Source organism: Lepidochelys kempii, chromosome 3 (assembly GCF_965140265.1).
Source record: "Lepidochelys kempii isolate rLepKem1 chromosome 3, rLepKem1.hap2, whole genome shotgun sequence".
NCBI lineage: Eukaryota > Metazoa > Chordata > Testudines > Cheloniidae > Lepidochelys > Lepidochelys kempii.
In genome coordinates, this window is record NC_133258.1 from 77,847,484 (window position 1) to 77,919,572 (window position 72,089).

Sequence of the window (72,089 nt, forward strand, 5' to 3'; positions counted from 1 at the left end):
CCATCCACCAAATTAGTTACCCTAACAAGCTGGTTTGCCATGATTTGTTCTTGGTAAATCCATGCTGGCTGCTAGTGATTACCCTTCATCCTCCAGGTATTTGCAAATTAAATGTTTTATACATTGCTCTAGTATGGTGGTGGGCAACCTGTGAACTGCAGGCTACATGAGGCCCATCAAGGTAAGCTGATTGAGGGCTGTGAGACATTTTGCAGACATTGACCATTCACAGGCACCACCCCACCCCCCTGCCAACAGGTCCCAGTGGCTGCAGTTTGCCCTCCCTGGCCAATGGGAGCTGCGGAAAGAGGTGGGCCACAGGGACATGCTTCCCAGGTGTCGAAGTCAGGCTGGCTGGTCTACAGTTCCCCGACTTCTCCTTTTTCCCATTTTTAAAGATGGGCACTATGTTAGCCCTTTTCCAGTCTTCTGAGACCTCTCCTGTCATCCATGAGTTTGTAAATATTATTGCCAGTGGCTCCAAGATTTTTTCAGCTACTTCTTTCAGTACCCTCAGATAAATAGCATCTGGCCTCACTGATTTGAATTCATTCAAATTAGTCAGAAGATCTCTGATGTGTTTTTTACTTATCCTGATCTGCATCCCTTCCCCTGTATTGTCTATGGTAACTTCGCGAACAACTTACAGCTGTTGTTTACAAACTGTGGTTTGCAGAGCACTTTCTCATAATCCAGAGAATGAAACATTTTGAGAAGGAAGCAATAATCAGTTTGTCTCTGAGTCCAGTGAGTGCAGAAGGGGGACCTGAGAACACCTGCTTTGCAGTATAATGAACCCATCCATGTAAATGTAAAAATGCTCTTATATGTGTTTTTTTATCCTCCATCAGTGGTGCTGGAACATTTTTAATAGTGGGGGTGCTGAAAGCCAGCCCCTTTACCTGTGTCTGCACTGCCTCCAGAGCTGAGGCTGGGAGCAGGGCCATATCTTCAGGAGAGCGTGAGGGATCCAGACAGGGGTAAAGGGGCCGAGGTTGGGGCCAGCAGCTGGGGCCCCAGGTAATGGGGCAAGGAGCGAAGCACCGTAAAACCTGGGGGTGCTGCAGCACCTCCTGCACCCCTAGTTTCCATGCCTATGTCCTCCATGACAGGTTTAATGATAACACACCCCCATGAACAGACAGCAATAGTATATCTTTCTCCTCCTGAATCATTTAGGACTATGTTATAGCTTGAGAAACTCAAATACACATTCAGAAAATAATTGCCTTTTTAAACTAAACCCAGACTGAACAGACCAATTACTGTAGTTGTATCATTGTACAACATTATGCTCCTTTATCTGCTGTAGTAGTGTGCATGACTCTTCTATCTTTATTATAATCATATTACTTTTTCATTCTTACAAGTCAAATTAAATTGTATAAGGAAGGTTCCAACAGTTTGAAGAACTTATGAAGTTTGGACTGGTTTTCAGTGGTCTCATTCCAAATATGAAATTCCATAGATGATCATTATTTTTTCCCATCTGTAATTGCTGTGAGTGCTGAATTCTAATGTAGTAAACATGGAAATAGAGACATTTATTTTGCTATGTTGAGTTACAGATGACAAAGAAATGTAGAAGAAAAAGAATGGAAAAGTCTCAGATTAAGCAATGTAAGTTCCTGGCAACTGAAGGAAAGTGATAGTGTGTGATATGCCCACGTACTGTAATGAATGATCCCTACCCAGTGCATCAAAGGAATGCAAACCCACCTATTTTCCCTACAAGTATGTCCTGAGGGGGTAGAAATTTCTTCCCATTCAAAATCTAACAATCATTATAACTGTGTATGTGAGCAAGAATCACTATAATTCAATTTCAAATCTCAGCTACATCCTGTAGTATGACTGATATCCAATATATTTTGCTTTTAGTTCTGAGAACTTCTGTGTTCAGTTCTGGGCAACTCATTACCAAAAAGATATTGACAAACTGAAACAAGAATTCAGATAAGAGTTGCAAAAATTACCAGAGTGCTGGAGGGATTGATTTATGCAGGGCATGTCTACTCTATCAACATAAATTGACTTAAATTAAGTTGACATATAGCCACTGTAGTAATTAAGTTGATTGTGCGTGACCACACCACACTCCTTGTGTTGGTGGAGCGCATTCTTACTTACAGCGCTTGCATCGATGCAGAGAGCAGTGCCCTGTGGGTATCTATCCCATAGTGTAACTTGCCACAGGGGGGTTGGGAAGGTCTTGCAGTGCCTCATGGGGAACCAAACATTCTCACAGGGGTAACTGGCAACATGGCTTGAATGTCCCATGAGTCAGTTTTCTCCCTCCCCAATTTCATCTCAATCTCACAATATTCTGTGCCTTTTTACCCCCGAAAGCCGATGAATCCACCATCTGTAGAGGAGCATGGACCCCACACATTGTTTCACTATTGTGGTGAGCACTGCAAACTCCATGCATGTTATCCTAAAGTATTTCCAGAGCCAACGAGAGGAATTGCCATGAAGAACGTGGCAACTTTCTTCACACAGCCCTGCTGGAAGCCATGGAACGAAACAATTCCTTGTTGCTGTTGGCTGTCACAGAGCAGCTGAACATGGTGCAGTGTCAGTTCTGATCCTGAGAAGCACTGACTGACTGGATTGCATCATTATGCAGGTATGGGATGATGAACAGTGGCTGCATAACTTTTGTATGTTGAAGGCCACTTTTCTGGAACTATGTGCAAGCTTGCCCCAGCCCTGCAGTACAACACTAAAGTGAGACCTGCTCTGAGAGTGGAGAAGCAAGTGGTGGTTGCTGTGTGGATGCTTGCATCACCAGACTGCTACCAATCAAGCAGGAATCAGTTTGGAGTCGGGAAATCCGCTGTGGGGGTTGCTGTGATTCAGGTGTGCAGGGCCATTAATCACATTCTGCTAAGAAGGGTTGTGACTCTGGGCAATGTGCAGGTCACGCTGGATGGTTTTGCCACAATGGGATCCCCTAACTTGTGGGGTGATAGATGGCATGCATATCCCTACCTTGGCATCAGACTACTTTGCCACCCAGTACATAAATAGAAAGAACTATTTGCTATGGTGTTGTAAGCACTGGTGGATCACGAGGGTGTTTTGCTGACATCAACACGGGATGGTCTGAGAAGGTGCACAATGCACATATCTTTAAGAACACAGGCCTGTTCAGAAAGCTGCAAGTAGGGATTTTCTTTCTGGACAGCAAACTCACCATTGGAGAGGTTGAAATGCCAGTAGTGATCCTGGAGGACCCAGCCTACCTCTTATTTCCATGGATCATGACGCCTGGACAAGAGCGCTTCAACAACAGGCTCAGCAAGTGCAGAATGACAGCTGAATGTCCGGTTGAATTTGGCCACTTGAAGAGTCGTTGGAGCAGTTTGCTCACTAGGTTAGACCTAAGTGAAAAAAAATATCCCCATGGTTATAGCTGCCTGCTGTGTGCTTCATAATATCTGTGAAGAAAAGGTATAGAAGTTTCCACAGGGGTGAGGCATGGAGGTATCTAGACTGTCTCCTAATTTTGAGCAGCCAGACAGCAGAGCTAGAAGAAGAGCTCAATGGGGAGCAATGTGGCTTAGGGAGGCTTTGAAAACCCATTTTATTAACGACCCACAGTAAACTGCGTTGCTTTTCTGCGTTGTGTCTGCCAACAGTGTGAATCTGGCTGTGACTGTTGTGTGTGTAGTAATGTCACCTTGGAAATCCACCTCTTCCTTTGCTCTGAAAATGACTCCCAGTCCCCACCCACTAGACAGCTCTGCAGCCACTGCTCATCATCCCATACTTGCATAATGACAACCAAGAAGCCCTGGCTCCAACAGCCCCCACCTGCTTGAACCACTAGATCCCACACCCTTGCCACATCTGAATAAGTGCCTGTCCCCACTGCAATGTGAGCTGGGGGTGTCACTGTACTAGGGCACTGCATCCTGTTGGGTGCTCAGTGCTTGTCTTCTCCTGTTGTGGGGGGAGCCCAGGTAATGAGATGAGACCCTCCAGCTCATTCCTCACAGGGGCACCACAGAGACTGATGTGAGTGAGGGGAGTGTGGGCTCCTGCTTCAAGAGGGGAGGGGATGGGAGCTAGGACTCCTGGGTTCTATCCACAGCTCTGGCTCTGTGTGACCTAATTTACATCCCCCCAATGCCTCAGTTTCCCTATCCCTCCCCTTTCTCCCTGTGCATTGATGTAATAAAGATTTAAGTTTAAAGAAATGCATTTTTATTGCACACAGATATAGAAACAAAAATATGTGCCACAGAAATAAAAAACTTAGAAGTAGAGGGGAATAAAACTGAAATGGGTAAAGCATATTCATTTTCTGTTTAAAAACACACTCGCCTTGCCTGCCACACATCAGACTATGTGCAGCTGTGATTCAGTGCACCCCCCTCCTGGGGTTGAGTGGAAGGGATATTGCATTGCCTCCCACACACCTAGTGGAATGTGTGTGAGTGGGGGAGGGGGTACGGTGACGCTGGAATGCTGTTCTGCAGGGGATGTAGAGGGAGTTGAGCATCAAGATATTTCTCTTCAAGGTTAATCAGATGCTTCAATATGTCTGTTTGTTCCTTCAGAGTCCCCATCATCTTCTGCTGTGTGCCACACTCATTCTCCTAAGCTTTTGTCAATCCTCCAGGCCCTCTGCTCAGTGTCCACTGTTCCAGAGGTGTGCATTCTCTCATTAAACATGCCATCACACATTCTCTTTCATCTTTGTTTTATTTGGGAGAGCTTCTTTGCTGGTATGGAGAGAGTCAAAGACCACATTTTCAGCTGTAAAACATGAAAGGCACAAAGGAATCATTGTCAGTGCATGCCTAGTGTTCAGTGCAGACTTGCTATATAGAAATCACTCCCCTAAATGAATGCAAGTGTAAAGCAAAACATTTTCATTTTTACAAGGTATTAACTGAACTGGTTTGCTGTCCCAGACATGGAGAGTTCAGCAAGGGCGCCAGAACTTCTGCTGAAGTGTGTGCGGGGGGACCAGTGGCAAACAGGGATGGCCACGGGGCCATGCCCCCTCCCCTTTGTAACACAGCTGTAGTTTGGTGCGGGGAGGGAGGATAACACCAACCCTTGCCACCCAAACTATGGTCATGTTGAACAGCGGGCAGCTATGCCCCCCCCAGATTCTGGCACCCTTGCCCCATTTCCCCTCTCCCCAGTTCCGGCTCCCCTGTCCGAGTAGGGCAGGAAGGGGTGAGCTATCACAAAGGGGGTGGGGCACACAGGCACTAGTGTTTGCTGTTCAAGCAATTGAAAGGAGTACTACTACCATCTCCCTTAAGTGATCTAGCTGATATCATGCTCCTGAGGGTAACAGAGGCAGAAAGGGAACAGCTGCTGCACATGTCCTGGTACAGATCGGGTCTGTATGCTGCTATGCTGTGTACTGCGATAATGCCTACCAAATTAATACTGGAGTGGGATGGGACAGAGTCCTACTGTGGTGGAAGAAATAAGGCAGCCCTCCCGAGAACCTTTCTACAATGGATTGGAAACTACCTCCATGAAAGTTTCCTCAGACATGGAGAAGCAGATATTTAACTAACTAGTAAAGGTAGAGTGACTAAAAATAGCAAATGAGAACATGTGCCCCCACAATATTACTGCAAACTGCATGTTCAGAGGTTCCTTCCCTGCCATCATGCTTGGCTATGCTGCAGTGCTGTGACTGGCTGAATGGCTCTAGGGTTACAAACAGCTCCTGGCTGTCTGGGACAATGGATCCCTTGCCTCCCATTCTCCTCTTCCTCCTTATCCAAGACTTCCTCTTCAGTGTTGCCTGTGGTGGCCTGTGACTCCTCTAAAGTATCCACATGGCTCCTGGGATCATCACAAAGTATAGCATGCAACTCCGTATAAAAGTGGCATGTCTGCAGTGCTGCACCAGAATGACTGTTAGCCTCCTTTGCTTTCTGATATGCCTGGCGCAGATCCTTCACTTTCTCATGGCACTGCTGTGGGTCCCTCTGGTAGCCCTTCTTCACCATGCCCAGAGAGAACTTCTCATAGATGTCCATATTTCTGTGGTTTGATCTGAGCTGTGCCTGGATAGCCTCTTTTCCCCACAGACCCAGGAGATCTACCACCTCCTGTGTACTCCAGGCAGGAGCATGTTTGGAGCTGGCATGCTCAGCTGGGCAGGTGAGCTCTCCATGCCAAGCAAACAAGAAATGGAAATTCAAAAGTTCCCAGTCTTGTTTCCTGTGTACCTGGATGCTCAGCAGGGGAGTTGTGAATGATGACTAGAGCAGTCACAATGTAGCATTGTGGGATACCTCATGGAGGCCATTTAAGTCAACGTAAGCAACACAGTGTCTTCAGTCACTGCAGTGACTTAACTACATCAACTTAAGTGATACACCTCTCACGAAAGTGGAGTAATTAAGTCAACATAGCAAGCTAGTTACATCAGTGAGAGGGACCTAGTAGTATAGACACAGAGATAATTGGGGTGACATAAGCTGCCTTATGTTGATCTAACTCTGTAGTTTCGACCAAGTCTCAGTAAAGGGTGAAAGAATGAAGTAATATTCTGGAAGTGTTGGTCACAGATCTGTAGTTAAAGGTGAACTGAGCTTTGCCCTTAAAGCAGGAATTGACTACCTCATTATATACTGAGAATATAGCCAATCCACCAAACAACCTTAACTTTGTTCGGTATTGTGTGGCAAGATGGCAGATTTTAGTTTGGTGGGTCCTGCACTTTTCTTGGCAGGGAGCTAAGATGCTACCCTTTGCCCCTACTCTTGGGTGCTGAGGACCCAGCTACTAGCCCAGGAAGGTGGTAGAGGAGGGAAGTGGGGGAGGGGTCTGGGTGTGCTCCTCACTCTGAGTCCCAGCCCCTCTCAACCCCTATGGGTTTCTTACCCTCATCACCCTTAGGTGGGGTTACCCTTGGTCCTTAGATGCTGGGGGGGGGGGGCAGGGTCTCCCTTACTCCAATTCTCAGGACTTCCAAATCTCAACATACCTCCAAGCTCCAGTCCTTCCTCCTCTGTCTGCCTGACGCAGGGGGTTTTATTAGGTTCCTAATAGGGCCTTAATTGACTGCAGGTGCTCCAATTAACCTGCACCCACCTTCCCTAGTCTACAGGGAACCATGCCTTAATTAGCCTTGAGCTTATATATATAGCACTCTCCCACTGCTCCCTGGCCCTCTTGTATCACAAGTGACACAGAGGGGTAAAAAGAAAACTACTTAATGTGTCTTTAAAAAACAAGTTCTTCTCATCTGGGATCACAAACACCTAAAATGCCTTAATCATAACCATATAGTTATTACATGGTGTCATTACAACACAGAGTTAAAGTTGTTTGATTGTCCTGAGTGTGCATTTCTGTACCTAAACATGTTTTAAATTTAACATTAACTTTGAATTTTCAGAGTTTATAGCACTCGGTTTGTGGACAATTGCAATATCCCTGTAATGTTCCTTAGCCTCAATTGTGATATGTGTTCTCAACTTTATCTCCATGTTAATGCAATTTTTGTCAGGGTTTATATCTTAGCTAAGCTATGAGTGGGTGGTCATATTACCCTACAGATATCTGAAAGATGTAATCATAAAGAGAAGCTTCAATCTAGATAATTTCGTTCTTTAGCTTAAGCTTCAGGCTCTGAAGTCATTCTTGGTGATAATTAAGAGTATGGCTATTACCCTGTCTGCCCATCTGTCTAAGGATTTGATACTGTTGCCTTTCACCATAGTATCTGAGCAGCTTCCATGTAAAATCAATAGCAATAACAGAGCCCCTAGTGGAGTTCATTACTCAGATATTCATGAAAGTATTCACACAGGAGAAGTGAAGGGCAAATTCTGCCTTCAGATATGTGGATATAACTCCCACTTCATGATTTAGCCCAGCTTTCTTTTGGCATGTTCTAAAAACAGAAGCAGTTCTTATTTATTAGTGTAACTTAGCCCATCAATCCATTCTAAAAAAATTATTCTTTATGATAGACTCCTGGTTCAAATGTTTACCTTTCTAAAAACATGAACTAAACTCCAAACATCTGGCATTACTGTATTCCTAAAATATATATGTTATAATGGTTCTGAGCTCCTGCTAACAATCCCTTTTTTGCTCTGGATTATAAACCACTTGAGCCCAGCAATTTCTTCTGATTTAAACATTTAAGTTTTGTGACCACAAAACTAGCTGGTTGTATCATTGGCTTCATCTCCTAACTCTGTGAACACTCATGACATAGTGATTTGGAAATGTTCATCATTTTCTAATGTGAACACTTTCAAGAAAGTTTTACTCAGCTTCTCAGCCAAGTTTATGTCCTCAAACAAGGTTTCCCCTGCTTGATATTTTGGTAGTTCTGTGATAACTTTTCTCCCTGCTTTCTTCTAATATATTTTGAAGACAATTCATTGTTCTTCCTAATGTTTTCAGGTACAAACCTCTCATATTTTTGCTTTAACTATTATTCAGCATGCTCCAAACAATTCATTGATCCTAATCTTCACTTCTTCCTTTACCCAGCTCTTCATTTTTATAAAGACTTTTCTCATTTGGTTAACATACTTTTAATCTCTCTGGTAATCTAGGATGACTGTTTTTGTACCGACCATCTTTCTTGAAAACTGGGATAAATCTGCACTGTGTGCTAAGTAGAAGTATCTTGAATACATGTCTTGAGCCTTAAAATAGTTTTCCCAGGTAATCTTTTTGAGTGCACCTACAACTATTTAAAAAAAAATCACTTTATCAGATTTTTACATATGAAAGTTATTTTCTGTCTGTTTTTGTTCAGTAATCAAAGACTCACATCACTGTATTATGCTACTGCCAAGTGGTTTTCAGACCCAAAGATCTTTAATATATATATATTTTCAAAATCAGTGATAATTAGGTCCAGCAGTACGTCTCCCACATGTTATAAAAAGCACTGCAATCTAATCTCGCTGCCAATGTAGGTGTAGATCACAAATTCTTCTGGTCATGTGGCCAGATCAATATACATTTAGGCTACAAATGGTTCATATTACTCAAGCTGCTAAAAGGGGTACACATGAAGACCTTTCTAAATCCTAGTGAACATCTAAGATCTGCAAAAATAGACCTGTTAATCTCAATGACCAGCAATTAATCTAGAGATATGGGTTATTTTTAATATTATAATATTAATTCTGACTTTCCCAATCTTCAGCGCACAAAGCTACTCTTTACAATGTCATACCCTTGACATAAAGATACTTTTGATATTATTTCAAATGGGCAATTTTTAATACTACAAGTGAAATACAATTCCTCTCATTTTATTTTTCCAAAAGCCAGTAAACTGGCTAAAATATAAATATATATATATGAGTTTACTGGATATATATGTCCAGGAATAAAGGATGTTATAAAACATGTTTTCTGGTGGTCTCTGAAAGGAAGCATCCCGAAAATGAAAGCCATGCTATGCATCTTCATAACTGTTTCTTACAGACATAATAGCATATTACTAAGTGATCACAGCAACTGTTCCAGTGTACTTAAGTTCAAACTTTTAAAATGCTAAATATTTAGTTTAGGTTTTCGGTTCCCAGGAAGCAATATTATTTAGAACAAAGATCAGGACTATAATAAACATTGCAACTAACCTGAAAATTGAGATTTGGACGTTCAGAAATTATTCTGAATTATTTTGACTATTACAATGAGTATTTTTACATTGCAACCATGGTTTCAGTTCAAAGGTATATTTAATTAGTCATTTTTAGTGCTTAAAGTAGAGTTGCTGGAATTGTGATGGAAAGTCTGCAATTTGAGATATTTTTATTAAATATGTTGAGCAAGATCCTCAGCTGATGTAAATTCTTTTTACATTCTTTTTCACTGCATCTGTGGTTTGAAGGGGCACTCTAATTTGAAGCAACATATGATCTTACGTTGTGTTACTTATACACATAACAGCGTCATTGAGCCAACATGTATGCATGATATGAATAGGAGAAGGAGCCCTACTTTTAAAAAAAGAACTAAACTAGATTTGGGGACATCAGACCTTCAAAAAAGTAATGCAGAAGAAATGTCAAATAAATGTATTTGAATGTCCTCACCTTAGTGCAATACATGGCAAATTGAAGTACGGCATGCAAACTTAATTGTTCTCATATATGTAGACAATGGACTTTGTGTGACATGAGACCTTTTAGTATATCATGAACATGAGAATTGACTTATGCTACTATTATATGTGTGATAGATTTCACATTGCAATGTTGGATGTGTCCTCCAAAAGAGAAAAATGCCTCCAAGCTAAAAGGCTGTGGCTCAATGATTTCAGTGTGCCAGTAACTGAAAATAAGCTTAAAAAAAGAAGGAAAAGACAAACTTCTTGATATATACTTTATTCTCACCCAAGGGCAGATTTAACACGCTGTGGCCTCTCACGAAGTATTTATTCCACAGTGGTCCTTAAACAACAATGCCATGGCAACAACTGCATCAAAGAACCAAGCACTGTTTCTAAGAGTAAATAAGTCATATGACAACTATACTGAAGCATAAATATTTACATCGGCTTTGAGGTCTGGGAACAAAGGGCAAAGTGTATAAGAATACAAAGTGTATATGCACCGAAACTTTATTTTTTTCCTTTTAAAGAGTACAGATCTGTATTTTACCATTTCTTGTGTTTGGATTGAAAAAAATTATGCCTACTTTAGAGAGGTACATGTATGATATCCTATGAAAAATGTGATAATCATTCCAAGTGGGGTGATTACTGGATACGGGTTCAAGTCTGTGGGTGGAATGTGGCAGAAGCAGGGAATCCAGGTAACCTGTATACTAACTGAGGGCCCTAACCACCACTCAATGAGCTATTGTGGGGTTAATGGTTCTCATCCCACCCATATCTAACTATAAAACTAAGCACTGGTTCTGGTTTGTCCCGCAAACTTGCTTAAATTTGAATTGGATTTGAATGCTGCCTTCCTGGTTTGAAGTCATTTCTAGTTTGAAGTAATTTCAGTTTGGTCAAAATTTAGAAAGCATCATGTTCAACCTGATTTGAAAGTCAGTAGATGAGGACCTACTGTTTGGTGAAACTCAAAAGCTAAACATCCAAAAGTTTGGATTTTTACATGAACTGTCCTAAATCACTTGAGTCCCGAGTATTATACTCCAGAGCTCATATTAACAGTGTTTATCACAACATTTCTGGCACTTTCTCTTGATATGCCTAGAGGAGCTGTGAGAAAATATAGTTTGATAATATGCTGACAATTTTGGTTCCAATCATGAGCAGAAGGAAGAACTGGGAGAAAGGAAAAAAAGTATCCAACTATTTTAGATATCCACTTCAAAGTTAGTTATAGAGATAGAACAAAATTTTGAGGGGTTCTGAACTTTGCTAAAGTGGTTCATCTCTCTCAACCATAACTAACATGTCATTGCTATGTTGTCATGGATAAAAAAAGCTTTATGTGCTCAAATCCAGGGGACTGGACAATTTCCCTCCCAGAATTCTGAGAGCACTAGCACATGAGATTGTTAATGTTTAATATCAAGAATGTTTAATAATGCTAGCTATTTGGGGGTAATACCATATGACTGTAGAAAACCTAATGTCCGATCTAAATTTAAGAAAAGGAAAACTGTGATCTGGGCCATTATAGGCCTGTAAACCTGTCAACAGTCTTATGCAAAACTTTGGAACAAATTGTGAAAGAACAAATCATTTAATTCATGGAGGTAAATGAACAAGGGGATGTAATGCAACATGTTTTTATCCAAGGTGGACCATGCCAGACTAACCTGATTTCCTTCTTAGAGAAAATCACACCTGATTTTTTTTAGATAAGGGAAATGAGGTAGATCTAATATACTTGGACTTTAGTAAAACATTTGCTATGGTACCACATGAGAAATTATTAGTTAAATTCAAGGTGATGGGGATTAGAACAAGAATTGAATGGTGGACAAGGAACAAGCTAATGGGGAGAAGGCCACAGATTGTGTTGGAAGGTAAACCATTGGACTGGAGGGAAGTTACTAGTGGAGTTCCTCAAGGATTTGTTTTGGAACCAATCTTATTCAATGTTTTTTATTAATGACCTGGGCACAAAAAGTAGAAGCATGCTAATGAAATTTTCTGATGATACAAAGTTGGGAGGCATCATCAATACTGAGGAGGATTGTAACATTATACAGGAAGTTCCAGATGACGTTCAGGACTGGAGTGACACACATGGGATGAAATTCAATAGTACAAAGTTCAAGTGCTTAGGGTCTAAAAATAATTTCTGTTACAAACTAGGGGCTCATCAGATGGATGCAAAAAAGGAGGGGAGAGACCTGGGTCTGTTGGTCAGTCACAGGATAAAGGGAAGCCACCAGTGTGATGCAGCTGCCAAAAAGGCAAATGCAATCCTACAATGTGTAAGGCAAGGCATTTCTAGTAGAGAAAGTATTAATGCCACTGTATAAAGCATTGTTAAGCCCTCCTCCTGGAATCGTATACAATTCTGGTCACTCATATTCAAGAAAGATTAATTGAAACTGGAACAGGTGCAGAGAGGAGCTACTAGGAGGATCAGGGGAATGGAGGGCCTATCTTATGAGAGGAGACTGGAAGAGTTTGCTTTGTTTAGTCTAGCAGAAAGAAGGCTGAGAGGGGATATGAGCACACTCTATAAATACATCCCAGGGGTAAACATCTTGGAGGGTGAAGAGCTATTTAAGATGACATGTAATGTTGGCACAAGAACAAATCAGTATAAACTAGCCATGAACAATTCAGTCTGGAAACTAGAAGGCTTCTAACCCTCAGAGGAGTGAGGTTCTGGGAACAGCCTCCCAATAGGAGTTGTGGAGGCAAACAACTTTATTAGTGTTGACACCCAGATTATATGAAAGGGTTCCTTTTTTTTGGGGGGGGGGGAAGGAACTGGGCTTGGAAGCCCTTGGGATACCTTCCAGTTTGTCTTATGTTCCCACAGCTTATGCTTCAGAGCTTCCGCCCATCACCTGCAGGGGTCAGGAAGGGATTTGATTTTTTCCCCAAAATTTATTCAGATTTGGGTATTTGTTTTTGTTTTACTCTCTTTCCTTTGAACCCTCAGGGATAGTCACAGCTGGAGATGGGACACTGGACAGAAAGAGCAGTGCTCTGAGGTGGCACTGATAACTGCATTCATAATGTAAGAACTAATAAATTATCCTCTTATTCACATCCTCACCCTCCATCTCTTTTAATTTAAACAAGTCTGCTCATATGAGTAAAATTGCCATAATCTTTGTGAGGTCATCAACTGACTGTCAAAATGAGGGTGGCTTCACATCTTAATTACATTTTAGCTGTAATTCTTTTACTATTGTTAAGCAGTCTCTTCAGATAGTGACTCACCTACTTATTTTCTCTGGCTCCTATTAAAGGAAAATGTGACTTAGCCCTTCCAAGCTGGAGGGCCCAAATCCATGTGCGTCTGTATGCCACAATTTTAAAAAAAAAGGAGCCCAAAAGTAAAGTTCCTAATCTGTATCTAAGAGCCTAAATAAGCATTCTGATTTTCAAAAATTCTCAGTATGAGCACCTACCAGCTTTGAAAATCAGGCTACTTATTTAAGTGTCTACATATTGACAGAGGAACATAACTCTAATTAAAAGGACTATTTTTGAAAAAAAAATAATTGACCATCATATATGTAGACCTACATACAAAAGGCACAGTTAAAACTAGAGACAGGTCAATACAAAGGGTGGAAAGAGAAGGGAGAAGGAGCAGGAGGAGGGGTCATAGTGGTGGTGGGTGGTATTGTCAAATACTTGTCAAATCTCAACAATTCGTTTTGCTGATATTCACAACTCCTTTTATTTGTTTACGTGTCACCATTTTCACTTGCAACAATGTTCAAAAAGTAAGAGTCAAATATGCACGTTCAACCTCTTTCTGTGTCTGTAAGTAAACCAGGCATATTGCAAACGAATGATTCCCTTTCAACTGCACGATAGGCTTTGACATCTGTTTCACCAAATTCACAGTTTAAAGGATGTAAATTAATGGAATAATATTGCTTCCATAATTCCTGCACCATGTCATGTTGATCTGTACTAAATGCAGGCTATTGTTTCTTAGTAAGCAGTGGTATTTTCCCACAATTAATGTAAGTAACAAGTGATACTAGCCCACAGGAACAAGCTTGTCTTATCTCCCTCCTAGCTTGCAAGAGGTGTCACCACTTCACCTAACTTCAAGGTAATTAGCTTAAATTTGATTGTCGATTTGGTAGTGTATCTTAATCTTTCATAACATAGGACTCCTAATGAGAACAAGATTAAAGAATTCTCTAAATCAGAAGCTTTGATTGTAGTTATATTATGATATCATTAATTATAAGTTAAATTTTTATTCAGAAATCATGAATATTTCAGAGTAGCAGCCTCATTAGTCTGTATCCACAAAAAAAACAGGAGTACTTGTGGCACCTTAGAGACTAACAAATTTATTTGAGCATAAGCTTTCGTGGGCTACAGCCCACTTCATCGGATGCATAGAATGGAACATATAGTAAGAAGATATATATATACATACAGATAAGTTGGAAGTTGCCATACAAACTGTTAAAGGCTAATTAGTTAAGATGAGCTATTATCAGCAGGAGAAAAAAAACTTTTGAAGTGATAATCAAGATGGCCCATTGAGACAGTTGACAAGAAGGTGTGAGGATACTTAACTTTAGGGAAATAGATTCAATATGTGTAATGACCCAGCCACTCCCAGACTCTATTCAAACCCAAGTTAATGGAATCTAGTTTGCATATTAATTCAAGCTCAGCAGTTTCTCATTGGAGTCTGTTTTTGAAGCTTTTCTATTGAAAAAATGCCTCCCTTAAATCTTTTACTGAGAGGCCAGAGAGGTTGAAGTGTTCTCCTACTGGTTTTTAAATGTCACGATTCATGATGTCAGATTTGTGTCCATTTACTCTTTTGTGTAGATACTGTCTGGTTTGGCCAATGTACGTGGCAAAGGGGCATTGCTGGCACATGATGGCATATATCACATTGGTAGATGTGCAGGTGAATGAGCCCCTGATGGCATGGCTAATGTGATGAGGTCCTATGATGGTGTCACTTGAATAAATATGTGGACAGAGTTGGCATTGGGCTTTGTTGCAAGAATAGGTTCCTGGGTTAGTGTTTTTGTTGTGTGGTGTGTGGTTGCTGGACAGTATTTGCTTCCAGTTGGGGGCTGTCTGTAAGCAAGGATTGGTCTGTCTCCCAAGATCTGTGAGAGTGAGGGATCATTTTTCAGGATAGGTTGTAAATCTTTGATGATGTGCTGGAGAGGTTTTAGTTGGGGGCTGAAGGTGACAGCTAGTGTTGTTCTATTATTTTCTTTGTTGGGCCTGTCCTGTAGTAGGTGACTTCTGGGTACTCTTCTGGATCTGTCAATCTATTTTTTCACTTCAGCAGGTTGGTATTGTAGTTTTAAGAATGCTTGATAGAGATCTTGTAGGTGTTTGTCTCTGTCTGAGGGATTGGAGCAAATGCGGTAGTATCTTAGAGCTTGGCTGTAGACAATGGATTGTGTGGTGTTGTTCCATCTAGGACACACAGTCTTTATTCAAGACTAATTTAATGGTGTCCAGTTTGCAAATTAATTCCAAATCTGCAGTTTCTCGTTGGAGTCTATTTTTGAAGTTTTTTTGTTGGAGAATTGTGACTTTTAGGTCTGAAATTGAGTGACCAGGGAGGTTGAAGTGTTCTCCGTCTGGCTTTTGAATGTTATAATTCTTGATGTCTGATTTGTGTCCATTTATTCTTTTGTGTAGAGATTGTCCGGTTTGGCCAATGTACATGGCAGAGGGGCATTGTTGGCACACGATGGCATATATCACATTGGTAGATGTGCAGGTGAATGAGCTTCTTATGGTGTGGCTGATGTGATTAGGTCCTATGATGGTGTCCCAGTAACTCTTTATGATAATGTTAAGACAGCAGGCCCATATCAGTAGGTTAGTGAATATTACTTTTCAAGAATGTAAGTTTGTAAAAAACAAGCAAATAACTCCCCTCCCCCCAATGTTAGAAACTCAAGAATTCAGAATTAAGGTTAAACTTACAAGAAACTCAGGCCTTTAACGGAAAGGAAATTCATAGTTCTGGTAGCCAAAATACCTGAGATCTATACCCATAGTGCAATTTGAGAAAATTAGGAACTGGTGCTACTTTACCCATGCATGCAAACAGTTTCATTTTCTCAGGGACCACAAAAAGTAGCAGACCTTCATTTTTTCACTATTTTTTATTATTTGTATTACAGTAATACTTAGGGGCCTCCCTGTCAGGGAAAACAAAGAGATGGTCCCTTAATTGTATAATTATTGTACCATGTTATGACTTAGAGTGTAAGGGTTAGACAAACTTAGCAAGGCTTGCAGTGAGATGAAGTGAGCCTTCAAGAAACATGCAAAGGCTTGCAGTGGGTTTGAGATCTCACTGATTTTCTTAAAGTTTCCTAGGGGAGGGAGAGTGCAATGACCCCCTATTCTTCTCCCTCCTCTTGTATTCTCCTTCTTCCACATGCTACTGCTCCCTTCTTCACTTCCCCCTCTCCATTCTGCTTGTACCCTCATGCCCACCTCCTCCACTGCCCTCACAAGTTCAGTACTTTCTTTTATATTGAGAGCTAAAAGACAGATCTTCAGCTGGTGTAAATCAGCAGAGCACATTTAAATGCTGACATACACAAGCTGAGGATCTGACCCTCTTTTAATAGGCTGATTTATTTTCATACCATACTTCTATTGACTCAAAGAATTCCTGTGATAATATATTTTGATTACAGGCAGAAAAGTTCTACAGTTGGGGACATCAATTACTTGTAACGTGTTTGGTATTTTTGTAGAGTTGTAATAAAACAGTGGCAAGAGTCATTATGGACTGTTTTTTTCTGTGTTTTCAGTGGTTGGGTTGTTTCCAGGAGGCCACTATGATTTTTAGTTATTTCATTACATGCGTCTATTGTATATTTAATATACCAATTTTATTGTAAATAAATCTCCTAGATTTTTTTTCTGGCCTTATTTTCTTGTTTTGGCTAAAAAATGTTGAAAAACCTTTATAGCAGATTTTCTTTTATAAAATGAGCATGGCCAGTACTATAAATTCACCAAATACCATATGATCATGGTGCCCCATAAGGTATCCAAATTCAGATCCCAAGCATAGCCATTGATCCCAAGCCAGTAGGGATTGGCTTAGATACAGCAGTCGATCACTTAACTCAAGGGCAAGGACTGAGGAAGGCCTCCCTTGCATCCTCATTCTTTGGGTATGTCTATCCTTCAAAGTGGAGATGTAATTTCCAGCTCGAGTAGACATACAGCACGTAACCCCACATAACCAGCACATAACAAGAGCGCTAAATATAGAGTATAGCTGCAGTGGCATGAGCAACAGGAAGGGCTAACCTGAGTACATACCTGCCCAAGACTCTAGGTACAGACTTAGGGCTATCTAGCCCCTTGCACAGCTCTATTTTTAGCAGACTAGCTCAATCAGAGCTAGCACTGGTACAGCTCCTAGAGCAGGAATTCACACCTCAAGCTCAAAGTGTACATATAGTCTTTGGGTGACATTATTTAGCTAACAGATGAATTGACATTTATGTGCTTCAGAGTCAGACATGATCTGTCCTCTTGATCAGGAGAAATGGTGCAGATGGTGCAAAAATGCAAATGGAAGGGATCTACCTATATCTCATTCACTTATCTACCCATAGTCTTATACCATCACTGATCTGTACAGTATCCCACATTCTAAGAGATAATCAAAATTACAATTGTCCAGTAGTCCAATTTTGTCCAGTAGTCCAAAGTTGCCCCGAGCCATTCAGGGATTGAGGAAGATTTGTTTGTTTCCTTTTCTCTCCTCCCACTTCTACTACCTCCTTTCTCTTCTTCTCCTTTTTCTTGGCTACAACTCTTTTTCCTTCTTTACTTTTCTTTGCTATTTTCAGTTGCACCTAAACAGTTGGGCCCAGATCCTTATAAGGTATTTAGGCGTGCCACTCCTATGATTTCAATGGCTATTAGGCACCTAAATACCTTTGAGGATCTGGTCCTTGAACAGAGATGAAGATATGAGTTTTACAATGTGTCTGAAAGCAGTGAGATCAGTGATCAAACTTATCTCATCTGGTCATGAATCCAAAGTCATGAGTCCAAACTCAATTTCACACATCTCATGAGCTGCACTGTTGAGGGTAGTTTCTGAGGCACACAGCTGTATCGGGAGGTCATTGTCCAGAAAAAAAGATGCATTATTTTAAGTATCTTAGCCCAATTGCATGGAGACCCTTAAATATTAACACTGTGACCTTGCATTTGTCATGGTATCCTACTGAGAGCCAGCAAAGGGAGAGGAGCACACAGGGGTTATGTGCTGAGCATCTGATATAGGCTGTGTGCCACTTTCTGAACTAACTGAAAAATTGGAGGAGCTCAATGGACTAACATTCCTTAGGGACGGGACAGGGGAAAATATATATGTAACAACCAGTTATCAGTACTTTCATTCATTCATGGTGCTTAAAAGAAGCAGTGAGACATAAAAAGGCATCTTTTAAAAAGTGGAAGTCAAATCCTAGTGAGGTAAATAGAAAGGAGCATAAGCACTGCCAAATTAAGTGTAAAAATGAAATAAGAAAAGCCAAAAAGTAGTTTGAAGAACAGCTAGCCAAAAACTCAAAAGGTAATATGTTTTTTAAGTACATCAGAAGCAGGAAGCCTGCTAAACAACCAGTGGGGCCCCTGGAGGATTGAGATACAAAAGGAGCACTTAAAGACGACAAAGTCATTGTGGAGAAACTAAATTAATTCTTTGCTTCAGTCTTCACGGCCGAGGATGTTAGGGAGATTCCCAAACCTGAGCCATCCTTTGTAGGTGACAAATCTGAGGAATTGTCACAGATTTAAGTGTCATTAGAGGAGGTTTTGGAATTAATTGATAAATTTAACAGTAACAAGTTACCGGGACCAGATGGAATCCACCCAAGAGTTCTGAAATAACTCAAATATGAAATTGCAGAACTATTAAATATGGTTTGTAACCTGCCTCTAAATCAGCTTCTGTATCCAATGACTGGAAGATAGCTAATGTAATGCCAATATTTAAAAAGGGCTCTAGAGGTGCTCCCGGCAATTACAGACCAGTAAGTCTAACGTCAGTACCGGGAAATTAGTTGAAACAATAATAAAGAGTAAAATTGTCAGACACATAGAAGAACATAAAATTGTTGGGCAAAAGTCAACATGGTTTCTGTAAAGGGAGATCATGTCTTACTAATCTATTAGAGTTCTTTGAAGGGGTCAACAAACGTGTGGACAAGGGGGTCCAGTGTACATAGTGTACTTAGATTTCCAGAAAGCCTTTGACAAGGTCCCTCACCAAAGGCTCTTACATAAATTAAATTGTCATGGGATAAGAGGGAAGATCTTTTCATGGGCTGAGAACTGGTTAAAAGACAGGGAACAAAGTATAGGAATAAATGGTAAATTTTCAGAATGGAGGGAGGTAACTAGTGGTGTTCCCCCAGGGTCAGTCCTAGGGCCAATCCTATTCAACTTATTCATAAATGATCTGGAGAAAGGGGTAAACAGTGAGTTGGCAAAGTTTGCAGACAACACTAAACTGCTCAAGATAGTTAAGACCAAAGCAGACTGTGAAGAACTTCAAAAAGTTCTCACAAAACTAAAGTGATTGGGCAACAAAATGGCAAATGAAATTTAATGTAGATAAATGTAAAGTAATGCACATTGGAAAAAATAACCCCAACTATACATGCAATATGATGGGGGCTAGTTTATCTACAACTAATCAGGAAAGAAATCTTGGAGTCATCATGGATAGTTCTCTGAAGACGTCCATGCAGTGTGCAGTGGCAGTCAAAAAAGCAAATGGGATATTAGGAATCATTAAAAAAGGGCTAGAGAATAAGACGGAGAATATCTTATTGAACTTACATAAATCCATGGTATGCCCAGATCTTGAATACTGCATACAGATGTGGTCCCCTCATCTCAAAAAAGATATACTGGCATTAGAAAAGGTTCAGAGAAGGGCAACTAAAATGATTAGGGGTTTGGAACGGGTCCCATATGAGGAGAGATTAAAGAGGCTAGGACTTTTCAGCTTGGAAAAGAGGAGACTAAGTGGGGATATGATAGAGGTATATAAACTCATGAGTGGTGTGGAGAAAGTGAATAAACAAAAGTTATTTACTTGTTCCTATAATATAAGAACCAAATGAAATTAATGGGCAGCAGGTTTAAAACAAATAAAAGAAGTTCTTCTTCACTCAGCGCACAGTCAACCCGTGGAACTCCTTGCCTGAGGAGGTTGTGAAGGCTAGGACTATAACAGGGTTTAAAAGAGAACTAGGTAAATTCATGGAGGTTAAGTCCATTAATGGCTATTAGCCAGGATGGGTAAGGAATGGTGCCCCTAGCCTCTGTTTGTCAGAGGGTGGAGATGGATGGCAGGAGAGAGATCATTTGATCATTATCTGTTCTGTTCACTCCCTCTGGGGCACCTGGCATTGGCCACTGTTGGCACACAGGATACTTGGCTGGATGGATCTTTGGTCTTACCAGTATGGCCATTCTTATGTTCTTAGGTGCAGGCAATAAAATCAGGTTATTTTACCCTAAACCAATATCTCTTTGAGTATCTGCTACTTTATACTCTGAAAAACATGTACTTTGCAGCAAGCAAAGATTGGTTCTTATTGTGTGTTCTGAACATTCATTCCTCTCAAAACTGTATTTAAGTTTTTTAATTGTTCCTTTTAGCTGTGTATCGGGTTCAGCCACATTTAAAATTATTTAATTACCTATTTTATTTGGGTTCAGTGTGAGCTGTTTTCTTATTTTCTAGTTCACTGATGTGTAAATAAGTTTAAGGAACATGATGTCTTCTGATGTCATGGTGCTCACCAGGTTCATCGTTTCATTGTGTTCTCTTTTTCATTTTTATATGCAGACAGTTTTCTTGGCTTTCCTCTATTTGCCCAGACATTGGTGTTAAAAAATAACAACCACAATATCAAAATTAGGTACTGAGTTGGACATTGTGTTCAGAATATGTTTCTTTTGGTATGTGGTTTTACTGGTTTGTGAAAGTTTTATTTATTTGGACATAAAGCTTCCTTCTCCCCACTTTAAATTAATGAATTCTAATGGATAAATGCTGGATATATTAGTCAGTCATTGTTTTTGGTAGCTTTTTGTTACTTCATTTACTTTATCTTATTCTCTACCATACCTGGGTTCTCTCATCCAATGTGAGGCACTAATGAACAACTGAGACATATTATGAAGAGGTATTCATGTATCCATAGTTGAATTTGCAACAGCTTCTATCATAAAGTCCTACTTTAGTCCCTATATTTTTGTATGAAAAAATAATCTGGAGTGAAAACGGGCAAATTTACTATGATGGTAAAGAATAATATTCTGTGGAATGTGAGAAAAAAAATGTCTGATTTTCCAATCACTTAAAAATTGCTTCCATATGAATTTTGGAATTTTGACTCCAAATCACTTGTTGCTATTCTATTCAAATTTCCCAGATATTAAAATTGCCTCAAAAATTCATGCACTGGTTACATTTGAAGAAAACATGTTGCATCGAAAAAAACTTGTTACTGAATTTTGTTGGGAATGGATTTGCGCCCAGTCCTGAACCTGTGATTTTCATTAGGTGTTATGGGATCATTGTTGATATCAATGAGATTTTTTTTACTATTGACTTTAGTGCAAACAGCATCAGGCCCTCCAGCTTCAATCTTTAGCTATGTCCAGTTACCACTGGAAACCGGTTGGGCAGGAGCCATTTGCTAGAGCTGCTAGACTAGATCTGCTCTAAACTACCCGCAGCTGGCTATTGTCCAGAATCCCTGGTATAAGCAGTGCACCCTGACTATGTTCTTACTCCCCCTAGAAGATGTGCCCTGACACATCCATTACACTGTCTCTGTAAGACTGGAGACTATCCTACATGATAGAAATCACCAGTTAGGAAAATGTGGTCACTTTCTGGGCCCTTTTCATCATGGGAGCAGCCCAAGAAAAGAGAAGCAGGAATCAGGATAGAGTCTTGAATGTACATGTTAGTATTTGCTCCTCACTGGTTCAGTGAAGTTTAGAAATAGTACAATGTCCTGTAGGCACATGAAAACTAAGAGCTCCAGTGGTAGAGGTCTACACTTTCAATGCCGTAAAACCAAGGCTTTAGTTCCACATTTGTACTTCTGGTTTACACAGAACAGGCAGAGTAGCAGTCATTCCATAATTAAGGTTACAAGCAGCATCCAGTTATGAAGTGATTTCTCCTAGTAATGCCAAAAAATGAAACTTCAGGCTTTCACATTTTAGGGTTAAGTGTCATTAGCAACTAGAATATAATCTCAACTTTTTGGGTAAATTGAGTAAGTACTTTAAAAATGGACAAAATGGCTCCTTTTTGAGTTGTTTTTGATGGTTTGTTGTTTTTTTAATATCTCTGGCTAACAAAATCGTATTATACCACTAATTTGGATATATAGGTAGACTCTTGATATTGCTGATGTAAGAGGTAGCTTTCCGTAGTAGGAATAGTGGAATGATCATGAAATAGCCATGACTTGACAACTATACACCAATCTTTGTCCTTTAGGCTTATGGAGAAAATTAAAAACTGATCTTCACAGACATTTTTTCTGTGGTGGGCCTGCATTTTGCTGCAAACAGAAGAGTCTGGATGGGAGGTGCTCAACAATGAAATCTCTTTACTAAGCAGTGTTGAGTGCACAACAGATTCTGTAGTACTGGAATTGGGATGCAGAACTGTTGCTGGGGAAAATTTGCCAGAACTGAGAGCTTTTGAGATGTTGCCTATGTTTGGGGCGATGAGAAGTTAAGGCTGTTCACAGAACATATAGGAATGACTTTGGGTTTCTGTGATTTTGTGTCAATTGGTGCATGCAGCCCTGAACATTTTTATTTTGGTGCGTCCATACACTCTTAAGGCTTTTTGTAAAGATCGTAGGAGGCTTTTGAGAAATCTTTATTCATACCATAAGATGTGAACCGGGGAAAGAGGTCCTTTGGTGCCAGCAATGCTTATTGACCACATCCAAAGTCAGCTGTCAAAGTGACAAAAACTGCTTTTCAATAGGGGAAAAACCAAAACCAAAACACCAACCTATTCTGTGCCTGAAAAATGTGTGTTGATATCACATAGGTGCTGACTCTTATGCATTGGATGAAAATAATACCTTCCCAGCCCTGAGCTCCCTTAGGACTTTTACTTCATAATGGCTAGAGGAGAGGTTAAAAGAACTTCCATTTCTGCTACTGTGACCTAAAGGTTTCTGAATGAGATAATCCTGTTGGGGTTATGAACTGTGTTTCCATTCAGGATGCACTATACTGGAGGTTTTTTTGCTTAGCAGAGCATCTAACAGTAGTATTTCCATGTTTTACAATTGTATTGCAACTTCAACACTTGAAATACAATGCAGTATTTAACTCTTGCAACTTCATATTCACAACGCTGCAGTTAAAGTTAATGCAACACCATCTGTAACCACTGTCTTTCAAGAATTCAGAACTTATTTAACATACGAGAGGTGGCTCAGAAGCACGAGTCCAAAAGTTCATTATTTTGCCAATTAAAACTGCTAAGCTATAAATCATTTGCAAACTTAACACACCATAAAGTTGGGCTTGAATAGGGACTGGGAGTGATTGGCTCAGTACAAAAGCAATTTTCCCTTTCTTGGTATTGACACCTCCTCATCAATTATTGGGAATGGACCATATCCACCCTGACTAAATCAGCCTTCAACATTGGTTCTCCACTTGTAGGTAACTCCCTTCTCTTCATGGGCCAATATATATTTATGCCTGTTTCTGTAATTTTCACTCCATGCATCTGAAGAAGTGGGTTTTTTACTCACGAAAACTTATGCCCAAATAAATCTGTTAGTCTTTAAGGTGCCACCGCACTCCTCATTTTTGTGGCTACAGACTAACACGGCTACCCCTCTGATATCTATAGAGATTTTGTGGGTGCACACACACATACACAATGTGAGTATCTATTACCCTAGTTGTGTCCCTCAACTTCTCTAAAATTATAGCAGCCAAAGTTTGCAGATCTGATCTCTGGCATCTCTACCTTTATCCATACTGCCTCTTATGCATGGTGCATTCCTCCCAGTCCAGTTTGCCAAGTTACTTCCCTTACCTCATTCAAATTTCTCCTAAAAACTCAGTTCTACCATTTCTTGCCTCTGAGAAGTAAGATTTTTTTAAAAAAATTCGGAATTAATGTAATCATAATGATCTGTGCCTGCCTTACAGAGTAACCATGTAGTATTATTATTTTTACTTAAAAACATAGAAACTGCTATACCAGATCATACTAATGGTCCATCTAGACTAGTACCAGAAGCATGAAATAAGAGTGTAAGAAACCTTTCATTTGATGATTATTGATTATTCATTACCTGTTGATGGATAAAGATTCTTACAAACCCTCATCGGTTGGAGTTTGGCTTATGCCCTGTCCTATCCCTTTCAATTCCTTAAAAAAACCCATTGCAAGTGCACGTTTGTGTTGTTCATCCTCCATTATCCTTTCTCCCTTCTTCTTTTGTTGTAGTTGTCTGTTTATGAGCCTCAGTGCATCATGTTAAATTTAAATTGGGATAGGGACCATGCCATTGGTTGTGTTTGTGAGATGTCTGGCATGTTTCTACACGCATAATAATAATGATGATAATTGCTTATATAATAAAAGCTGCCCTAGAGTTTTCTTAGCTATGGAGAAGAAAAAGGCAAAATCATATCAGATAGACAAGTGAGTTAATTACAGTTGATGAAGACATTGAGACTTTCACTATCACCACAGCAAAATGACATTCAGATCTTCAGTGACATTTACATTATCCTAGAAAATTGATATAAATTTAATGCAAATGTACAGTATGAAGTTTGCTAATCATAAAATTAAAGTTGTTTACTTAATACTGTTTGACAGCTCTATATTAATCATGTCATCTCATATTGACAATTCAAAAAGAAATACAAAATTAGATGCAGGTCTCCATAAAAATTTTAGGGTACGGTGGAAACAATTGAGATATGTACTCATTGCATTGACTTTTTTTTTGGAAAAATGAAGACGTTTCCTTGTAACACTAAACTACATATACAATATGCATAGTACTCCCTGCTATGATTATATAGCAGCAAAGGCAGCAGCAACCCTCATTAGAGAGCCATATCTGTGTTTAGCTTTAGGGTTTGGATGAGTGTCATTTTTCTAGTTAATCCAGTCATGACACATTGTTATCTTGAAATGCAACCTTCTGAAAAGGGAATGTTCATAGAGTAGGATAGTATAGAACGCTCTGGGATGCAATGTGATCCAGTAGGTAGGACTTGAGAATGGGAGTCAGGGTACCTGCAGCTCTGTCTTTAAAATGACATTAATGATAATTACCTTCCTTTGTAAAATGCTTTGAGCTCTATAGATTTAAATTATTATGTAAATGCTAAATATTATTATTAACACACCTGTCCTATGGCTGCCAGAATCACTCAGCTTAATTAAAAGTTCAATCCTGTAAGGTACTGACTGCACCCAGATCTACTTCAGCACGCACTACAGAAGGGATTCAAGCATCTCACAGTAATATAGCAATCCTGAAGCTGTGAGAATGTCCATATGTAGTTTAGATTTAGTAACTCCCAACTCCAGACTGGTGATGTCTACTCACTTGGATGGTGCAATTTTAAAAAGTCCTGCAACTTTTTCTTATCTTTCATTTCATTATAAGTATAAAAACAAGATAAGAATGGACCATCCTTGGTGTAGCTGCCCAGTAATGGAAGCCAGGGACAATTGGTAAGATTATGTAAAAGAACTTCTTACTTCTATGTCTGTATTTCCTGTCTATTAAGGAGCCATAAAATAACTCCTCATGGAAATTCCAACTGTTGATTTTTATGACTCATTCTAATTCTATTCCTTTATTCATGATCATTGCCATTTACTTTTCATATTATATGGCACACTTAGAGTTTTCTTTGCCCTATTGACTTTTTTAATTATTTTGATTCCTTGTTTTATATTTGTATTTGTTTTTTTTTTCTGCTGATCCCATCTGCTGCAACATTTCCCTGTTAAGTCAAAAGCTGCCAGTGACATTCCACCTCATATATAATGTAATCCATAAACTTGTCTTGGATTTATTATTCCCTGTCATTCATAACTAATGTTACACATATTTATGTTGCATTTCTTATCCTGAATTACACACATGCTTCTAAAGATGTATCATTATTTAACTGCATTGATTGAATTATAATCATTTAGCCATTGAAAGAGCTAATTTTTTCTTTGTGTATAATCTGATTATATTCTTCTTCAAATGATTTAGAGTTACTGCTCTCTGTCATTCATTTGTAACAAGCCCCACCCTTCTCTTTGCTTCTTGTTCACTCTGTTTCATTTTCTGAACCAAGTTTCCACAAACCCTTTTTTGCTGCCAGTCTTTCAAATTAGCAGACACACTTCTGTGGTAATTTTACTAGCATTCCACTGAAATCAACTAAGTATCACAGTGTACTAATACCTGGTCTATTCAGCAAAGCAGGGATGCTGTAAGTTCAGTAGTTATTAAGAGTTAACAATATATAAAAAATGGTTTGAATGTAAGATGCAGCCTGACTACTTTGGGGGTCATGGTGGATAATAAGCTAAACACGAGCTCCCATGTGGCCACAAGAGCTAATGCAGTCTTGGGATATATAAACAAGGGAATCTCAGGTGGAAGTGGAGAGGTTATTTTATTTCTGTGTTTGCACTGGTGTGACTGCTGCTGGAATACTTGATCCATTTCTAGTGCCCACAGTTCAAGAAGAATGTTGATAAATTGAAGAAGGTTCAGAGAAGAGCCATGAGAATGATAAGCAGATTAGAAAACATCCTTATAGTGATAGACTGAAAGAGCTCAATCTATTTATCTTAATAAAGAAAAGGTTAAGAGATGACTTGATTACATCTATAAGTACCTACATGAGGAACAAATATTTAATAATGGGCTCTTCAATCTAGCAGACAAAGATATAACCCTATCCAATGGCTAGAAGTTGAAGCTAGACAAATTCAGACTGGAAATACAGCATAATTTTTTTTAATGGTGCGAGTATTTAACACTTTATCAAGGGTTATGGTGGATTTTCCATCACTTACATCTTTTAAAGCAGGCCTGGATGTTTTTCTAAAAGATTTGCTTTAGGAATTATTTTGGAAAGTTTTATGGCCTGTGCTATATAGACAAGACCAGATGATCACAATGGTCCCTTTTGGCCTAGAACCAATTAATTTCATTATTGAGTCTATCAATCTGTTAATTATCTCCCACTGATTGAGTATGTCAGGATTATAAAGCCTTTTCAGGTACCAAGCCTCTATGCCACATCAAAAGAATTTTTGCTCACCTTCAAAATGTTTTTTTTTTTTCTCCTCTGAAAAGTGAAGCTGTAAAAATCTCATCCTTAGGGCCCCTATTTATATTATTTTGATAATGTCCATGTCAAACATGCTCCATTTAAAGTAAAACAATGTTTAGTTTTCTTACAGGAAGGAGCCATCTGGCACTATTCATATAACCCTGGTGCCATATTTCTTGCCCTAATTCCTTGATGTTTCAGTTCCAAACTTTGCTATATTACAGCATTAATTGACTGTTTGAGCCAGATTTTTAAAGGTATTTAGGTCCCTAATGATACAATCCCTACTGGGATTTTCAAAATCACCTGGGACCCAGATCCTCAAGGGTATTTAGGGGCCTATCTCCTGTTGATTTCAGTGGGAACTCCCACCTAAATATCTTTGAAGATTTGGGCCTTGGTGCCTAACTCACATTGAAACTCTTACCTAGAAACATACTTTGAGGAAACTACTCAAAACCCAGGCTGAGTGGGAATTACCATGCTCAGGTATTCAGAGCAGGACATATATTCAGAAAATATTAGTGGTCACATTTGCATTAATGAGTATTTCCATATGCAGCAATTTATTTTAGTATTGAATATTCAGCATAAATGTACATGAATCATTTGTGGTCTGGCTGTCAAAAATAAACATCTGAAGTCTGTGTTTGAAAGCATGAGGATTGCTGTTTTCTCCATCCTACTGTTCGGTTTCCACAGAAAATTTGCATTTGTCCAAACCCTGCATTTTCTACTTTGCAAAGTGACATCTTACTGATTTATTTTATCATATTTTCAAGAGCTATTAAGCAGTTCAATGATTACATTAATTTTTCATAACCCCACTTTCACTTCCAAATATATTGCTTGTCAACATAATTACTTTTTATAATCAAATGAAAATATTTACATGTGCTTTAAAAGTCACCTGTATCTTAACATAATTTACTTTTTAAAATGTAAATCTAATCACAAACTGGGTTCAGAAATTAACTTTTTTATTTATTTAAGTGGCAGAACCACATTTAAGGATATGTGGGGGATGGCATGGTATAAAACTGTACCAGGTAATGTGTAAATTGGAAAGAAAACATTGCGAACAGATGTTATGAATTATAAGTAGCCCAAAATATCAAATAAATAATGCAACTCTTTTATACTGACATACAAAGAGGCCTTCTAAAATACTGAGAGGGCAAATAGAATTGTTAAGCAATAGAAAATTTAAAGGTGACTCAACATGGCAAAGTATCAGATATGAGCTGAATGCCTCACTCTGATGCACTGCCTCCATAATTCACCAAGTTGCATCATGATAATATTGCATCAGCCATAGATCATATTGGAACATGGACCTGGCTGAAAGAGAATCAGAGAAGTTCTGTTTGAAATATAGTGCTTGCATTTTAAAGCCCCTTCATTAATTTATACTTTTGAGGAAATCAACATTTTGAAACATTTATTTTCCTTGTGGCATCGACAATGAATATTATGTGTATTTGTTATGGCTTAGACACTCTGAGATACGCCGTGGTATGGACAGTAAACTACCTGTGCAGTAGTTTCTGGAGGTATTATGCCGATATAAGCCATGATTCTACTCAATGCACTGAGAGAAGTGTACCAAATAGAGGCAATTCTTCATGTTATTCCAGGGTATATTGTATAATCTCACCAGAGCTACTTCATTGGTACTCTCCAGTGAATGGCAGTGGGAAGATAAGTAATAACAACTCTCCTACCTACCACACCTTGTTCCCTATAAGATGGCAAACATTGTTGTGATCCCCAGCCGAATCCCTCTCCTTGAATTCTAGATTGCTTGCGGCCATATTCTGAGTTCATATTTCAAGGAATGTCCACTCTTCTTCTAGCACACTTGCACAGAGACAGCTGTAGTTTAGCAGGAATAAGATTTACCAATTCTCAGTAGCAAAGCCCATTATATTAAAGGAGTCAATGTACACACAAGCCTGTCTTAACACTTTGTCTTTGTCCCTTGGCCACAGACACTGTATCTGCTAGGATATAGCTATGAGCTGGAAGAGCATTAACTGAGCAAGTTAATGCACTGTACTTTGGTTAATACTCTGGTTGTAGTGGCTTTTTAAGGTGGAGGCAATTCTATCTTTGGTAGCTTCACTGAAGAGATACCAAATTGGTAAAAGCTAAGTTAAGACAAGCAAATAAGGCCCTGAGAGGAACTTATGTTATGTTTCAATTAATATCAGAAGCATGAATAGCAGTGACAGGGATATGTAGTAGGCACTTTCAGTCAAGCATGTAAAACAAAATGAAAAAGAGCAGCTTGTCGGGGTGTGGGGAGGGAGGAACTGGGGAGCGAGGGAAGGCAAAGCAAGGCAAATGGATGAAAAGAAACAAGCATGTTTCAGTTTCCATGTTTGTTTCTTCGCACATTGAGAATTTGCCTTAGAACCTACACTGTTCAGTCCATTAGACGGTAATTTACTGTACAAACATTATACCCCTTCAGATTCAAGTGGAAGAAGTCGCACCTTTTGACATCAGCTGTGATCTTGTCACCCTGTGATTCAGCAACATGAGATGGATTAATGAAACATCTGTTAACATTGAAAAGGACATCAGAGTGAGTAAGGGCCAGCTTTTTGAAGGTATTTAGGCACCTAACGATACAGATAGGAACCTAGGGATTTTCAAAAGCACTAGGTTCTGAACTCCCACTGAAATCAGGTGCTTTTGAAAATCCTACTAGGTGCCTGTAGTGGGCTTCACTTGGAGCCAGCAAGCCTAATGGGCAGGCCATGGCTCAACAATTGCCTAGTTTTGGGATGGCATCTGAGGGCCTGGCATATGAATTACAGTCCATGGTCCTCTGGTGCTACCTGAGTTCTCTTAGTCCACTGCAGGGATGGAGGGAGACCCAGGCCTTCCCTTTCCATTGTGTCCTGCCCAGGGCCCAAGGGGAAAGAAGTGAGGAGAGTCTCAGACCTCTTAGCTGATACATAGGGGGAAGGGATAGCTCAGTGGTTTGAGCATTGACCTTCTAAAGCCAGGGTTGTGAGTTCAATCCTTGAAGGGGCCATTTAGGGATCTGGGGAGTTGAGGATTGGTCCTGCTTTGAGCAGGGGGTTGGAGTAGATGACCTCCTGAGGTCCCTTCTAACCCTGATATTCTATGAGACCAGCATCCTCGAGGACACTTCCTACATTCCCTGTTCTCTCTTCAGTTTGGGCCATGGTCCCAGCACTTTGTTTCCTTCTCAGCAGAGGGTTGCTCACACAGGCTCAACAATTCAGATAACCTGCTAGATCCAGCTCACTTTCAATGTCCAGTTGTTCCCCCTTGACAAGGAGAAGTGGTGGGGGAGCCACTGGCCTCGCATTTGAGTCTTAACCACACTCCAGACCCTTCCCCTTCACATCATTCTGACCCAGAAGCTACAGCCTGACTACCTTCCTCTACTTCACTCCCTTCCCTTCCCCTCTTGACTATCGGAGTCCCCTCTTAGGCAGGTCCTCATTTGGAACATGCTCTGCAGCTAATGAAGGCCATGATCTCCTTGCCCTAATACTGCTCCATCACTCCCTTATCTTTAGTGTGGGGTCTGAAAAACCCATCACAGTGCCTAGCTGCATATTTAGGTGTCTAAATACATTTAAAAGTCTGGCTCTAAGGGCTGGGTTTTTTTACACATGCTTGGAATGCAAAATTCTTTTGGAAATACTGCTCCTAGGAGTGCAGCATATACCCCTATGATTATTATATTACTTAGCACATCACTTTCATGAACAGCAAATTTAGAAATAGAGCTCTGTGAAAGGCATCTCTTTTTGCTTTGAAAGAATTTGTGTATAGAAAGTAATACCTTCCTGAACTTCGGGGGCTAAATTTCACTCTTTTTTGGCACTTTCACTAGCTTTCCTCAGTGAAAGGAATGAAATCTGATACCACAAGCAAAATTTAACAATTCTTGTGACATACATAGAAGTAAAAATATCCATTTTGGGATGAACATGGTCCTCCTTTTACTTTTGAAAAAAATTACCCCAAACTTAAGGTGAAGCTGCAAAATATTTAAAACCTGAATATGTCTAGGACAGAAATTCAGCTGCTGCCCTGGACAGTAATAACTGGAAGGTGTTGCCATGTGTTTGGTGACCTGTGTGAAATTCATCAGATGGTCTCTGTCCAGTTTCTAGTGGACAAGGAATCCATACTCACCACAAAACCACCGTCCCAACTGACATTAAGTCAAGCTATGGTTGCAACTTTTACCAGTATAAACAATGATTCAAATGAACATAGAAACAAAATTATTTTGCTCAGTGCTAGAAAAAGTCCTTCCAGGTCAAGGCGTACCTTTAGCTTTAGAATCTCCTGTGCCTAGAAGCACACGAGGCAGTTGATTTTTCCTATTGCTGTCTGTCCAGATCAAGATGTTTGACTCCATAGTAAGTTGTCTCCATGATGGCAGAATCCTTTATGATCATCTTGCAATAGGTCATTCTTTCTCCTCCACTCTTTCTGTCACTCCAGTTGGGATCCAGTCTAAGACATACTTTGTGTTTCTGCCAGGGGGTAGCCCGATGTCATGGCCAAATCACTGTACCTATCTCTGCAGTCTGCTGACGTATGTGGTGCAACACTTCTACATTGGTTAGACAATCTCTCCAATGAATATCCAATCTCTCCAATCGCTCCAATTAATTCCCAAGAATCTTCTTAAATAACAGTGGTGGAGTGAATTCAACTTTTCAACTTCCCTATGATGTTTACGAGGCATACAGTAGTGTAGGGAGAACAATAGAGTTGTACTATCTCATTTTAGTCTGTAGATGTTTCTTACTCTTCCAGAAGTTTGACAAATGTAAAAAAGATCCACTGGTTTGTGGATTCTTGCCTTCATGTCATTAGTGAGATGACCATTAACAGATATTGTACTTCCAAGATTGGCAAAGTTTTCAACTCTTTGTGCTCTTTCAACCATCAGCCAGTGTGGCTCTCTCCTGTCTCCATGATTTGGGTCTTCCATGTACTGATGCAAAGTCCCACTTTGACTGCTTCTGCTTCTATGCTCATAAAGAGTCTTTTCATTCTACCCAAGTTGCTATTCAGTATGACTATATCATCTGTAAAATCTACTTCTGGCAGTTTATCTTTAGTCCAAACTACACCAATGTCTTCAAAAGCGGTCATCACTCTTCTCATCACAAGGTCTATGACAAAGCAGAAGAGAAGTGGGAATACTACACAACCTTATATTGCGCCAATAACAATCTTAAACCATTCCATGTCTCCATTTTCTGTCCTGACACATGACACATGCAAACTTTTATCAAATTAACGGTCTTTGCTGGAATTCCATAGTATCTCAGGGCTTCCTCTGTGGATGCTATCAAATGGTTTAATAAAAATCAAAGAAATTAAAAACCATCTTCTGCTGATATTCTAAGCCTTTCTCAATAAGCCTTCTTAAGTGAAAAACTGGTCTAAACATGGCCTACCAGATTAAAATACAACCTCTTCACCCCTGAGTACATATAAAGCCTTTTTATGGATTTTGCAGATAACACCTGTTCTCCAATCTTCAGGACAGCTCTCATTCTCCCAAACTGTTCTGTACAATCTGCACATATAATTCATCATCACTTCCCTCCCAGCTTTTAACATTTCACATTGATATTATCATAGTCTTAGTTACTTCCTCAAAGATGGTTTCTTCTAGTGATATAGGTAAGTCCACTGTTTCTTCACATCTCTCTATGTGTTAGTGGTTCTGGCTGGTAAACCACAGTCTAGAAATGTTCCATTCAACAGGCACTCTGTCCTTCCTCTGTGGTTAATGTAGTACCATCTCAAGCCGTCACAATGCTTCAATGGTTCAAGAATTGTGATGTCATTTGTTTAGATACCAGAAAAAGCTTTTTATAATCTCTTTTCTTATACATCTCTACAGCTTCTCCTGCTTTATTTTCCATCTATTCTCTCTTATCTCGTCTGATATTTTAATGTCCTTGTCTTTGTCCATATAGTCTTGTTGCAGACCAGCTCTGTCACTGCTGTCTCTTTTTGGTTGAATGCTCTTCAATTCTTTTCTCTCTTCAACCAGACTCCATGTATTTGGTTGGAGCCATTCTTCTTTCTCAGATTTTCTTGCTCCCACTGTAGTCCTGTCTGCATCCATACTTGCTTCTTTGAAACACTGCCAATATTGTTCTGTGCCATCCATCAGTGCCTTTAACTTTTCAAATCTATTGCTATGTTCCAGCTAGAAATGCACTTTCGCTATTGGATCTACTAATTTTCTAGTATTGTACATACCCTTCTGCCTTGTGTAGTGTTACCTACTTTAGTTTTATTTTGATTGTCCCAATAACAAGATGGTGATTGTTTTATATTTTGGAAGAAAGGATAACAAAGACTGGACAGGTGTGAGTTTAGTATTGAGCAAGCAAGATACTACAGAACTAAAGGAATAGAAACCTGTAAACTCAAGATAGCTGACTTCTTACTCGGTGATGAATCATGCAAACATTATAGTTGTTCAGTGCTATGTGCCAGCAAATGATAGCAACAAACAGATCAAAGGTTGTTTCTATCCAGAACTTTCTGTTTTAAGAATACAGACAAGTTTCATTCAGGGTGGATATAATAAAATGGAACCTGTACATTCCTGAACATTGCAAAAATATGTTGGGTAGAAAAGGTACCCCACAACCCAGATGAAATTACTTCTTGGTACTTTAGCCCTGGCACTAGTTTCCCTCTCTTATCTTCAACCACATAGTCCTGCTTCTATAGACATAGGGAGAATTAGGAAATGCTGCACAGCATCTGTTAAGTAGAGAAGGCAGAACAGCCACCAGGCCTTTCAAGGAAAATGCTGAAATTCCAGGAAGGTTGAGTCAGGGGAACCAATTCATACATTTCTTGCAGGGTGGGGAAAATGTCATCATCCAACTCCCACTCCAGCAGGTACCCCATTCTGGTCCCTGCTTATCTCTCCTCCTCTTCTGCTAGGACCTGAGTCTCACTCAGCAGGGGGAGTGGCTGCGTCAAATTTCAGTGCATTTGTGATGATGCTTCAGCAGCAGCTGTACTGATGTCATATGGGACCACTGCTTAAAGGAGGTCAGGCCATGGCCCCACCAGTTCCATATACTATGGAACTTTGAGCAACTGCAAAAAACTGAGAGTGGGTCATTCGCCTAGCACCATTCCTCCAACCCTGCCTAAATGGCACCACTGGGTGTAGTTGTAAGAATAGGAAATTTTGGGAGAGAGGAAAGAGGAAGGTAATTGTGGAAGAAATGCAAATTCTGAAGAAAGGCTTCTAAAGAGGCAGGATGGTCCTGGATCAAGGTTGTGAGGCTGACACTTAGGAGATGTTGGTTCAGTTCCCTGCTGTGCTGCAGACTATGTGTGTGATCTTGGACTGAATGGTTAATCTCTGTGTGCCTCAGTTCCCCATCCATAGAATGGATATAACAGCACTTTAGGGGGTACAGTTTGTGAGGTGCTTAAATATTATGGTAATAAGGTTTCTATAAGTATTTTAGATTGAAGATGCTGGCTCTTTGCCTTGTAATATACATGTGTGTGTCTAGCCCATAAAGTGGGTAAGAGACCTAATACTTCTGCCAAGTCCACACCATCTCCTTTAGCTCAAGTGGGTGAGGCCTGTTTTTGTAACTGGAGGCCAGAGGCTTGACTCCTGGCTCAAAAAGATTACATGGGTGTTATTTATCGAGCAATTATATATGCTGTTTGCAGTATATGCATTTGTTACATACATCTATTTCTGGTCAAAACATAATATAAAGAGAACATTAATTTCAAGGTGTTTAAAAAGAACATGATTTTACAGTTCATTCTTTTTTTTTAAATAAAAGTGAACAGTTTACATCAAAGGTTGTGAAATCACCTGAAACAAATGTGAAAAAGGTTTGTGACTTTCATAAAGCACTGGTCAGACAGTTTAGCTTCGTATATTGAATATTTGCAAAATGTATAGTACCGCTCAAATAAAAGTTTTTGCTTTTTCTATGCTATGACTGACTGACATACTGTGAATAATAATATTTTGTGAACTGACAAGTAGGGGACCAATCCAAAGGCCACTGGATTGGAAAAAACTCTCATTAGACTTCAATGGGCTTTAGATCAGGACCTAAGTGAACTTACACAATTTTAAATGAAAGCACAATGCCTCATCAAATATAGTTTATTCATCTATTTTGTCAATTGTACATTTGTTTTAAGCTCTTATATTTTTAATGGTATACTTATAAATGTGTGGCAGTGTATTTGGTTAAAAAAAACAAAACAAAAATAATCCCCACTATCGTAGTAGTAAGAAACTTCACTTAAGCATCTGCCATTAAACCTTTGCTGAGAGATGGGAAGAGACTACAGATTATAAAGCTTGCAGTTAGGATAAATGTGGGTTACTGCACTTCTACCACACATATTTAGCTGTGTGCAATAAACACAAATAACATATTTAGTATCCGTAACGTTATTAACTAGTGCACCTTTCCGACTGCAGTGGCAATAAAATCCTAACCTCAACCTTCTCTTTGCATAATGCTTAATGGAAAATATATCCAGCCTACCAAATTGTATAGAATTCCAAAGTCATCTATCTTGTCTTTTGCCTTTTCTGAGAGAGCCACTTTCCACTTTGTATTGAATTACTCAGACTAATGCGAAAAAGATGTAGATATGGCAACTTTTCCTTAATGGGGTCTTTTACTACAACAGGCATGGATTTTAAATAAATGTACATTACTAGGACATTTTTTCCTCCTGGGAAGTTTTTCATTTGCTTTAACATGCAGATGTTAATTTTTTATGAATAATGTATTTGGGGCTAGATCATGGGCTCTGAAACACAGCCGTGCAGTGAGGAGAGGAAGGTGGAGGGATGTAAAAAGCCTTCCCACTTTACAGAGCCTGCAGAAGGGCTTCCTAGAATTGCAGACTCTGTGAGTGTGGAGGAAAGTAGGTGTTGCTACCAATCTGCTCCCCCTTGGCAGCCACTTGCCAAAAAGTAGAGGAAGAATTGGTGGACTTGTGCTTCTGACATCCCTATGCACCCGCTGATGAAGCTGATCAGCCATATGTTACAAAGCTCAAGGGGCATAGCAGATTATGCTCCCCTTAGTCAGGTAGCTCTCTAAGTTATTCAGCAGAATGCCTCTTGGTATTTCATGGGTTTAGTTTAGCATTGACCATGTGCTCAGTGCTGTACAAGTAAAAAATGAAGACCGTTCCTGTCCCAAAGATCTTTTAATTGAAAAGCTGGAAAGAAGACATAGGGGCAGCACCTCAGTGAGTGTAACTTTCATAGGCTCATTGATGCCTAAGACAGTTTTCATTAGCTGAGGATCTCCCCCATGGTGCACTGGAAATCCAGAGGTGGTGATAACATAGGAATTGTTTTATTGTTCATAGCTGTTATAAGCTCACTTCTTTCATAAATATGAAATGAAAAACATAACAAAAACTCCATTTTTTTTTACTTCCCTCTAGGTTCTGTCCAATATTGTCTTAAAACATACTGGTTTCATGAATATTCATGACAATAAACATTTTCTCTACCATAGTCCTGGAAAGCAAACTGAAAAGTTGTACAGACACAAGCAAAGCTGATTTGTTTAAATCTTATAATGAAAATATATGTTTGTGTGCAATATGCAACTCGCTCATTTTAAATGCATACAGATTTTATCCAGTCTTGTGTCATGTGAATCTTAGTGAATTTTGAATTCTTGGGTTCTGATACCACTCCCATTGAGTTCAACAACAAAGCTTCCACTGACTGCAGCGGAGCACGCTCAAGCCCTTTGTGTTCTTGCATTTTATGCTACCTGTAGGCCAAATCTTGAAAGTTCTTCCTTTGCAAAACTTCCAGTCAACAGACAGTATGCAAAGGAAGGACTTTCAAGGTTTAAATTGGCAGTTTTAGAGATATTTAATGGATGATACAGATAGCCGTACAGATAGCTATTTGCTGGATAGTCAAATTGTTCTAAACATCTACATGCAGAGTATCTTTACACATGTGAATGATCCTGTGACAACTCATATTTGGAAGGTTCCTCTGCATTGTAAGTGTCTGTAGTAATGAGGCCTTAGTGTGTATAATCTGTGTTTAGATTGATTACTGTAAACATCAGTGATGGGTCTATGGTAGAGATGGTCAGAATATATTTGATGAAGTGTAATTTAACTGAAACATTTTGCAAAGATACTCTGTGGGGACATTTCTAAGGACCATTGCTCTCGTCACTTCTGTGTAGAGAGGGAGGGAAAGAGAGAGCCCCAAATCAAAAACCTGAGGTTTTCGATCTGAAAACAATCATTTTGATACAATTCTGTTTTGCAAAACCATTATAAAGAGTTTGTTTTCATTTCAGTACAGAATGAAAACAAATTTTGAAACCTCAAAAGTTGTTCTGAAGTGAAATTATCATCCTCTGGCCAGCTCTCCCTCATGACATGTTTTTCATTAATAAACAAATTATACTGAAATTTGTGCTAAGCTAAATGAAGTCACCTGTCCTAATGAAAAATAACATCTCAGGTCCCACAAGAATTGCTCTATAGTAACTGCACTGTTATTCATCTGTGTTATTAAGTGCACTGTTAGACTGAAAAATAGCAGTGTCTTTGGTAGGCAATATTAACAAGTTTGATTGTATAATTACATTTTAAATTTTAAGTTGCTTCTTCCTAAGTGAGTGCCTAACAAGATATTTAAAACAAAGCTTTTTTACTTGTCAAGATCTCAAAGAACTATGGTTTTCCATCACTTTTATTATCATTTAATCATCATCAAACCTAAAGATGTTCCAATTTTGTCAAACAAATTTGCTCAAAGATTGATATTGTGACAGATTTATGTTACCAATCTGCCTGAGTCATCAGGTGATCAGGCTGAGGCTGCAGGATCTTGAGGGGAGGAGATGAAGGATAACACCAAGTGACTAAGTTTAAAGCTTCATTAAGAAAATAACAGTGGTGAGTGCTGGGTTCTCCCCATGTTGCTTAAAGGAAGGAAGAAAGTGTTAGTGCCTGAGCCCTTACCCGCTTTCATACTCACACATGTACAACCCAGGGCTGGCCAAGCCTGGGTGTAATGTAAGTACAAGAGGGGGAAGGGTGGATGAGAGTTCTGTCCTGTGCACAGGCCTTGCAGGGTCCACCATTGATTTCCGGCTTGCTTTGGCTCTTGAGAGGATTTTTAAGCCCTGGGTTTTCTGGGGGCATTTTGTTCAGGGACCTGTGTCCCCTAAGCTTTTTGTACCAGTCTAAACAGGCTTTTCACGGCTTCCTCAACTTTCCCAAAACACACTGGTTTCAGTGACACCAGACTGTTGTTTTTCCACTCGCTGACCTTCACAGTCTCACTCGTTTTCGCAGTCCCTGCAGTTCTGTTCAGCTCAATCCTCCTTTCTCATGGCTGATTGGGGTTGGAATCTTGGCTTCCATCTTTCTTGGCATCAGAGAGTCTGCTTGTGTGCATTGGCCTTGGGCAGCTGGAGTCAGCTTCTTATCTTTGGACCTAGCTGGATCATCGAGTTAACCCATTCCTTTCTCCCTTCCTCCCCCTTCAGCCTCTTGCAACCTGCAAAGGAATCTTTTGCTCCACACTCACACCTTTAACCCCTCCCCAAATCCTTTCCCATGAATATGCATATATAGGCATTAGCGATATAAAATGCTGGTGCTTACCCAGGGGAACCCCTGGGGCAGGGGCAGTTATATTGTGACATTCCCCCCCTTGACCCCAAAATCACCATTTTGTTGTGAGGGGTTAACACTTAGGTTTCCCCCCTCCCTCTGACATGGTGACTAGTGTCACCGTTGGCCTTTTACACAAACACCAATATAGCACAAACAAAATTGTTAGGGTGGCAACAATTGCATGCACCATCCAGTAGTGGCTTCTGGCTTTATTAGTAACATAGAATAGCACATCCCCTTGTTGGCATAGATGCCCCATCCGGATGGCTGTGGCAAAGGCAGCTTTTTTCAGATTAAATGTGTGCTGCAACACTGTAAAGGAGGAGGCATCTGTCTGGAACACGGTCAGTTGTTCCTGGGTCTGCGTCAATGGAAGAAAATCATTGGGCGTGATCCATGAAAAAATAAACATAATATAATTAAAGACATTAACACTACTTTGCATAACAGCAGGCCAATGCACCAAAAAATGTTGCGCTTGAGGTTGCAACAGCAAAACGAGGGGCACCCTGTGGCAGGTGGTCCTCCAAACACACGCAGAGGTACTGGTAAACAGATGTGCTTTGCTGGCATATCCCGATGCCTCCTCTTCCCAGCAGAAGTGTTGACCCACCTCAACACTTGTATTAAAAAGGCACTGCCTTTTCTTTACACATCATTTGAGGGGGCTCCATAGGCCATAGTTGCCGGATGTTGCCGTTTGCAATCCATGTGTGCTGATAGTCAGGGGCTGCAGTTAGCACATACCGCTTAGCTGTGTCACTGAGGGGCGCCACCTCCCTGCAGATGTTACCAGCCACCAAATGGGAGGCGGCCACTCAACACTGAATCCTCCTTAATGCCATCTTTCCCATGCATATGCATATATAAGTGTTAGTGATATACAATGCTGGTGCTTACCTAGGGGAGCCCCTGCAGGAGGTGGGGGGGCACAGTTATATTGTAACTATATCTTCCACAGTTTCAACCAGTAGTAATGTTTTAGGCCAAGTTATGAAATGAAACTATAGCATTTCTGTCTACCATAACACAATATCCAACTAAGGCAACCTAGAAGCAATTCTACACATTTTCCAGTGAGTTAAACAGTTATTTATATAGGCTGAAATTGTCCCCAATAGTAAGTGTTGCTATAAGGCCTATGCGACACTTAAGTCTTCTTTTGACACTTTTAGTGATGCATAAGACTAGACCCTCCTCTTCAAGCATTGTCAACTTCAAGGTATCAAAAATCGTGAGTCAGATGCCCAAAAATCATGAGATTGACCCCCAAACTCTTAATATTTTAAAAAAATCATCAAACCATTATTTTTAGCCCATCTTCTGACTTTTTAACTCCTTTCTACTCTTGTGTGTGTGTGTTTGTGTGTGTGTGAGAGAGAGAGATCATTTCAGGTTAAAAGGTCAACCTCCAATGCACACACACTCACTCTCTCCTCAGCTGCTTAGATACTCCACTTAGGCTCTCTTCACCCCAACACAGGGGAACTGTCATTCATTTCCTATTACTGTCTTGACTCCTGTATCCTTCCCTACTTCACTGCTTCTGGGATTCTCCCCTTCCCTAGGTTTGGCAGTACTATCTCCCCAACACTCCTTCTCTTGTCTTTCTGCCCTGGGGGCTTCTCCTCTGCCTGGATCCCAAGTAGGAGAGAAATCCCAAGGCAGTGGAAGACAGAAAAGTATTGCTGAGGCTCCAGGGCCCTGGATCTAACAGTATATTTTCCCTGACTTCCCCTTCCTTTGTCTCCTGCTGCCCCAGAATCTTCTCTCTGTCACATATGAAGGTGGGACTCAGTGGCAGGGCAAGTCTGTGTTCTGAGTCTTCCACAGACTGTGCTCTGGAAATCATGATAGAACATCACTTTTCAGGTAAATGTAAATGTATCAAAATATGAGGAGTGGAGGAAGCATCATGTTCAGAGATGATCAAATGACATTTGTAGACAAGCAACCTCATGACAGCAAAATGCAGACAATTTTTTTTCTGGACAGAGGAGGAAGTGAGGACTTTTTCTGCCCTGTATATACGTCGTGAAACTACTGTAATGTAATGTTCTACCAAAACTCAGGTTAGATCATCAGTAGTTGTACACAGCACACACAGAGGAGTAAAGAGGCATAAGGCAACCCCTAACTCATTTACATGGGCTACCTGTCTCAGGCAGGGGTTCCTGCATGAGGGAGGAAGAAGGCTCCACAGAGCTTCTACTTCCCACTACGGTCAGAAAGGGATGGGGACCTGACCAAGCACTGTCCTCCATACCCCAATCTTCTAGCCAACATAGCTGGGCCTGTGCAGCAGGTGATCTACATTGTGTTGAGTATGGGCCTGCTGCTCTTCATGTGTCCTCCTCAGAGCAGAGGACAGACTAGGAGACAGACTGTGACCCTGTATCACAATCTGCTTTGTGGGCTGCTCCCGACCAAGTGCAACTACATGCTGCACCTTGCTCAGGGCAGATTGTAAAACAATGATCTAGTCCTTAGGGATTTAAGGTATTTGACATCCAATATGAGAGAGTTTTCTTCAACAGTGATTGGGGTTGGGGGAAGATTTAAATACATCATTTGGTTTAAAAGTACATCAAATGTGACTATTCCTATTTATTTACCAGGCAAAGTGCACTAATCTCTTTTCAGAACATATAAAATACACTGTCCCTGCCTGAAGACTTCATAATCTACTAAAGATAGACATAAACATATGAAGAATGGGAGACTGAAGAGATAATATGTATTTCAACTTACTATTTACTGCAAAGGTTGAAGCTTAAGTGTGCTCAAGGAAACAGGTTACAAATGCTCATGCTTCTAAAAATTTTAGTAAATAATGCCAGTCCTTTTAAACAGTTAAATACATTAAAACTGTAATATTGAGGCTTTAGTGTTACTCAGAGGAAGCAAATTTCACAATTTGGAGGACTGAAGGGGAAGGAATTCACACGTTATTCAGATAGTAAATGGTACAAGTCAAACTGAGCCTTTTGTGTCCATATTTTCCCTTCACCAGATGGCAAAGTACAGCAATATTTACAGGAAAACACAGTGAAACTTGAGCTGACGGTAAAAGTAGGTAAGCATAGCCATTCTCTAAATAAGAGAATGTCTCTTCAGGCCAGGTGACTACTTGGCTAACAGGAATACAATTATGAAATTAGAATGTTTCCCTTCAATGGCAAAGCTGGACATTTCCAAAACCTGCTGCATTATCAAATGGGGGATCAGGACATATTTGGCTGAATATGAGCTTTTCAAAGAAGTGTTTAGTCATCGTCAAGTCCCTTGAGTTCCCTAGTGATGGGGCAGTCTTGTCAGGGGCAAGACTTAACTAGGATGGCACAAATTAACCCACTGAGCCATCTGCCACTTATTTATTGAAGTAAACATACCCCACTCCCAAATTAATACAACTGGGACTCATTATAATGAATTAAATATATTATCTTGCTTTAGCAAAGAGTGTTCTCTTTTATGATAAGTCAGCTTTCTGGTAGGTTCTTCATCTCGTGAAGCATTCAGATCAAGACCGCATGCTTTTCTGGAGGATATGCTTTAGCCAGACACAAGTTATTGAGCTATATATAGGGGTTAATGAATGAAATTCTATGGCCTATGTTATACAGGAGTCAGACTACATAATTACATTACCCGGTCTGACCTTAAAAATTGATGAATTTAACATGTAATGTTAATATAGCCAAAACTGCTAAAAGAAATGAAGACAGACCCTGCAGAAAATGTACCTGTGATTTTACAGAACTCCGTCAGGAAACTAGAGATCTATTAGACTTACACCAGCCAGGTCCAAAAAAAGTGTTGTGAGAGATGACAAAACTCTTATTGATGTGAGGACTGACATGAAGAGCTTCCAAAAATAGATCAGAGCCCGAGATTTACCATTATACTATTATTTGAAATACCTCAAATGACTTGAAAAAAAAATGCATTGGCACTTGGTAGCAGAACTGCTATTGCTCAATTGTGAAGAAAAGTATCCATTATTAGCCAGGGATGGTGGAAGCCAAAGGAAGGTAACAATCCTGACTAATATTTTCTGGTCTATATCTTGCTTTATAGACAATAATTAATACAAGGGACCTGTGTTCTTTACGTATATTGTCAGCAACAGAACAAATTCTACACTGGAATTATGATCTCAGGTACAAAGGGAACAAAAGGAACAGTTATCACTGTTCATGCAGATACTGCAATCACTGGCTTTCTACATTAAATGACTTACATTAATCTAAGTCTAAATGCAATAGCTACTAAAGTGTATAGCAGTTAAATCAACTAATTAAGTGAGTTAGAAACTCTCTGACTGTTATTATTAAGGACTTGGGATGTGCCTAACGTTGTCAGTTTTCTGAAAAAGAAATAAATTTTGCTCCTTTGTATGTTGCTTTGTTCCTCTTCGACTGATCCTGTGAAGTGCTCTGTGCCACAGGGAGGTGCTCTGCACCCTCAACTCCCATTGAGTGGAGAGCTTTCAGCACATCATAGGGTTTGCTAACTGACTTTTCTGATGAGGCAGAAGAGCAGAAAAATGCTTATCATAAATTTGCCACATTTCTTTACAGAGCGTTTCACATTTGCCTTTATAAATTAAGTCAAAAGGAAGCTAAATTATAGAGAAATAGGGGAGTTATATTTTAAATTAGATATTGGATATAAACTGTTCCGAATTGCACTGTTACAAGTTAGAAGTGAGTCAACTGATTTAAATGGAAACATACTGGAGTAAATGAGAGCAGAATTTGGCCGAGTAACTTCAACTTTGACTTACTGAAACAGTATTTCTATTTTTACTTGTTTGTGATTTCATTAGGTTATTGGCTGTTCCAATCACTCTAAATTTCATCTGAAAACACACCTCATCCATGATTAGGGCCCGACCAAATTCATGGCTCTGAAAAATGCATCACAGATTGTGAAATCTGGTCTACTCAGTGAAATCTGATCTTTTGTATACTTTTACCTTATACTATAGAGATTTCATGGGGGAGACCAGCATTTCTCAAAGGTGGGGGTCCTGACCCAAAAGAGAGTCATGGGGCGGTGTTGCAAGGTTATTGTAGTGGGGTCCCAGTATTGCCATACTTACTGCACTGCCTTCAGAGCTTGGAGGCCAGAGAGTGGCAGCTACTGGCAGGGTGCCCAGCTCCCAAGGCAGTGCCCCACAAGCAGCAGCGAAGAAGTAAGGGTGGCAATAGCATGCCACACCACCCTTACTTCTGCATTGCTGCCTTCAGAGCTGGGTCAGGACCCCTACAGTGACAACACCATGAAATTTCAGCTTTAAATATCTGAAATAATGAAATTAATGATTTTTAAAATCCGATGACTGTGAAATTGACCAAAATGAACTGTGAATTTGATAGGGCCCAATCCATGATGCCCACAATAAGTAAGTCAGTATTCAATTTAAAAAAATCAAAAAAAGGAAAAATCCTGAACCACCCAGCAGATCAGGCCCCACACAAAATACTGCCATATATTTATAAATTTATAATAATACTGCCATATATTTATATATATATAAATATATATATAATCTAGAAGTAACAGCAATCACAAGAATGTGGTAGACCAAGGGTCAAATCCACACTTGACCTCCTATCTCCCAAGAAAGTACCCTGATCATTGGGTATTCTGGGTTGGGGATCTCTCACTCTTTACTGTGGAAGATGTTCATGTATATTAGGGCTGTCAAGAGATTACAAAAAAATAATCACAATTAATCATGCTGTTAAACAATAATAGAATGCCATTTATTTAAATAGTTTTGGATATTTTCTACATTTTCAAATATATTGATTTTAATTACAATACACAATACAAAGTGTACAGTGCTCAGTTTATATTTAATTTTCATTGCAAATATTTGCACTGTAAAAAACAAAAGAAATAGTATTTTTCAATTCACCTAATACAAAAACTGTAGTGCAATCTCTTTATCATGCAAGTTGAACTTACAAATGTGGAATTAGGTACAAAAATAACTGCATTCAAAAATAAAACAAAATAATGTAAAACTTTAGCACTTACAAGTCCACTCAGTCCTACTTCTTGTTCAGCCAACCACTCAAGCAAGTTTGCTTACATTTTCAGGAGATAACGCTGCCCGCTTCTTGTTTACAATGTCACCTGAAAGTGAGAACAGGCAATCACATTGCACAGTATGTCTTTTCATGCTTCAACCACCATCCCAGAGGACATGGGTCCATGCGGATGATGGGTTCTGCCCGATAACAATCCAAAGGAAAGTGGACTGAAGCATGTTCACTTTAATCATTGGAGTCAGGTGCCATTAACAGAAAGTTGATTTTTTTTTTGGTGGTTCGGATTCTGTAATTGCTCTTGTAAGAGTTCTGAAAGCATGCTCCACACCTTTTCCCACTCAGATTTTTGCAGGCACTTCATATTCTTAAACCTTGGGTTGAGTGCTGTAGCTATCTTTAGAAATCTCACATTGGTTCTGTGACATTCCTCTCTGGTTTTTTCTGGACTGGGGATCTGCTAGGTCACTCCAGCTCTTTACTCTGGGAGCCAGCCTTACCCTGCTCTGCTGTGAGAACCCCCACTCCTGGGATGTTCACACAGAGCCTCTAGCATGCAAGCTGCTTCTTGGATTATGCAACCGAATGATACTAGTCACTATCTTCAGTCCCAGACGCAACCCTAGGAACCTCCGTCTTGCAGTGTCCAATTATGCCCACTGGACTCTGCAAGACTATATAAGTTTGTCAATTTAACAAATAAATTGACATGTACCAGGCTTGTTATCCCAAGGAGGGGTCTCTGACACGCCTTAAACCAAATGCACTGCTTTAGGTACAATAAACAAACAGATTTATTAACTACAAAGTTAGATTTTAAATGATTATAAGTCAAAGCACAACAAGGCGGATTTGGTCAAATGAAATAAAAGCAAAACGCATTCTAAGCTGATCTTAACACTTTCAATGCCCTTACAAACTTAGGTTTCAGAGTAGCAGCTGTGTTAGTCTGTATTCGCAAAAAGAAAAGGAGTACTTGTGGCACCTTAGAGACTAACCATTTTATTTGAGCATAAGCTTTCATGAGCTACAGCTCACTTCATCGGATGCATAAAGCCTTAGATGATTCTTACCACGCGCTGGCTGGTTGCTCTTCAGCCAGGCTTTTTCCTTTGATCAGCACTTCAGTCACTTGGTGTGGTGTCTGTAGATGTAGGTGGAAGAGAGAGGAAGAGCATTGCATAAGACTCTCCCTTTTATTATGTTCTTTCTTCCCTCTTGGCTTTGCCCCCCCTACAGAGTCAGGTCAGCATTACCTCATCACAGTCCCAAATTGACCAAAGGAATGGGGGTGACTCATTCAAGAATCCAACAGATCCTTTGTTGTTGCCTAGGCCAGTGTCCTTTGTTCCTGTGAGGCTGGGCTGGGTTTGTCCTATACATGCCCTGATGAGGTGTGAACTGCCCCTCATTTTTCTGGTTTGCCAAAGCCTCCCCGTACACGTCTGCTTCTGGAGAGTTTTTGTCTGGGCTTGCTTTAAGCCATGAGGACACATTTTCAGACTCATAACTATATATATGAAATTACAACCTATAACATTACTATAACAACAATGCTCAGAACATCATGAGACTTCTGAAGACAGCCGACATGACAAACTTTGCATTGGATACCACACAATCATATCATAAGGATGAACATGTGTAAGGTGTCCCCCCAAGGTACAGAGCATCACAGATACCTTCTTTGCATTTTGTCCAATCTGCAGTGAAAGTGTTATTAAAGTGAACAATATGTCTTGGACCATCATCCCAGACTTCTATAACATGAAATATATGGCAGAATTTGAGTAAAACCACAGAGCAGGTGACATACAATTCTCCCTCAAGGAGTTCAGTCGTAAATTTAAATAATACATTATTTTTTTAATGAGCATCATCAGCATGGAAGCATGTCCTCTGGAATGGTGGCCAAAGCATGAATGGCCATATGAATCTTTAGCGTATCTGGCACATAAATTTCTTGCAATGCTGGCTATAAAAGTGCCATGTGAACACCTGTTTTCACTTTCAGGTGACATTATTTACATTTATGGGAAATAATGTTGCCTGCTTCTTATTTACAAACTTGTTTGTCTTAGCAATTGGCTGAACAAGAAGTAGGACTGAGTGGGCTTGTAGGCTCAGAAGTTTTACATTGTTTTGTTTTTGAGTGCAGTTATGCAACCAAAAAAACCCAACTCTACATTTGTAAGTTGCATTTTCACAGTAAAGAGATTGCACTTGTCTGAGATGAATTGAAAAATACTATTTTTAATCATTTTTACAGTGCAAATATTTGTAATAAAAGTAATTATTAAGTAAGCACTGTGCACTTGTATCCTGCATTCTAATTAAAATTAATATATTTAAAAATATAGCAGAACATCCAAAAATATGTAATACATTTAAATTCATATTCTGTCATTTAACAGTGCAATTAAAATTGTGCTTAATTGCAATTAATTTTTTTGAGTAAATCATGGGAGTTAACTGAGATTAATTGACAACCTTTATATATATATATATATATGTATATATATATATATATATATATATGAACTAAAATCTGACTCACCCAAATTCCAGGGAAGTGCTCTAACCACTACAGGGTCACTCACTCGTTCTCTTCCCCAGTGAATATTTAAGCATTTATACAAAGAGAAGAGCTTCAGCAAGAGAGATCCCAGAATACCCTATAGCCCAGAGGTTAGGGCATTGCAGCTCAGAATATGATGGCTAAGTCTCTTCAAGTGGCAAAGCTTCGGATCCAACCCTCTTCTTGGCATTGCCTACTGGCTAGTTTAGGCAGATCTCCCCTCAGAGTGCTGGCTTTTGTGGATCCCATTCTTAGGTGCCTAACTCTCCTCACACATTGCATAGAGCAGTGGTTCTCCAACTAGGGCTGCCGCTTGTTCAGGAAAAGCCCCTGGTGGGCCGGGCCGGTTTGTTTACCTGCTGTATCGACAGGTTCGGCCGATTGCAGCTCCCACTGGCTGCTGTTCGCTGCTCCAGGCCAATGGGGGCTGCAGAAAGGGCAGCCAGCTCATCCCTCGGCCTGCGCTGCTTCCTGCAGCCCCCATTGGCCTGAAGTGGCAAACCGCGACCAGCCAAACCTGCAGATGCTGCAGGTAAACAAACCTGCCCGGCCCGCCAGAGGCTTTCCCTGAACAAGCAGCGGCCCTAGTTTGAGAACCACTGGCATAGAGAGCCCAGGCACCTGACTCAGGGCTGTAGATTCTACTAGGCAGCTGGAACCTAAAATTAGGAATTGCAATGGTGAGCCTAAGTCCCTTTTGTGAATCTGTCTCATAGTGCGAATTTTGAAGTACCATGACAGTCAGATTTGTCACAGAAACCAAACAGAAACCTTCTGAAAGAGTAAGACAAGTCTAGCAGCTGTGAGATGAAGGTAGCACTTTATAAAAGTGGTAGAATGGGACTATATCATGGTTACAGGTATCTTAGAAAACCACAGATAGATGGAAAGAAAAAAGACAGATCTCCTAACAGTCCACTCCTTGCGCAACCCAAATAGGGTTAGAATTCATCCTGACCTAATTGGCCAGTTAACATGAACTGGTCTAGACTGGGAAGACACAATGAAGAAAAACAGTGACATACAACTGTTGCATTGCTACTTTTTCTCTCACTTTTTATAACAGTGTGTATTGACTATTTGTGGTGATTATATCTTTGTCACAGTGTGTTCAGAAAGTGGATTAGACCCACTGTAAAACTATTTTCAGGGTTATGTGTGTCATTCTATTTCAGATGAAAAAATAACACCCTTTCTGCAGGTTCCTGAACAATTGTTGGTTTTGGGTTGGCTTTTTTTTCTCCACCTCATTCTGAAAACTGAAGCTTTATTATATTCTAAAACAATTCATACACCAAAGTTTTTCTCTGTTGATACGCCTGCCCATTATGTCAAAGCTTTTCTATATTGTGCAAACTAGGGGCTTTTCTGAATTACTATCAATAGGATGAAATTATGCAAATACATGGACATAAATGTCAGCATTTAGTTAAAAACTTGGAGATACGGAAAATCAAGTCTTTTGCTTTGGGTGTGGAATGACAAATTATGATTAGTTTGCACCTGCTACTGGGCAGGTAAAGAGTAAAACATTATATCATAGACCACTGAGATCAGTTTGAATTGATAATCCAGTCCCTACCTTAGTACATCTAAAGTGGCTGGGAGGGTATTCTTAGTGTGGAGGCCTTGGAATCTGGCATTTTCCGTCTTTGGGGAAAATTGTTAATTGAGTTTGACATTTATACTCTTATCCTATTGCTTTTCTGTGGGATATGCTTTGAGTTAAGCTTCAGTGCTCTGTTTTAAAGTGTTCCCATCTTCAATAGACAATCACTTGTCTTCTTGACTGTTGAATCACTTCATGCACTCTAGAAGCATACGTAGGGTTTGTTTTGGCATATTGACTTTCTCTCTGGGACTATGGCTATCCTAAAACAGCTACATTCCACTGTTGACCAATACTGGTAGCTGGAGGACTATTGGAGGCAGAATTTTCACAAGAGCTTACTCCAGAATATTGAACTTTCTCCTAGGAGAGAGAAGAGTGATCATTGATCACATTGTTTTCAGACCTAAATGCAAAACCTACCTCCTCACTCCACCTTTCCCCAAAAATACCCTTCTCATTCTCAAGATTACTTTAAAAAATGAACAGAATAAAATTTAAGATTGCTACTTGCCAGGGAAGAGAGAGAGAGAACAGTGCAATCTCTTCTGAAGATCAGTGCTCAGCTACTACTGAGCCAAAGTACCTACTGAGAGAATATAATTTTATCTGACCTCTGGTTAAAGCCCAACTTCTCCTAGGTATTCCGTTGTTGACTAATTACTCAAATCAGATTATACTACATTTTGTCATGCAATTAGCATTTTGGCAATTGAAAAGACTGCATTTCAAAGATCAGAAGCAAAGGGAAAACTTTATTTATTTTTTAGAAAAAAATCTAATAGTGGCTGATTATTTCCCCCATATTCAATTTATTTTTCCACTAATTTAGTAAAATTCCTGCTAGGCTCAGAACCACTGGGAGATGTTTAAAACAATTTCTTCAGAAACAGCTTGCACCCTCGGCAGATTTTTTCGAAGATCTAATGTAAGGACTAGAGAAGGCATATGAAACAGTCTTTTCTGTGCTTCACAAAAAAACAGCTACTCTGCTTAGCCTATTCTAGGCAGATGGTACCATATCTGTTCTTTGTGCCTTTTACACCTCCATGAAACTGGGCAATAAAATTTTGGTTTAAGGCAAACCTGGGCAAGATGGATTTTTCATAATTACTGGCAGCTGGCTCAGCCATCATAATGTGCTTGTACACATGTTATCTCGCTGAAGTGGTCGTTGGGGACCTCCTCATAGAGATTACTTGCCAGCAGATGCCATTGAGAAGAATTCTAAAAACATTGTAATATACTTTACAGCAGAAAAATAATTTAAGATTTCCAGACTTGATGATTGAAAACATGTTACTGGATGAATGGGAAAGATTTTCTACCACCCCACATCACTGATGTCTTTCTGCACAGTTTAACAAAAATGTTAGAAATGGTTTATCAAATGTTGTAGTCTTCTCTTAAACCAAAGAAATTCTTACAGTGCTCTCATTAGGTCATATTCATTAGAAGTTGCAAGACAATTTCAACTCTGTCCCTACCAGGAAACAATATCTTGCATTTAGTGAATGGAAGTATCTTTGTTAATCTATTTTCTTCTAGGGCTATGTCTAGTGATGTGCAGACCACAAGCTTCAGTGTTGGATTCAGTCCAAATGCTTATTTTAAGCTGCTCCAAACTTCCCAGATTCACAAAATTCAGCTAGAAATCCTACAAGAATAAACTCCCTCTTGAGATTTCTGATATTAATCCCTACTGATTGGCATTAAAATATTGTAAGAATGACTTGTCTTGGGGTGTGGCATTTGATCTTCCATGCAATCTACACATGCAGAAGTTCATGAAAATAAAACATAACAAATAACAAAACTTTTAATCCCCCCAAAATGTTTAGTTCTAAGTGATGCTTTATCTTAACCAATGTTCCCATCTCTAGTCACTTCCAATTAGGTTTCAGCAGAAGCAGAATTTAAAAAAAAAATGTATTTTGCTTTTGCTGAATCTGTTCCCCGACTGAAAAAGATTAAGCAAGTAAAAAAATTCTCTTTTCCAGTATTCCCTGGTCTTACTTTCATTTTCCTGTAAGAGATTGGAGTCTCCCCAAAGGGGCCAACCACACATTTGCAGAACCTTGCCAACCTGAATAATGACTAAATGTATACTGGGGGATTTAAATCGCTGCTATAACTGGCTGGCTGAGATCTAAGCCAACATCATCAGATCTGATATTGTGTATTTAGAAAACAAAAAAAAATGTATTTTTATGTCAGTTGTTACTAGCACAATGTAGCTAATATCATTCTAGGCTGTATCAAATGGCATGAAAAATCTGCAAACACAGAAACAACATCAGAAAAGTCACTCTTTGTTATGGAACCAAAACATTGGAAAGAAGACAGCTGACAAATATGAAAATGACAGAAAACATTTGATTCACTGGAACTTCAGGGGTAATGACTCGCTGCATGCCGAAATGGAAAAGAGAGTTGTGACATTCTCTTTTTTTAGTTGAAATTTGTGATGCTGAAATATTGCAAACGGATTGATTCTTCCTGTTCTCACATGGATTCCTTGCCTTACCATTAACCCTTGAGTAAAGCAGGTAAGCCTGTAACTTCTCCACCCAATGGGCCTGATTCTCCGCTGCCTTGCACTCTGTGTAGTATTTTACACCTGCATAAGAGGGTATAACATGTTAACTTTGTGCTTTGGTAGCACTTTGCACATGTGTATATTACTACAAGAGGTATAAGGCAGTGGAGAATCAGGCCTTATGCTGCTAATTGTTTCCTGAAGTTAAAGCCAGATTGGGCCTGGAGAGCACAAGAAGCTGCCAACAATTTATAAAGGCAAGGCACAGTTCCAGTTCCTACACTTAAGGAAGCACAAGAACTGCCCTGTCTGAGTACCCTCTCTACTACTAATTATATTCTGCTATGAGAGACTGCAGGGCATGGTGAACAGTCCCATGGATCCATCTGTCCTTCACACAGGTGAAAAGTGCACCTGGTAATCACAATAAATAAAATCATGAGATTGGGATTATTTTTCCATTGACACCAATGAACATGCTGTGACAGGTTTGGGCCCCTTGGGTGTCACCTGATGTGCTGGGGTGCCACTGAGTCAGCCTATTCTGCCAGCCTGGGTCCCGTTTACCTGGCCTTGCTGGATTAGGCTCACAAACCTCTTCCAGTCAAGCACACAGGCAGGGCCACACCCAGCTGCACAGAGAGACAGAGATGCGCTCTGGTGCCCAATCCCTTTAAGGGATACAAACCCAAAGGTTTTATACAATTTGCCCCTTCCCTCAACGTGGAGGGAGATATGCACAGCTTCTTGCTTCTTTCCCCACAGTTAGAAATTAAATAAACTGGGTTATATTATAAACAAGAAATAAATTTACTAACTACAAAAGGTGAATTTTAAGTGAATATAATAGATAACAGACAGATCAAAGCAGATTACTGAGCAAATAAAAGAAAGTATGCAAGCTAAGCTCAATATACTTAAGAAACAGGTTACAAAATGTAATTTCTTACCCTAACAGTTATTTTAGGCAGGTTGCAAAGTTTCTGTGCTTCAGAGCTGCTTCCCTGCTGCTGGAGCCTTCCCCCTCTGCCTTCCCCCTGTCAAAGCCTTTCGCTGCTGCGTGTAGCTACACACAACAATGAGTGTGGATGCAGCCTGCTCTTAGCTGAGGTGTATAGCTCTATATACCCTAGACATCTCCATAAGCCTGGGCAAGGTTTCGTTCCTATTTTTAAAATTGACAGGTAGGTAGGGCCCATTTTTAAAGGCGTTTATGTGCCTGAAGGTGCAGATAGGCATCTAGTAGGATTTTTAAAAGAACTTAGATGCTTAGCTAAGGGGCTGTCCTCACAAACAGTTTGCGGCAAGCTGGGGTGTAAATCTACCTCGCACGAGCCGGCCACATGCTAAGTGTCTGTGTGGACCCTGCTGTTGTGCACTAAATGGTTCATCCTGCATTTTGATCTACCCCACTTTGAAATGGGGGTACATTAAAAGAATGTTTAGTGCAGGGTCTACACCAACATTTAGTGCACAGAAGGTTCAGATGAGGTAGATATACACGCTCACTTGCCACAAACTGTTTGGATAGACAAGCCCTAACACTGATTTCAATGAGAGTTAGGCATCTAAATATCTTTGAGGATCTGGGCCTAAGTCCCATTGACCTTTTATATGATTTAACCTCCTAAGTCATTTAGGAGCTTCTGAAAGTTTTATTGTAAGGCAGGCTTGGCTGTAAAAAGATTTGGCCATTTACACAATCCCATCCTGCTGCCTCGCTGCCTCTAAGGACCACAATGTTGGTTGCTTTGCTTTGGGATTCAGTGTGCAGGTGCATGTGTACACTTATAGGGCCAACTTTGGAAATGTGCTCAGATCCCAGCAGTTCCATTGGGACAGCTATGGGCCAGTTTTCAAAAATTAAAAGAATCTTTGAAAAAAGAGGGGTCACTTATTTTGGTGACTAAATGAAAGCTGAGCTGAAGAGGAAAAAAAAACAAACAAAACCAGAAGAACCAAAAACCAATCAACCAACAACAGAACCCCCCCCCCCCACAAACACAACTGTCTGTTCCAATTATGGATGCTGAATGCATCTGAAAACCTTGCCAAATTACCCTGGTCAGGGCAAGGAGTGTTGCAGGTGGAACCAGTCCTCACCGTTTACGGAGGGAAATGGTGAGGATTTTGAAGAATTAAACTATCTACCACCCATCCTTTTAGAAGTTCCACTTTAAAGGACCACAAAATAAATACTTCATAACCTATCAGCAAATTGACTGGAAAGGGAAATATTCAGATTCCAAGGCCAGTAGGGACAATTGTGATCATGTAGTCTGACCTCCTGTATAATACAGGCTGTAGAACTTCACCCAAATAATTCCTAGAGCATGTCTTTTAGAGAAAGGTCCAATATGAAAGGTTCCACTAATCAGATGTAACATTTAAAAAATTGCCTGTAAAGTCTGATTCTCAAAAATGTGTTAAGAAAGACCCTATGCATCTGAGAATCAAATGCACCCTGTAACAATGCACTGCCTGTCCATTATGAATACTGGATGGACTTCCCCTCCATTTTGTATGATTTCCTCAGGGTGATGAGGGCAGTCATCTGCCCTAACATGAAAGACACCATTATGAAAAATGGAGCCAAACACCTCTCCTCCTCTATGTGTCTTCCCTCTTCCCCATCTAGAACTAGTCAGAAAATTTGACATTTCAAAATTTGTTTTCAGCCCAAATCAGGACAAAGTCAAAATTTCTCACAGAACAACAGTTACTCCAATTCATGATTTGTAAACATCAAAACATTTCATTTTGATAATGTTGAATCATTATGATATCAATATCAATTACATATAAATATTAAATACATGTAAATATAAATTATAGAACAATATCAAACCATTAGACCAAAATATTTTATTAATATAAAACCAAAATATTTGCCATTATTGAAATGAAACATTATTGAAACTGTCAAGGTTCCTTCCCCACTCTGAACTCTAGGGTACAGATGTGGCGACCTGCATGAAAGACCCCCTCAGCTTATTCTTACCAGCTTAGGTTAAAACTTCCCCAAAGTACAAACTTTTACTTTTTGTCCTTGAACCTTTATACTGCGTATTTTACCAGCCATTTAAACAAAACAGAATATATTGCATATCTAACTAGATTGCTTACTAACTTTTTACAGGAGTTCTGACCTGCATTCATGCTCTGGTCCCAGCAAAAGCATCACACAGACAGAGAGGACCCTTTGTCCTGCCCCCCCCCGCCCAGCTTTGAAAGTATCTTGTCTTCTCATTGGTCATTTTGGTCAGGTGCCAGCAAGGTTATCTTAGCTTCTTAACCCTTTACAGGTGAAAGGGTTTTTCCTCTGGCCAGGAGGGATTTAAAGGTGTTTACCCTTCCCTTTATATTTATGACATGCCCCCCAAATCACAGATAGGGTGAAACACTGGCTGGGATTTCTTCCTGGAGCTCTAGGAGGAAGCAGAGTTAATAAGACACATGCACCTCTAAATATACTACCAAGTATATAAAGACTAACAATATTTTTCACATCTCAGGGATGATTTTAACCAGTTGATTCTGGGAAACTTTCACGGGAGAGTGCATCAGCCACTTTGTTAGAAGCTCCTGAGATGTGTTGTATGTCGAAATCAAAATCTTGGAGAGCTAAACTCCACTGAATAAGTTTTTTGCTATTTCCCGTGGCGGTATGAAGCCACTGTAGCACAGCATGGTCAGTTTGCAGGTGGAAACGCCATCCCCAAACGTATGGGCATAGCTTTTCCAGAGCGTAGACAATGGCTTTCCCTCTCAGACAGCTTCTTGCTGAGAAACACGACAGGATGGAACTCTTGATTCAGTCCTTCCTGCATTAAGACTGCTCCCACATCACGCTCGGACGCATCTGTGGTTACTAGGGATGGTTTGTCAAAGTCTGGGGCCCTTAGCACAGGGTCAGACATGAGTGCTGCTTTAAGGTGGTTAGAGGCCTTCTGACACTCTTCGGTCCACTGGACGACATTTGGCTGTTTCTTTTTGGTTAGGTCTGTCAGTGGGGCGGCGATTTGGCTGTATTGCGGTACAAATCGCCTGTAATATCTGGCCAAGCCTAAGAAGGATTGGACCTTTTCTTTGACTTTGGGACAGGCCACTTTTGGATAGTATCCACTTTGGCCTGGAGGGGGTTGATAGTTCCTTGACCTACCTGGTGTCCAAGGTAAGTCACTCTGTTTAGGCCTATTTGACACTTCTTAGCCTGAACAGTTAGTCCTGCCTCCCTTATGTGCTCAAGGACTTTTTGTAGATGTTCCAGGTGGTCTGCCCAGGAATCCAAAAATATGGCCACATCGTCAAGGTAGGCGACTGCATATTCTCCCAATCCTGCTAGGAGACCATCTACAAGTCTTTGGAAGGTGGTGGGTGCATTCCGCAGCCCGAAAGGGAGTACATTAAATTCACACAGCCCGACATGTGTGGTGAAGGCTGACCTTTCCTTGGCGGATTCATCTAGTGGTACCTGCTAGTACCCCTGGGTTAAATCCAAGGTAGAGATGAACTGGGCCCATCCCAGTTTCTCTAATAGTTCATCTGTGCATGGCATTGGATAGCTGTCTGGGCGAGTTACAGCATTTAGCTTATGGTAGTCCACGCAAAAACTTATCTCCCCATCTGGTTTGGGAACTAGAACCACTGGAGATGCCCATGCTCTGCCAGAGGGGCAGATTACACCCATCTGTAGCATATCCTGGATCTCCCGTTCTATAGCAGTTTTAACTTGAGGAGAAACCCGGTAAGGTTGGACTTTAATTGGGTGAGCATTACCTGTGTCAATGGAGTGGTATGCCGTTCAGTCAGTCCTGGGGTGGCTGAGAACATCAGCACGTAGCTAGTGCACAGCTCCTTGATCTGCTGTCACTGCATATGCCCAAGGGTCATGGAGAGATTCACCTTTTCCACGGCACCAGCACTTTTCCGTTCATAGTGGACACCTTCAGGCCACTCAGCATCATCTCCTCCCTGGGCTGTAAACTGACAAACCTTTAATTCTCTGGAATAAAAGAGTTTTAGAGAATTAATATGGTACACCTTAGGCTTTTGGTTGGAGGTGGGGAATGCTATGAGATAATTAACAGCTCCCAGGTGCTCTTGGACCGTGAATGGCCCTTTCCACGACGCTTCCATTTTATGGGCCTGGAGTGCCTTTAAGACCATGACCTGGTCCCCTACGTTGAAGGGAACGCTCTCTGGCATGTTTATCATACCAGGCTTTTTGCTCTTTTTGAGCATCCTGTAGGTTTTATTTAGCAAGGGCTAAAGAGGTTCAGAGGGTGTTATGTAGGTTGTTTACAAAGTCCAGAATGTTAGTTCCTGGAGAAGGTGTAAAACCCTTCCATGGCTGCTTCACCAACTGTAATGGCCCCTTAACCTTGCGGCCATATACAAGTTCAAATGGTGAAAACACTAAACTGGGATGTGGTACAGCTCTGTAGGCAAAGAGCAACTGCTGCAACACTAGGTCCCAATCATTGGAGTACTCATTTATGAATTTACATATCATGGCCCCCAAAGTTCCATTAAATTTCTCCACCAGGCCATTTGTTTGATGATGGTAAGGTGGCAACCGAGTGATTCACCCCTGAGCTTCCCAAAGGCTTTCCATAGTTCCTGCCAGGAAATTAGTCCCTGCATCTGTGAGGATGTCGGAGGGCCAACCTACCCTGGCAAAAATGTCTGTTAGTGCCTGGCACACACATTTAGCCCTAGTGTTGCTTAGAGCTACTGGTTCCGGGCATCAGGTGGCAAAATCCATGAAAGTCAGTATGTACTGCTTTTCTCTGGGTGTCTTTTTCGGAAAAGGACCCAGAATATCCACAGCTACTCACTGAAATGGAACCTCAATGATGGAGAGTGGCTGGAGAGGGGCTTTGACCTGGTCTTGGGGTTTTTCCACTCTTTGGCACACCTCACAAGACCAGACATAGGTAGAAACATCCTTGCCCATTCCCTCTCAGTGGAATGACCTCCCCAAACAGTCTTTGGTCCTGTTCACCCCAGCATGGCCACTAGGATGATCGTGGGCTAAGTTCAAGAGCTTTACCCGGTACTTAGTTGGAACTACCAATTGTCTCTGAGGATGCCAGTCTTCCTAGTGTCCACCAAAAAGAGTTTCTCTGTATAAAAGTCCTCTTTCTACAACAAACCTGGATCGATTAGAAGAGCTGAGAGGCGGTGGTTTGCTCCGTGCCGCCGTGCAAGGTCTCTGGAGGCTTTCATCTGCTTCCTGTTTGGTCTGGAACTGTTCCCTTGGTGCTGAAGACATCAGTTCCTCATGGGATTGTGGACCTATGCTTGGTCCCTCTGGAAGCGATGTAGGGGATGGAGCTGTTTCCGTTGACTGTGAACCGCTCTCCGCTGGTGCACTATGTTGGGGTTCAGGCTCTGGCTGAGCCTTTTGTGTAGGGTTATCTGTTGCTGCTGGTGCAGGTTCGATGGGGCCCTCTGGTGTTGGGGTTGAAAGTACTGGATTCAGGGCTGGCAATGGTTCAGGTGCTGGTTGTTCCACCAGTTCCAGTTCCGGGACTGTTTCAGTCTGGGTCTCTGTGACTGGATTCACTACTGCTGTTGCTGACATTGGCATGGGGTCCGATTCCATCACTGCTGACCGGGTCCTGGTAGAAGTTTCTGGAACAGAGCTAGGTGAGACAGCTTGTTTAGCCTGGCTGCGAGTGACCATTCCCACCCTCTTGGCTAGCTTCACATGATTGCCCAAGTCTTCCCCCAGCAGCACGGGGATGGGATAATCATCATAGACTGCAAAAGTCCACGTTCCTGACCAGCCCTTGTACTGGACAGGCAACTTGGCTGTAGGCAAATGGAAAGAGTTGGACTTGAAGGGTTTAATTGTCACTTGGATCTCTGGGTCAATTAAAATGGGGTCCACTAAGGATAGCCGACACTTGTGCGCCAGTGTCCCTCCACGCGGTGACCCTCTTCCCACCCACACTCACAGTTTCCCTCCTTTCTGAGGGTATCTGGGAGGTATCTGGGCCTGAGGACCTCTGGTGTGATTCCAGTGCAACGAACTGTAATTTGTTGGGGTTCTTGGGGCAACTGCTACCAGGATTGTTCCTCTCTCCTCCCTCCACCCGTTTTGTTCCAGTTTGCCCCTTCTGATATTTGCCCCAACTGCTACTAGTTATTTTTCTTTTCTGGCACTTCCACCCATTTGGCTCCAATCTCCCCTGCCTCGATTACAATTTTGGGCTTCCCATCTAGGATGTATCTTTCTATTTCCTCAGGAACACCCTCTAAGAACTGCTCCATTTGCATTAGGAAGGGCAACTCTTCTGGAGATTTAACACTTGTTCCTGATATCCAGGCATTCCAATGTTTCACAATGTGGTAGGCATGTCGGGTAAATGATACGTTTGGTTTCCACCTTAGGGCTCTGAAGCGCCAACGGGAATGCTCGGGTGTTAGCCCCATTCTGACTCTCGCCTGGTTTTTAAACAGTTTATACTTATTTATGTGTTCCTTAGGCATTTCAGCTGCCACCTCAGCTAAGGGTCCACTGAGCTGTAGCCTCAGCTCTACCATGTATTGGTCCGTAGAGATGCTGTACCCAGGGCAGGCCCTTTCAAAGTTTTCTAAGAAGGCCTCGGTATCATCGCCTGCCTTGTAGGTGGGGAACTTCCTTGGATGTGAAGCGGTACCTGGAGAAGGATTGCTATTCTGCTGAGCCTTTGCCTTCTCCCTCTCCAGTGCATGCTTCCATTCTTTTTCCTTTGCCTCCATAGCTCTCCTGTAGGCAGCCTTTTTGGCTTTTTTTGCCTTGGGCTCTATCATGGTTGCCTCTCTGTTTTTAACTAACTTTACACCCGAGAGTTAGAAATAAAACAAACAAACAAACAAAACTTGGCTTGTCAAAAAAATAGGTTTTGCTGTAACTGGATACCAATGTTCTCTGATAGTGATTGTCAGCCTGCAGAAAAATCCTTTAAAAAAAAACCTAACACCTTTGTCTCCAGGAAAATAGACAGAAAACCCCTCTAGCTGCTCTTAGCCAAAAAAAAAACAAAAAAAACAAAAAAAACACCACCTTTTCAGGTCTGTGAAGAACTTATGAATTTCCCTGCAGGAGGTTAATTATCCTGCCTTTAGGTTGAGAAAACTCCAGCTCACAAAAGACAATTCCCTTTTGTCTCTGCTCTGGCACCCAGGCAGAGACAAAAAAACCCTAACTGCTTTCAGCTTAAAACCTGCTTTCAAGCAGCCCAAAGGGGGGGGGGGGGAAATGTCCTTTTAAAATCTTAATGTGCTTCTGATTCAAAATGATGCCCCAAAAAATCTCAAATTGATTTCAAATAAATCCCACCACACTGCCACCATGTCAAGGTTCCTTCCCCACTCTGAACACTAGGGTACAGATGTGGGGACCTGCATGAAAGACCCCCCTAAGCTTATTCTTACCAGCTCAGGTTAAAAGCTTCCCCAAGGTGCAAACTGTTTTACCTTTTGTCCTTGAAAATTTATGCTGCCACCACCAAAGTGTCTAACAAAAATAACAGGGGAAGTGCCCACTTGGAAACGTCTACCCCTGCAAAGTATCCCCCCAAGCACTACACCCCCTTTCCTGGGGAAGGCTTGATAAAAATCCTCACCAATTTGCATAGGTGAACACAGACCCAAACCCTTGGATCTTAAGAACAATGAAAAAGCAATCAGGTTCTTAAAAGAAGAATTTTAATTAAAGAAAAAGTAAAAGAATCCCCTCTGTAAAATCAGGATCATAAATACCTTATAGGGTAATCAGATTCAAAACATAGAGAATCCCTCTAGGCAAAACCTTAAGTTACAAAAAGACACAAAAACAGGAATATACATTCCATTCAGCACAACTTATTTTATCAGCCATTTAAACAAAACAGAATATAATGCATATCTAACTAGATTGCTTACTAACTTTTTACAGGAGTTCTGACCTGCATTCATGCTCTGGTCCCGGCAAAAGCATCACACAGACAGCGAGGACCCTTTGTCTCCACCCCCCCTCCCCACCCCCCAAGCTTTGAAAGTATCTTGTCTCCTCATTGGTCATTTTGGTCAGGTGCCAGTGAGGTTATCTTAGCTTCTTAACCCTTTACAGGTGAAAGGGTTTTTCCTCTGGCCAGGAGGGATTTAAGGGTGTTTACCCTTCCCTTTATATTTATGACAGAATGAGAACATCAGAAAGATTTGTTTTTATACTTTTTCATTGACATTTTTTTCGAAATCAATGTGCTCCCACAAAATGTTTCAAGGAAACTGCATTTTCTGATGGAAAACTGTTCTAGGGAAAATGTTTTGACCATCTTCCTTTCCCCTCCTCATTACTGCTGCTAGATTTCCTTCCACTCCATACCAGGCAATTGCCTGTGGTCAGAGTGGCCCATATGCTCTGGCATGCAACATGGCAAACAGCACTGGATGCCACCTATCATGGAAAAGCAAATAAAAGGGGGGGGAGGGTCAAACATCATTAATGAACATCTGTGAAGTTTATTCTCCAATGCTCTTTTGCTGAACTCACCTGCATCTAATACTAGTGTAGTTAGACCCTCAGTCTGTTCTCTTATGGCAGTTACTCAAACCATGACTTAATTTTTCATCTCAAGATAGATATTGATAGAGAAGAATTTTAAATCCTTAACCTTCAGCTTCTGTGAACATATTCTTACCTGTAACTAATGACAATAATTTAAATTTTAAAACAAAACAATGTGCTAAGATCAATGTTATAGACCTGCGGCACCTGCCCTCCAGGATTTTCATGTCAGGGTGTGTATGGACACCCTGCTTTCCAATATTGCTAAATGGGAGGGGCTCAGCTAGATGAGAATGAGGTAATGGACAAGGGTGCTGGAACAATTTGTATAGTGGGGCTGCTGAGAGCTATTGAACCAAACTGTACACACTTTATATAATGGAAACCACTTCAAGCCAGGGGGTGCTGCAGCTCTCCCAGCACCTCTACTTTTAGCATCTATGGTTATGGAGGGGTCCTGGCATAGAAATGATTGAGAAGAACCACTGTGCTATGAATAAAGGCCTGTGTTCCAGAGATTGTATTACACAGAAATGTAAATATGCCTATTTGCAAAAATCAAGCTGATATCCAAGGAAAAATTCCACTGCATCTGATTCAAGAGTTCTACAAGAAAAATAAAATGGAGAAAGAGAAAACAGAATACATCTAAATCTCTGTGGTATTACAGCAGGTACGGTTGACACGTTACACATTTATAAATGCAGGGTGAGGAGGTCTGTAGCTTGGAAGACATAAGAGAGTTTCATTACATACACAAAGTTTCCACTTATCCATTCAGCAGAGGCTGCAGCAGCAAGCAGCTTCTCTGTTGATGTCAGTGTGATGAAAGATTTATGTTACAAAATGTGTGTATAAAGCGTAGTCTCTAGTGAAAATGAAAAGCAGGATGATTTATTCCTTGGCATAATTTAAGGGACAAATTTGCCAATATATATTAATTCCTACATTCCATACTTTATCAACAAGAATTTTTTAAGTTAGTTGGGTGATATGAAGAGACACACAAGCATGAATTTAATTCCTTGTGGAGAATTCCAAGCTATAGCAAAGCTAGGTGACTCTTCTTTATATTGTTTTAGCCACAACGTAAAACATTGATGTTGCTGACTAACATACATCCTTTAAATAGGAAATGACATTGGTCCCAAATGACTTGTGTACAGGTTTCAGATGTGTTTAACTTTTAACATCCTCTGTCAGCTTCTGTTACCATGCCTTGATTTGATCATATGAAAGCCCAAGTTTTATTATAGACTCCAAACAAATAACATTGGAATAGACACTTATGTTTCCATTTGAAAAAAATATTACAAGCATATTTTGTATACTCCTGGTATACTGGACAATCAGTGTGATTTACTCCATTTTATAATATATATCAGGCTAGAGAGAGTCTTCCCCTTTTTCTTTATGCATTCAAGTCCATATTCTGCCCTTGGCTTTTCATGCACTACTCCTATTAATTTCAATAAGATGTTTGCATGTAACCAAAGGCAGCCTTCATTCCTAAGGCTTTAAGGAAAATATTCTGCTCTTGTTTACTGGTACAGCTCATACTTGTATCCTGGCACACAGACAGAATAGTCAGGTGTTTGACTCTCAGCTTGAGTGACAACATAACTGGTGTATTAGCCTGCCTATGATAGCCTTCCCTTCTGTGTCATTGTTCTAAGCAAGTTTGGTTGTGTCATTCAGAATTCATGAATGGTTCACTCACCTTATTCAAGCATTTGGTGAAACCACATGGAGCCTGACTGTCCCTTGACCTGCATTATGTGTAGTCACTTAAATGAGTGCAAAATAAATGCAACTACTAGTAAATAAGAATGATAGCATTTCATACGCATTTTACACTAGGGTAAATAACTGCACATAACTCATGACAAAAGAATCCTGTTCATGGCTTTTTACTCTGTATTCAACTGGAGGTTACTGAGTTTAATGGGAGCAGGATCAAGCTGTTCCATTTCAGTGTGTGTGTTACACATAAAAATAAAACATTAAGTTGCAAAGCAAAACATTTAAACATTAGTCCCCCTTGTGCAGATACAATATGATACTGTTTTTAACTATACAATCAGATATTTTCCCCATATGACCGCTGCCTAAATCAGTGCATAACATAGATGTTACTCAGTTAATGAGCAGCTATTCAATATTTCGTCTTCTCATTGTTAAATGTACGGGCCTAGGCTTTATTTGCTGCACACTATTGAAACACTGCTCTGAAGATAAAAGTGTTAATTTCCTCATTGTACGGTGCTCATCACTATAAAATTAAGTGCTTCACAAATATCAATAACTTATTTTCACAACACCTCTGTGAGGTGAAGGGCTGGTATTGTACCCATTTTACAGATGGGGAACTGAGGCACAGAGAGATGCCCAATTTGAGATGATCTGATTTTTGTCAGAGTACTTCACATTATACAGCATTTTATTTGTTCAAAGCACATCTCCCATTGACATCAGTTGCAGCGGTGAGTGCTCAACACCACTTCTGCAAGTCAAGCATCCAAAAAAATGAAGAACACAGAATTAGTGACCACCTGTGAAGAGTTTGGTTAAGTGACTTACTTTGCATCACACAGGGTCTCTGTGACAAAAATAGGGATAGAATGCAGTTCTTCAGAGCAGCTTTCAATTGCCTTAACCATGAAACAATCCTTTCTCTTTCTGCTGTTCCCTGCCTGACTCACTAAACAGTTTCCAACTTCTGACACAAATGAGGCAGGGTTCACAACTCAGGCCTGTCTCATCTCCAGACCAAGTCCATCTTGTGCACTGAATAAGACTGGGTCCCATGGAAAAAAACAGTATGGCATCACATAAAACTTTATCATAATGTCTATACATAAGGCAGCAGAATTAATGTTGTACAGGTAACCTTAATATTGGCATTTCCTAACTTTTGAGTGATTGACTTTGAAACCTTAATAACATTCTTTCAGCATAGTTTGTGTATGTGCAATTTCTTAGCTTTTTTAATCAAACTGAAAAGACCGATATTCTTCATATGGCATCATACTGATACCCACATGGGTCATCAGCTGGGTTGGAACTGTTAGGTCCACCACCCGGATCATCTGTCTCTTGAGCCAACAGATAGCAGTATTATGTCATTCTCTATTGGGACACTCTGAAGGTGGGTTTCATAAATGTTTCCTAGCAGCAGAGGAATGCTGATGTGAATGGAATAGTTTGATATTAGCATACTGTAGGCAGGGCTGTTAGTATTTCCAATTATTAAGACTGCCTGTCCTTTTCTAAGTGTCCCATTATAACAGAGGTTCTTAAATTGTGGGTGCACATCCCTCCTGGGGATATGTGGAATGTATTCGGGCGGGGGGGGAGAGGGGCTGAGAAACTTTAGGAGCATGGCAGCCAGTTCTGAAGACAGTGCCCTGCCAGCAGCAGTGGAAAAGTAATGGTGGAAATGCCAAACCATGTGTGGCAATGCCACCTTTACTTCTACTTGGTTTTCAGAGCTGGGTGGCCATATTTGTACTGGTGTGGCAGAAGCAGAGGGCAGGGGGCCTGTAAACTTCTACAGACACAAAGAAGGGGGGTGTGATCAAATAAGTTGGAGAACCACTGCATTATAACACACTGTTTTCAATTGCTTATAACTTTGCCAAAATGTAACCATTTTGGCTGAATTTCTCCAGGCTAGCCTCAGGCTGAATTTTGGGGAAAATGTCAATGAAAATGTTTCAGCATTTCAGAGATAGAGTGTAGGGGAAAACGCTGTTTTCAATGTTAAAAAATTCTGGAAACATTTTCTGAAAAGCTCTAGCACCCCCATGCTTTGGAGCAGGAACATGGAATTTGGCAGGAGGTGAGCTTTTTGTCAGGGATGAAACTTTCTGCTTTAATCTCTCAGAGCTCCTGGTGCTGATCTGACTGGACTTGCACCATCTTCACAGAGGACTGAGCATGCTTCATTCCAGGGCTACAGCCACAAAGCTGTACTTTCCTGCTAATGGCTTCTGCTAGTGGCTCTGAGACATCTTTGCAGGTGCGCAGGCAGCATGAAGGAGGAAGCTGCTTGACTCAGATGCAAAGGGCATAAGAACTAAACCTGGGAGTTGAAGAGGAAGGGGAGGGAAATAGATGATACTGGAGGATGACAGGAGAAATAGAAACTAGGAATAGGAGTTGGAGAGTGAGACTGAAATCAGATAAGTGAGATAAGGGGGTGGGAGCTGCACCTGGAACTGGCTGGGCAAGGAGAAGGGGAATTGGAAGTACTGGGGCAAGAGGCAGGAAGTAAGGGAAGGGATAGAGAGCTGATGAGCCAGAATGCAGGGGAAGAACCAGGACTGGTGAAGTAAAGGGACAGGGACCGGGACAAGGAGTTGAGGATACTGAGATTGAACAAGAAGCTTGGGAAAGAGACTGGAACTGGAAGCTAGTGTGGATGGGGAAGTTGAGGGGAATGACTGGAGGCTTGTGGGTGAAGTAGAGACAGAACAAGGGGTTGGGGAGTGTCTGGAACTGGCTCTGTAAGTGAGGTCCGCTTCATGCCTCATATGGTCTTATTACTTTGACCCCACCCTGGAAGGTTATTCTATTTTTAAAATGAAGAACTGGTACACTATGGCAAGGGGCATGGCTGTTTTCCTGGACAAGCATACGTTGGTGGGAATGTGGGAAGAAAAAGGTGCACTAATGCCCCTTTTCACAATGAAAAACTAGGACATTTTACAGTCATTAAGGCACCTAAAAATTACGTGCTGCAACAGTGAATCTCTGTCCCCCTTGTGAATCCCACCTTTGGGGCCTAGAGAAGTAAGATGTCGTTTCTTTACGTTTTTGTTTGATAGACCCTTATACATTTTGTTGCACCATCCAAAGGAAAGGTGTTGCTCCCGCTGTGGCTCTGCCAATTCCTCATTCATAAAGACAAAAATATTCAGTCTGGCTATAAATGTCATGGGAGCTATGGTTCATCTTGTATAGACTAAAATTCATCTAGTGACTGACAACAGGTAACAAATTGGATGAAGAGAACTAGTTCATTATAAAAGTCAAAGGAACTCTGACTGAAGCTTGATTATATAATTTTGGAGTACATTAATTCTTACTTTTCAGACTACAGTCACAGCAGTAATGAACTGGCTTCTAAATGGGATGCACTTTTTATTGGAGGATGCCCTCTGAGTGGTAGGCCCTCAGTGCAAGCATCTTAACCCCTTTTAATGACATGTTTCCCATTCCACGTGCAGCCCCTTATTGCTAAATGCTTGCTTGATTCCACACTACACTAAATACACTGAATACAGAGGCCACATGGTCTATGCAAATAAGCATAGGGAATCAAAGCCTCTCAAATTCTACTCTGCCACTGACATACTGTATAATCTTGAACAAGTCATTTCACTTCTATGCATTTCCTTTTTCTCAGCTACAATATAAGAATAGGTTTCAGAGTAACAGCCGTGTTAGTCTGTATTCGCAAAAAGAAAAGGAGTACTTGTGGCACCTTAGAGACTAACCAATTTATTTGAGCATGAGCTTTCGTGAGCTACAGCTCACTTCATCGGATGCATGCCGTGGAAACTGCAGCAGACTTTATATATACACAGAGAATATGAAAAAATACCTCCTCCCACCCCACTGTCCAGCTGGTAATAGCTTATCTAAAGTGATCATCAGGTGGGCCATTTCCAGCACAAATCCAGGTTTTCTCACCCTCCACCCCCCCACACAAATTCACTCTCCTGCTGGTGATAGCCTATCCAAAGTGACAACTCTTTACACAATGTGCATGATAATAAAGTTGGGCCATTTCCTTCACAAATCCAGGTTCTCTCACCCCCTCACCCCCCTCCCAAAAACCACACACACAAACTCACTATCCTGCTGGTAATAGCTCATCCAAAGTGACCATTCTCCCTACAATGTGCATAATTAAGGTGGGCCATTTCCAGCACAAATCCAGGTTTTCTCACATCCCCCCCACCCCCATACACACACAAACTCACTCTCCTGCTGGTAATAGCTCATCCAAACTGACCACTCTCCAAGTTTAAAGCCAAGCTAAACCAGAACATCTGGGGGGGGGGGGGTAGGAAAAAACAAGAGGAAATAGGCTACCTTGCATAATGACTTAGCCACTCCCAGTCTCTATTTAAGCCTAAATTAATAGTATCCAATTTGCAAATGAATTCCAATTCAGCAGTTTCTCGCTGGAGTCTGGATTTGAAGTTTTTTTGTTTTAAGATAGCGACCTTCATGTCTGTGATTGCGTGACCAGAGAGATTGAAGTGTTCTCCGACTGGTTTATGAATGTTATAATTCTTGACATCTGATTTGTGTCCATTTATTCTTTTACGTAGAGACTGTCCAGTTTGACCAATGTACATGGCAGAGGGGCATTGCTGGCACATGATGGCATATATCACATTGGTGGATGTGCAGGTATACGAGCCTCTGATAGTGTGGCTGATGTTATTAGGCCCTGTGATGGTGTCCCCTGAATAGATATGTGAATAATAATTCTTACTTACCTTAGCACAATCAACTTTCAATGTGCGTTTAGAAGGAGGTGGATAAAATATTATGACTTCATGGGGGAATGGACTTTCTTACTATTCAATAACCCTCCAGCTACTGAATCACCAAGTGCCTTGGAGGATGGCAGAGGGGGAGAGGAGAGGATGAAAACCACAGATTGAAGCAAGAGAATAACTAGCCATAACCTTTGCTGTCTTAAAATTCATTATTATACAAATGCTCTTTTATATCTAATCTGTTCCCATAGGGCAAAGGTCTTACCTTGCTGACACTAATGCTTCTCCTTGCCTTTATATTTACAGAAAATATAACCCATATAGTCAAGAAAGACGGTAGAGGCTGTGATGCTGTGTACAATAAAGGTGACCATTTATTTAATTGCAACAAATCTTGTATAAAAATATGTCATGTAAGGCGTCAAAGGAAAAGTTATGGTTTGCTAAGTATGATTATCCTGTTTACATGCATGTATCATCTTTGTATCTGAAGTTATGAATATTGGTTATGTACTGGTATCTAATACACATTCCTGGGTAACACCTCTCAGACCTTTGCAAGCTAGTAGTCTGTTCCATCACTGCTAAGATCCCAATCTATAAACATTGAAAAATCACCTTAAGTGTATGATCTATTAACCATTTATAACTCTCTTCTTTTCTTTTATTATATTATTAAAACTTTATTTTTTTAGTTACTAGAGAATTGGCTTCAGTGTGATTACTGGGTAAGATCTGAGTTATATATTGAACTGGCTAAGTGGCTGATCCCTTGGGATTTGAAGGACCCTATATTTGATGGAAATGTTTTTCAGTAACAACTCCTCATAGAGTCTAGTGCTGAGCGGTTAGCCAAGGGCTGGAACGCCTTAGGAGACATTTTGTGGCTTCTTGTTAACCAGTGGGGTGATAGAGCAGTTCACTTTTGTTACTGGTGTGGTATAATCTAATGATAGGGATAACCACCAGTTTGGGGTGAGTCTGCCGCATTTGTCAGTGGTCTGTCCTGAATTTAATATTCTCAGCAGGGAACCACTGAGGCAAGGTGACAGAGGCATGGTGACAGAGGCACATCCAACTCTTGATGTTTGGAACTGGTGAATTAAAAGTAGTCTGCAATCTGGTGTTCTTTTCAAGGTGGGAGATGAGCAGGGTAGACCTGGATCAAGACCATCAAAAGTAGTTGCCTAAATCAGTGGGAGCTGCTAGGTGCTCAGCACTTTTGAAAATAAAGACACTTAGGTGGAGAAATATGCACCTGGAAGCCTAATTTTAATCACCCAACTTTGTAAATCTTGGCCGTGGTGTTCTGATTAAGGCCTGTCATTAGTATACAAGGGAAGCACCGAATACAACCAAATGGAGAAGAGAAGGTCAAGCAGCATCATTTTTGATTTAGGAAGGGAAGCATGGTCTAGTGGGTAGAGCCCTGAAGACCTAGGTTCATTTGTCAACTTAACCACATGTGTTTGATCTCAGACGAAACAATTAATCTACATGGTGGTTCAGTTCCTCATCCGTAAAATGGAGATAATACCTCACATGTGTGTTGTTGGGGTTAAATCCATTACTAAACGTGAGATGTTCCAATACTATGGTGAAAAAGTCCACATAAGTACCTAGACATGAATATTTACAATATGGACATGAATATTTTTGAGAATAAGAGTTCTGATTTAAATTGCATGGGTTTAAATGCATTGAGTTCATTCAGATTATTTTTATCCCTGGGTTTATATTTTCATAATTTGCAAGTGTTCAGATAGCTGTGAAGTACCCGCAAAAATGCTCACAAATTTGAACGTTTCATGAATTTTATCATGTATCACTATTTGTCCAGAAATTCACTACAAAGGTCTGCTATTTGTTATTTGTCATTCTTTACTTTCCCATTTAGAAACCTTCAGTCATCCAATCAGATACTAGAAACAGTAACATGTGACTTGGATAATCAATCATACAACATAAATATTCAAAACCAAACAGTCCACAAACAAATATGCTGAAAAGCATTCACTGAAACTAATTTGTGAAACCAAGTACCAAATACACTGGCAAATACCAAGAATGAAGCATTTGCTAACCAAAAAAAGGGACTGAAATTCTAACAATTTATAATGAACAGTTCAACCAGCTCTACTTAAGATGCAATGCAACTACATTTCACATGCAGGGCTCCATTCTGCAGAATATTAAAAAAAAACCATCATTGTTCTAATAAGAATAGCCATCACTGCTGTACCTTCATGTTACCTGCTAATTTTCACTGCTGAAGATAATATTCAGAAATTAAGATCAGTGCATACAGTAATGCAAAGGAACAGACCAGCTTGCACAATTCATCACATCTAAAGGACTATGTCAGTAGCTCAGAAACATCTGCTCTCCACAACAGGATTTTCATAACATGAACGTGGGCTAGTAAATCATTGTTCAAACCAACAGTCAGTAATCATAATATTCTAAAAACAAAACCACATTTTTTAAAGATGTCAATTCTGCAGGCACCATTCTTGGAATATCTGCCATAGTATGGGTTCACAGAATTATTTAACTGTCTACCTTATTAGAATTGTGTTGTCCCTTTTTGGATTTGAGTGGCTAGCCAAATTTCGGGGTCCTGAGGATGTTCCATTTGGAAGTAGAAGTTGATAGGTTCTGATATTCTCATTGCAACAGTCTTGTTCATGGAATGTACAAAGTCTTGCTTCTCCAAACGCAAGAGAAACTAAGAACAGAAGGAGCAGTTCCCCAGCTGACCGCTCCAATCCTCTTTAGCCACCAGACCCAAAAGCTCTCTCTGGCTTTTTTCCAGGGACACACTGGTTATGTCTATGCTGCACACTAAGCCTGGGACTGTGGGACCCAGGCTTGTGGACTTACGTTTCCAAGGCAGCGCTTGAGCAGCCACACTGTAATTGAAACTTGATCTTCACAACCATGCTGGTGCATGGTACACTGTGCAGACTGGAGTCAGAGCTTCATGTTCCATGTGCAGGTGTTACTGTATTCCCAGGGTTCCTATGCCCTGGCCAGCTGAAGCCGTTTTGGGGCTTTTTTCTTCCCTGTCTGTTTCATGGCAGCTGACCGGAAGTGTTTTGGCTGGTTCTATTAGTGTGCGAACACATCCAGCAGAACCATTTTATGTCTGCATGCTCCCAGCTGCCAGAGCCAACATGGAACCTAACCCGCTGGAAGAATTTCTCGACCTCATGTCCTCAGTCTTATTTTGGAACATAGGCAGAACATTGCTGAGATGCTGATGGACATTTTAGCAGCAGTTTTTGAACTGACAAAGACACCTCTTGGAGGAGGATACTGACATGCCAGCTACAAACCAGCTCATGCCTCTTACCTTACCTGCAGATTCCTCCTGTGTAGACTGGCATGTCTGGGGCAGAGCTACAAGAACGGACTGGTGGGATAACATCATCATTAGGACCTGGGATGACCAGCAATGGTCAAGAACTTTTGCATGAAGACGACATTACTGGAGGTTTGCGATCAACGTGCCCCTTACCACATGTGGCTGGCCATGCTGGTCCAGAAACAGGTCACTGTAACCATCTGGAAACTGGCTACCCCAGCTGCTATAGGTCCATGGCTAACCAATTTGGAATTGGCAAATCAACTGTAAGGGTTGTTGTAGCAGAGGTTTGTGAGGTGATCAGGACTGTGATTTACCCAAAGGTGGTGGGCATAAGACATTTCCCTGAAATAATTACTGTTTTTTATAACATGGGCTTTCTAAACTGCACAAGGGAGATTGATGGGACTCGTGACTATTGTTTGTCCACCACAAGAAGAACACGAGTACATAAATTGCAAAGAGTACTACTCCATTATTATGAAGGCCCCGGTTGTCAAAAGGCACAGATTCATGGACACTGACGTGATATGCACCGGCAGGGTGCATGATGCCATGGTATTCCAGAAATTGGGACTTTACGTTAATAGAGAAGCTGGCACATTATTTCCAGTAAAAGATATTGTTATAAATAGTATTCTAG